The sequence below is a fragment of the Zingiber officinale genome, chromosome 9B, assembly GCF_018446385.1.
Source record: "Zingiber officinale cultivar Zhangliang chromosome 9B, Zo_v1.1, whole genome shotgun sequence".
Taxonomy (NCBI): Eukaryota; Viridiplantae; Streptophyta; class Magnoliopsida; order Zingiberales; family Zingiberaceae; genus Zingiber; species Zingiber officinale.
The window spans coordinates 5,818,172-5,890,042 of NC_056003.1; the positions used below are offsets into that span (position 1 = coordinate 5,818,172).

General features: G+C 37.7%; 6 protein-coding genes across 7 annotated transcripts; all 6 read left to right on the forward strand.

The window, feature by feature from the left end:
- Window positions 1–8,389: 8,389 nt before the first annotated feature.
- On the forward strand, window positions 8,390–9,075 carry LOC122024716 (probable calcium-binding protein CML18). Its single transcript, XM_042583388.1, has one exon. It carries the CDS (start codon window positions 8,402–8,404, stop codon window positions 8,909–8,911), a length of 510 nt encoding a protein of 169 aa, XP_042439322.1. The 5' UTR covers window positions 8,390–8,401; the 3' UTR covers window positions 8,912–9,075.
- A 9,037-nt stretch (window positions 9,076–18,112) lies between these two features.
- LOC122024323 lies at window positions 18,113–23,183 on the forward strand. Of its 2 annotated transcripts, none has more exons than XM_042582929.1 (6): window positions 18,113–18,308; window positions 18,434–18,827; window positions 18,912–18,979; window positions 19,080–20,813; window positions 21,998–22,124; window positions 22,246–23,183. In XM_042582929.1, the coding sequence occupies exons 2-6, from the start codon at window positions 18,680–18,682 to the stop codon at window positions 22,971–22,973; spliced, it is 2,805 nt and encodes a 934-aa protein (XP_042438863.1). In that variant the 5' UTR covers window positions 18,113–18,308; window positions 18,434–18,679; the 3' UTR covers window positions 22,974–23,183. The 2 variants fall into 2 exon arrangements, with proteins under 2 accessions (XP_042438863.1, XP_042438864.1); XM_042582930.1 differs by having other exon boundaries at window positions 18,116–18,827; window positions 22,246–22,345; window positions 22,448–23,183.
- Window positions 23,184–24,034: 851 nt separating this feature from the next.
- LOC122024503 (zinc finger protein GIS3-like) lies at window positions 24,035–25,100 on the forward strand. The gene has a single exon (XM_042583145.1). The coding sequence runs from the start codon at window positions 24,226–24,228 to the stop codon at window positions 24,928–24,930; it is 705 nt and encodes a 234-aa protein (XP_042439079.1). The 5' UTR covers window positions 24,035–24,225; the 3' UTR covers window positions 24,931–25,100.
- A 2,577-nt stretch (window positions 25,101–27,677) lies between these two features.
- On the forward strand, window positions 27,678–29,095 carry LOC122025213 (transcription factor bHLH75-like). Its single transcript, XM_042583984.1, has 6 exons — window positions 27,678–28,033; window positions 28,120–28,239; window positions 28,339–28,404; window positions 28,475–28,543; window positions 28,620–28,700; window positions 29,036–29,095. Exons 1-6 carry the CDS (start codon window positions 27,713–27,715, stop codon window positions 29,093–29,095), a joined length of 717 nt encoding a protein of 238 aa, XP_042439918.1. The 5' UTR covers window positions 27,678–27,712.
- Window positions 29,096–49,662: 20,567 nt separating this feature from the next.
- On the forward strand, window positions 49,663–51,202 carry LOC122024649 (NAC domain-containing protein 79-like). The gene is made up of 3 exons (XM_042583308.1): window positions 49,663–49,926; window positions 50,009–50,265; window positions 50,372–51,202. The coding sequence occupies exons 1-3, from the start codon at window positions 49,773–49,775 to the stop codon at window positions 50,882–50,884; spliced, it is 924 nt and encodes a 307-aa protein (XP_042439242.1). The 5' UTR covers window positions 49,663–49,772; the 3' UTR covers window positions 50,885–51,202.
- Window positions 51,203–69,534: 18,332 nt separating this feature from the next.
- On the forward strand, window positions 69,535–71,413 carry LOC122024701. Its single transcript, XM_042583372.1, has 4 exons — window positions 69,535–69,710; window positions 70,113–70,320; window positions 70,416–70,479; window positions 70,574–71,413. Exons 2-4 carry the CDS (start codon window positions 70,151–70,153, stop codon window positions 70,853–70,855), a joined length of 516 nt encoding a protein of 171 aa, XP_042439306.1. The 5' UTR covers window positions 69,535–69,710; window positions 70,113–70,150; the 3' UTR covers window positions 70,856–71,413.
- Window positions 71,414–71,871: the final 458 nt, after the last annotated feature.

The following is a 71,871-nucleotide window of genomic DNA, read 5'->3' on the forward strand; positions in this document are numbered from 1 at the left end:
TAGACTTGAAGGGAAGATATGTGATCCGGTGGTAAGGTGGGGCCCTCCCGGTAGGAGGTCAAAGTCCTAAGCAGGCGGCCGATCGGACGAACTACCTTCCTGATCAGCAGGAAGAGTAACCGACCTGACACTTCGACAGCTCGGTCAAACACCGAGCTTCCGACGCTCATGAAACTCAAGCAGGGAAAGACAGGGGTCGAGCGTCCATCCCGCTCGGCCGAGCAGGGGATACAGCCTCTACCCGGCAGGTGAAAGAGTCGAGCCTTAGCTTTACAAGGGGGAGTCGGACATCAAATCACCGGCCGAGCGGACATCCAGATCGGCCTGGCCTTGGTGTCGCCCGGAAGGCGCTAGCCGAGCGGTTCCTCCGCTCGGCCCGGTAAGGGATAAAGGAAGTAGCTAACGATATCTTCTTAGGGACCAGTGTCTTCGACAAGATGCATGGTCGACGGCATGATCAGACAGAGAATCATACGGCAGGAAAAATTAAAGTTTCATGTTTGCATATGAACCATAAAGGCAGAAAAATAACATATTGGTAACAAAGGCATTCAAATTCATCGTGCTACATTATTTGTAAGTAGCAAAACATACATATTGATATTCAAGTCAATCACCAACCTCTATTATCACTCTAACTTTATAATGTAAGTATTTTTCTTTCTTGTTAGAAATGATCTGGTTTGTTTGCTTGTTTTTATGTAGGAAAAGAAGATTTAATGGGGAAGACAATTTGTGGAAAAAAAATATGAGTTGATGTATGTATAGTTTATTTTGAAAAAACTTGTATAACTTTTAGGAGTGTTGAACTTGTATTACTTGTTGGAGTATTGGACTTGTATAAGTTCTTGGAGTCTTGAAGAAGAAAGTTCTTGTATAGCTTTTTGAAAACTTTGGATTTGTATTATTGTAAAATTAATTTCAAATATTAATAGATGTGTATATATGTTAAATAGGATGTGATAATATTAGGTAAGATATGTTGAATGTTTATGATGTGGTATTTAATTTTGTTATATACAGGTTTATATGTATTGGATTGGAAATTGCAGAAACAAATTGGTTCTTTTAGAATTTTTGGGATTTAGAGACGAATTTGGTGATGAACATAATTTTTCGTCAAATTATCGTAATTCGATAATTTTGCGATAAATTAATTTCCGTCCTAGTTCTAGGACAAATCCACATATTCGTCCTAGAATCTGGGGTAAACTTTGAAATGAAAATTAATTTGTTGCAGATCATAAATTTTATTATTATTATTTTTGTCACCAAATTTATTATAAATTTGGGATGAAAATTAATTTATCGTAGATCATAAATTTTTTTTATATTGATATTTCATCGCCAAATTTGTTGTAAATTTGGGATGAAAATTAATTTGTCGTAGATCACAATTTTTTATATTATTATTTTCGTCGTCAAATTCGTTACAAATTCTGCAACAAAAATATTATTTGGTGCAAGAGTTATTTTTGTCATAGAGTTGTTTATAATAATTTTGCGACGAATATTATTTTTGTTGCAGAATTTGCAACGAATTTGGTGACAATTATAATTTGTTGTCAATTTTGTCGCTGAATTTGTCTTTAATTTTGCAACAATTTGCAACGAATATTATTTTTGTTGTAAATTTGTCGACGAATTTGACGATAAAAATATTATTTGTCGTCAATTTCTTCCCCAAATTCATCGCCATGTTAGCAACGAGAATTTTTGGATGAAAATTTTTTCATCGCAGAATTCGTCCCAAAAATTTTTACAATGAAAACTTTTTAAAAATTTGTCCCAATATAATTTTTTTTTTTTTGTAGTGTTCTTGAAAATCTAGCAGCTCGACCTGACTTTCGAGGCTGACAGTCTAGATTATCTGTTTAGGTCATCTCAATAGATAAGTTTAAATTTAATTTATAAATTTAGTATTTGTTTTTTCAAAATATCTCATAACAGATTGTTCAACAATAATTCCCTAATGTAACAATGTTCTTGTTTGCTTGAAATTTGTAAATATAGATCAACAAGTAATTTAAACTTAGAACCTCTACTGATGGCAAACTTAAGCCCATACGGATTCTCAGAGATTTTGTTTGCTTGAAATTTGTAAATATAGATAACAAGTAATTTAAACTTAGAACCTCTACTGATGGCAAACTTAAGCCCATACGGATATCACTCTAGTAGGCTAATTGCCACGGATTCTTGACACTGAAAGCTCTAGAGGTAGGTCGCCATCAATTCTATCCACCACCACAACCTCGTCAGCCTCCGCGGTTCCATCACTAAGCGACAACCACGAGCTCCTCCTCGTCTATGAGTACTTCCCAATTAAACGGATCGCAAAGAGGAGCTCAGCGAAGCTTCATTTAAAAAAAATCAGTTTTTAGCGATGGAATTAAATACGGAGATAGAGTAGTTAATTATATACTTCCGTCAAGCTTGACGAGATCGCTACATAATTATATTTAATTAGAATGTTAACGCAGCTTTTTTAGAGATTGATGAGTTATAGTAGAATTAATTCTTTTTTTTCATTTTATTGAGTTATATATAAAAGTAAGCTATTGAGTTGAAATAGATGTTCATTGGATTTCTAAGTGCATTTTGCGTCGGATGCAATTACCATTTCTAGTGCTTATATACCCTTCTCATCAGTGGCACTGGTATTCATCATTTTAAATGAGAACAACACTGTTCGCACCACGACTATTGGATATATACGCCGGGAGGGCTCCACTAAGGACAAGAGGGCAGCTGTAATATTTTGCTATGAAAGGATAGAGTAGTAGCAGAGTTATTGTAACAGTATAATTTATTATTTATAATTACTACTGTAGGACCATTATATTTAAAAAAATTTATACTAAATTCTAATTAATAAAATATTCTCTAAAAATAGATACATTAATATGTAGTTGAATGTCCAAATTAAAAGAAATTATTTATCTTTAGAGGTAATATCGATAGTTTTTATTAATTAATTTTTATTATGTGATGATTTTTTAAATATATATTTATTATATCTAGCTCGTTATCCTCCTTCCGCGATAATATTTCTAGATCCATTCTTGTATATACACATGCAAAATGGAAATACTTACTGACATGTACTGCAACCGAAGGGAAAACGTGTAAGGGTATCCATAGTCATGAAATCTCTTCATGAGTTCCTTTATTGTCATTCACGCTAAAAGTAAAAAACCTTACACATTTTCTACCATCAAAACAATTATCAACAACTCTTTCACGATCTCATACTATTCATTATATGTATTTCTCTCATTTTTCTATTCTACATCATATATATATATATATATATATATATATATATATATATATATATATATATATATATATATATATATATATATATATATATATAAATTTGTTATCCTACACGACGTCACAGTGCACGACTGTACGCGCCGCGCAGATAACAATTGTTTTTATTTTTTTTAATTTATGAATTAAAAAAATAATTGAAAAAAAAATAAAATATAAAATATTTTTTTAAGAGTTTATTTTTAGGGTTCAGGCTTTGGTTGTAGTATTAAAGTTATTTTTTTTTTAGATTTTACCTATGAGGTTTAGGCTTCCCAATTAGGTTATAGTGTTTGGTTTTTAAAAAAAAATAAAATAAAATTAATTTAAGTATTTATTGAGTATTGTAATATGTTAAGAGGATATATTAAGGTATTAAAAATTTATATAAGGAAATGTTTAATTTTTTAATTGATTTTTTAAATTTAAAATATTAAAAAAACAAAAAATAAATAAAAAGCTGATCACACCGATCAGTACATATCCTGATCGGTCTGTGGACCGATCAGGACATATCCTGATCGGTCCACAGACCGATCAGGATATAAGTCCCGCAGCATATCAATCCTCTATATATATATATATATATATATATATATATATATATATATATATATATAATTAAATTTTAATAAAATTTAAATTCACAAATTATTAATATGAAATGACATTAATAATTAAAAATATATAAATATTACAATAAATGTATCGCAATTAATAAATTATTTTTTTATTGATCAAAACCATAGCATGTCCAGATATACTCAATTAAGTTGGCTCGAAGTTGATGATGCAGTTGATTATCACATAGTTCACAATTTGTTTGGAGGTACTTTTAAAATTTTTAGGTGGAGCCTTGAAATATTTGTGATGGAGGATCTCCTTCATCATTCAACCAATTAACTATTGTAGTACATTTTTCTCATTTTCAATAATCATATTATGCAAAATAATGCATGTATACATAATGTTCTTCAAATTATCCTTATACCAAAATCGTCCTAAACCTTTAATCATTGCCCGTCGAGATTGGAGCACCCCAAATGCCTGCTCAATATCCTTTCTCACAGCCTCTTGTCGTTCCTTAAATATTTTTCTCTTGTGACACTAGAGGCATGGAAAGCTCTTGATGAAAGTAGTCCATTTTGGATGAATTCCATCAGTTAGATAATATCATTTTGTATATTGTGTATTGTTAACCGTAAAATTAACTTTGAGTGCATTTCCTTGTAGATGTTTTAAATAAAGGTGATTTATAAGCACATTGATATTATTATGCTACCCTGCAATCCCAAAAAAGACATGTCATATCCATAAGTCCACAGATACGACTGCTTCAAGTACAATTGTTAGGATGTCATGATCTCTTGAAGTAAACTAGTCTTTCCAAGCGATGAGGTAATTTTTCCACTGCCAATGCATAAAATCAAGATTACCCAACATATCAAGGAAGTCGTGTCTCTGCTCATGCATTTTAAGCAAGTATTAGATATCAATAACATTAGGTCTTCTCAAATATTGGGTCACGAATACTTAAATTACACATCGACAAAAGTTGAATAAGCATTGGATGATTGTTGTTTCAATAATTTGTAGGTACTCATCATAATTATCAGTAGAGACTCTGTACATCAATTGATGGATAGCCGCTATGCATTTTTGAAATGGCAATAAACCTTTTTTTCTTGTCGCATCGACCTTCCATTGAAAATATTCTGAATGATTTTTTAAGGCTCGACTATACGAAGAAATAACCTTCTTTAATTTGCATTCGGAATCAATGTCGGAATATATCATCAAGATATTGGCTCATCAGAGAAGTAATCATTGAAAAAACGAGCATGTCCGACTTTACGATCTCGATTCACATATCTTCTCCTTTGTTTTCTGTTAGAACTTTGAGCTCTTTGGCGTACCATTTGTTGTTGCTCATATAGTCAGAACATTCTTTGTTCATCTATAGTTTCTGTATCTTCTATCAATTTATTTCTCCAAAATTTATAGAGCATAAATCGATCTGGATTTTTAACCATTTGAAATAAATTGAGATATTTGTGTGGTTGGAAGAAGTAGAGAATTTAAAAAATAATAAGAAGAATAAAAAGTTAAGAGGATATATTTATAGATAATTTTTTAAATAAAAAAATAATAATTAACGGTTGAATAACAGCTAAAAGTTAACAATGATTCGAACAGCTAAAAAAAATTAACGTTGCCTAAGTTTTTTTTAAAAATATTTTAATATTTTTATTTTTTAAAATAAAAATAAAAACATTTAATAATTAAAAAAAAACCAATAAAAGAAGTGGCTCCATAAACTTACAATTAACAAGGAACCCCTCCACTATGAGAGGATGAGAGGGAGCTCTTTTGTTGGAACCACGTCGAAAGAGCTTCTAGTATAGATTCTCACGCTAAGTTTGAAGGGTAGTGTCTAAATTCATCATGTTATACCAATTAAAGTAGGTTACTGGTAGGATCGAACCACCTGTAAGGACTAAGAAGTGCTATGGTGTCCTTGGACATAGTATTATGATAAAATATTCGGATTGTCATCCATATATTTATAATTTGAATCCTAATTATAATATATTTATAAGAATTTTTCCTTGAAATAAGGGACGTAATTGAAGGATGTTAGATTTTTAGTCTGGTTGTCATGTGTGTTTCTCGATTTATCTTGTTGATCGATAAAAATTTTTTTACGAAATCGAATCGATTATTTTCAAAAATAATCAATAATCAATAAAATCAACTGAAATTATATATATATATATATATATATATATATATATATATATATATATATATATATTTATATTTCAAAAGTACTAGAGTAGTCAATACACATGGGCAACCCTATGGTGCACACGTGGGGGCGTGCATTTGGGATGGGCAGGATAATACCAGTCTGAAAGAGAACTGTGCCCTAGAGATCAATGTTTGTTTTTTGAAAAAATATTTTTTTAAATAGATTTTAAATTACATTTATAGTATATAATGCTAAATGTATTTATATGAAACTGATTACTTACATCAGAGTAGTATATTCTCCGTATAAATGTTTTTACACTATGCAATGCATCCATTTCTCAATATTAATTAGATGCTTAATGGAGACTAAGATTTTTTTTAGAGCAATTAGTATAAGTTATTTCCTAATTATTAGGACTAAATTGTCACTTTATCCATTCTACTAGGGGGCGTTTGGTTCTCTCCTAGGAATCGGAATGGGAATGAGTATCATAGTATTATGGAATGAGAATGGGTATGAGCTTGGGTATCATTCTTAAAAATGATGTTTGGTTAGTTAAATATTTTCAATCGGAATGAACCTAAATTTTCTTTTTTACCCTTACAGGAAAATAAGAGAAAAAATTAAATGGAAGAAAAAGTTGAATATGAGAGAAATATATGATGAGAGACAATGATGAGAGAGAAAGTGTGATGAGAGAGAAAGTGTGTTGAAAAAAAATGAAGAAAGAGAAAGTATGATTAGAGAAAATGAGGATAGAGTGCATGATAAGAGAGATTGAGAAGAGAAAAAGTATAATGAAAGAAAAAGTGTGATGAGAGAGAAAGTGTGATGGGAAAAAATGGTGAGAAAGTAATATGAGAGAAATGAAAGACTGAGGAGAGAGAAAGTATGATGAGAGAGAAAGTGGGTTGAGAGAGAAAGAGTGATGGGAAAAAGTGAAGAGAGAGAAAGTATGATGAGAGAAAATGAGAGACTGAGGAGAGAGAAAATATGCTTAGAGAGAAAAAGTGATGGAAAAAATGAAGAGAGAGAAAGTATTATGAGAGAAAATGAAAAAGTGAGGAGAGAGAAAGTATGATGAGAGAGAAAGTAGGTTGAGAGAGAGAGAATGATGGGAAAAAAATGAAGAGAGAAAAAGTGTGATAAGAGAAAATGCAAGACTGGGAGAGAGAAAATATGATGAGAGAGAAAGTGTGCTTAGAGAAAAAGTGTGATTAGAGAAAATAAAGAGAGAGTGTGTGATGAGAGAGAATAAAGAGAGAGAAAGTGTGATGAGAGAAAATGAGGAGAGAGAGTATGCTGAGAGAGATTGAGGAGAGAGAAAGTACGATGAGAGAGAAACTATGATGAAAAAATAAGTAGAAAGTGTGTAATGGGAGAGAAAGTGTGATAGAAGAGAATGAAGAGAGAAAATAAGGAGAGAGAGTATATGATGGGAGAGAATATAGAGAGAGAAACTATCTTGAGAGAGAAAATGTGATGATAAAATAAGGAGAGATAAAATATGATGAGAGAGTGTGTGAAATTAAAAAAAATTGAACAAATATACTAAGGGTATATTTGTCTAAAACTTAATTCACAATCTCATTCTATCAAAACCCAAGGGAGGGGGTGGGTTTCATCCATACCCAAATTTTTGGATTTCATTCCAAAATCTTGATTCCATTCCCATTAACCAAACACAAGATTTGGAAATGAATTCATTCCCTCATTCTCAAACCCATAAACCAAACGTCACCTTAATGTTTAGAAACAATTTTTTTGTTTATTCAAAAACTGAAAAAATACAGCTTGTAATTAAATTTTCTTGATTTTCTTCCTTTAAAAATTAAATATTAATTACATATGCATTCATGATTTTCCACTTTAAGTTGTATTATAATTATATTATATTGCGCAAATTTAAAGGTTATTATAGTCGTTGGATATCAAAATTTATAACCAAAAATTAGTTGACAAAATTAATTTACTGTACTTTAAAGTTATTCCACCCTAAGAAATAAGTTGATAAAAGCGAATCAATACACGAATTGATTTTATTCAATAAAATATAATAAATTATAATATTGGATAATTTTCCATGGTTATATTAAAAAGAACTAAAATTAAAACAATCTGTGCATAGATGAATATAAATGAAATATATTAAAATTTGAAAGTGGGATTTTTTTAATAAAAGAAATCATTGATTATATTACCCATGCGAAACCGCGTTTCTATTTCAATCCACTTTTTTTATTATTTTAATTTTTAAAACGACTTCGCGTTGACTGTCTATTTATTTGACCCCGACCATCGTCAATTTTTAATGATTTCTTTACGCGAATGGAAGGGAGAGGAGAAGCGATGGCGGCGGACGCCCCGGGCTCTTTTGGCCTCTTCCGCATGGACGAGATCGAGAAGGTCTTCGCCTGCTACGACGCCAACGGCGACGGTCGGATCTCCGCCTCCGAGCTTGCCGGCGTCCTTCGAGCCCTCGGCCTAGACGCCTCCCCCGCCGAGATCAGCGACATGATCGCCGAGATGGACTCCGACGGAGACGGCTTCGTCGATCTCCAGGAGTTCGCCGACTTCCACCGCCGAAGCGGCGGCGGAGGCGGCGGCGACGGAGACGGCGACAGCAGGGAGCTGAGGGAGGCGTTCGACGTGTACGACCTCGACGGAAACGGGCTGATCTCCGCGGAGGAACTCCATCGGGTGCTGAGTCGTCTCGGGGAGGAGTGCTCCGTCGAGGATTGCGCGCGGATGATCCTACCCGTCGACGTCGACGGCGACGGCAACGTCAACTTTGAGGAGTTCAAGAAGATGATGATCGACGGCGTCGGAGGGAGGTGAAACCCCCCTAGTGCAAAACCACTTCTGCAACAGATCTCTCATGATTTAGAAGCGCATAAATTAATGTCGCTGCTCGGCCGTAGCCTTGAACTGTCCCTTGCTTGCTTCTGATTCAAAAGCAATTGCCTTCTATAAAATTGTCACGTTTTTTTCAAGAAAAGAATATCAATAAAATATTCTAGAATAGAAATATAAAATGATTAAACCTATCAAAATGAAAAATTTTACCGGTGGGATACAAAACATAATCGTCTCTCTTTAAATTAGGATCATAATCCTTAAATAAAATCCTAAGTTTACTTATTTCTAATTTAGTTCCTCAATAAATCAAAATTTCCACATGATATTCATATTATTATATTCATAATAATTAAGCCTTAAGTCAATCTTTAATTCTAAATTTGACCATATTACTTTATGACTTATTTAGATGATGACATTAGATATTTATAATTATAATTATGATCCTAAAATTTTAATAATCTCCCACTGAGTCATATGTGTAAACTTATAAATATATTAATTTTAATAGGCTCATAACTTTTGTAATCATTGTCATATGACTTCCTTAATAATCTAGTCTATTAATTATATAGACACAGGATTAATGTAATCTTTGTTGTATCTATCACAATTAAACCATCAATTGTCAGTTACATCAATATAGTCACATGACAAAGATCAATCATGAACATGTGACATGAAAATTACATGCAAGGTAATCTATTTATGTCAATTTTCAACTGGTTCTCCTCAACCAATGTGAGATCAAAACTTTAACTTAAGTTATACAAAGTGTAATGAAATAAACATTTAACTTTATATTTAATCAGAAAATCTCTAAATACACAAGTTTCAATAACATAACTAAACATAGACAGAAAACATATAAAGTACAAATTCCCACTAGATCTAGCATTCACCAAATTTGATAACACCTAAATAAGTGGTATGGCCATAAAAGATATTAGGTGGTAAATCCTTCGTAAAAGGATCTGCTATCATGGAGTTTGTGCCTATGTATTGTATCAAAATCTATCTACTTTGTACTCTTTCTTTCACAACAAGGAACTTGCAACTCTAGGAGGGCCGCTGATGTGGTGATTCCACATTTTTTTCACAACATGGAACTTGATATTGGTGTACTTTGATTTTGTCAAGCTCCTATTATTGTTAGAATACAAGATAGTTGATCTATTGTCACAAAATAACTTCAGTGGTTTCTCAATCATTCCCAAAATATGCAATCCATAGAGAAAAATTTTCAGTCATATTCCATGATTAGATGTCTTGTAACATAATATAAATTCTGCTGCCATAGTGGAAGAAGTTGTCAATGCTTGTTTGGCACTTCTCTAAGAGATAGCTCTGCCGACCAACAGAAAAACATAGTCTGAAGTGGATCTTATACGATAGCATCCCGCAAAATTAGAGTTAAAATATCCCATGATCTCAAGAATATCTAACCACTTATATGTGAGCATAAAATCAATAGTTCTTTTTAAATATCTCATTACCCTCTTTGCTGCTTTCCAATGATCCATTCTTGGGTTGCTTAAATATTTGTCCAACACTCCAACAATGTATGTAATATCCAAACGTGTACAAACTTGAGCATACACAAGACTTTTTACAGCCGAAGCATAGAGAATCTTCTGCATTTCTTGAGTCTCGAGGCTTTCTTTAAGGCATTGTTTAATACTAAATTTGTCTCCTTTAGTGATCGAGGTGTTACCTAGTTTGCAATCTTACATGTCAAATCTTTTAAGCACCTTATCGATATAGTTCCTTTGCGATAATCCAAGAATACCTCGAGAATTATCTTAGTGTATTTGGATTTCTAGTACAAAAAATGTGTTATCAAGATCTATCATTTCAAAATATCTAGATAGAAATCTCTTTGTATCATTTAATATACCTATATCATTTATGGTAAGCAAAATGTCGTCAGCATATAAAACCAAGAAGATATACTTACTCCCACTAAACTTATGATACACACAACCATCTAACACGTTTATCTCAAAACCAAATGAGATTATTTGATGAAATTTGTGGTATTATTGACCAGAAGCTTATTTTAACCCATTGATCCTGTCTGAGCGTTGAATCAACGGACGCTGGGGACGTGGCTCTCCCTGCTGTCTCCTCGTACGCTCCGGTGATCCTGCAGCAAAATCGAGCAGGGTGGGGTTTCCCGGCGACGGCCCTCCGACGATCAAGTCAGGCAAAGGGGAAACAAGGAGGTGGCTCCGAAGATGAAGAATTGCATACATCCGGCAAAGTCTGAGGGCTCTTATATAGAGCTATGATGAGCTTGGTGCACACACATCGAGGCATACACGTGTCCTGCACCATACTTCAGTATGGGCTTGTCAGAAGAGCGTGCCTGACGCCATGCTGCTACAGTTCGAGCACCTCCTTGATGGGACAGGAGAACCTTCCATCGTACGATTCTGCGTATGGCCTGGTCATCGAACATGCCTGTTGTCAGCGACAGAGGTTACTCGGATGACGTCCCTACTGTCCCGTGTCTTTTGGTTTCATCCTCTCGAGCCAAGCGTCCAGCTGCTCGGCGGCTTCTTATCTTCGACCCGTCATAGATGTTGGTCCGTCCGGGGGAGATTCATGGTCCCCTGCTCGGACGAACACTCTTGTCTTGTTGCCTGACTCCTTGGCCGAGTGGACAGACCGCTCGGCCCTGTACCCTTGCCTTGGGCCACGACCGAGCGGACCACCCGCTCAGCAATATAGCCTTTTTACCTTGGCGTCTGAAACCCGGGCTCATGGCTGGGTTACAGTTCCTTCGACTGGAGGGCATGGCCGGGCGATCAGCATAGGGTGCCCGCTCGCCGAGCCCACGGGGTTGACCCCCCTTGACTCTTGACCCCTACGTGTCGTTGATCCTTTGCCCATGAGGACCCCCCGGCCTTATCACCAGATCACCCATAGATGGACTTCTTAAGTTTGTAAACCATACTCTTTGGATCTCCTGATACAAAGTATTCTAGTTGCACCATATAGATTGTTTCTTTAATGCCTCCATTAAAAAAATTTGTCTTGATATCCATTTAATGGAGTTTCATATTGAAGTGTGCGACAAGTGTCATGATTGTCCTAAAAGAGTCCATCGTTGAAATTGGAGAAAAAGTCTCCTTAAAGTCAGTCCCATATTTTTTAGTATAGCCTTTGTTGTTGCAGTTAACACAATGGTGAAACTTAGATTTTGATGAATGATAAATAAATTAAAGTTAGATGTTATGTTTGTCTAATTTATCTACCAAGTGTGTAGGATATGAACTTGATGGGTCTAAAGAACTGAAACACCAAGCTGAAGTCCAACTAGGTTAATAGGTGGCACGAAATCCAAATTGGTTAAAAACTGGCAGAAAAAAGTCCAGTTAGGTTGACAACTGGCTGAAGTCCATATTGGTTGAGATATGTCAAGAAGCCCTGGTGAGTCAAGAGACTTGACATCAAGGAAGTCTGTGATTGGTAAATGGAGGTAAACAACTAGAGGAGAGATCCAGTGAAGGCGCGTTCTCAGTTGAGGGAACAGTAGGTGTCCGTCCGACTTAGAGTTTCAGTGAAACTCAAAATTAGAACCAGACAGTTCGAACACTATTAAATATTATTCTTCTTTACGTATTATTACTTGTCAGCCTAACCTTATAATGAAGAAAATCAAAGGTTGGAAAAGGGGCTCCGGGCTCTAGGAGGTCCGAGTGCCCAAAGGTCCAAGCGCACGAAGGTGCTCCCAGTGCCTGGACAGGTGGATAGACACCTAGACGATGGGCTGCAGTGGCATGCTTCGACTAGTCAACCTACGTTAGTGTTCTGAGAGCCCGGAGGTGGATAAAGTTTACGGGATAAACTTTCGACGAGATGTAATCACGTCAGCACACTCCAGGAGCCCAGGGGTAGTTGTAGGCGCCTGAAGAGGTGTAACACCCACGAAATTATAAGATATGAGTATTATTTTTTTCGTTAGAGCATAAAAGTAAGAGGAATCAAAAGAAATAATAGAAATAAAAAGATAGAGAGGTGAGAGTTTGAACCTTGAACCTCCCACAAATAATAGGGTTAAATTGGTGTATGATAACCACTAGAATAATGAATAATAGATGGATAGAAAGGAATGGAAATTGTAGTTAAAGGTGAGAAGAAAGAACTAAGTAAAAGAGCAAGAGAAAACCAAGTTGCTTACCTTCTCTTCCTCTTGGTTAAGAGAGGGAGCAAGAAAAAGGCAAATTACCTTCTTTCCCTCTCTTCCTACTAACTTTTCGTGAGAATCAAAGAGGGAAGAGATAGAGGAGTTAAGGGAGGGATAAATGAAGACATAATTCATTCCCATGATGAATAAATAGGATTTAAAGGAGAAAAGAGAAAGAGAATTTCTAATTCTTCTTCTTCCTCCTTCTTCCTCCTCCTTTTTCCTTCTCCACCGAAACTTAGAGCTTTTCTCCCTCATTCTCAAAAGTCAAGTTAAGGTTTCATCTCTAAGAAAACCTTATTTCTAAGAAGGAGTCTCAAAGTTTACCTCTTACAAGAAGAAGAAAACAAAAAGGGAAAACTAAGAAGAGAAGTTCTTCTTCCTCCTCACAAGGGTATCATTTTCTTAAGGAACAACAAGCGGAAATTATGTAAGTTTCCCCTCACCTGTGGTACAATAGTTCATGAGTTTTTCTATGAGGTTAGGTTGCTTAAAAATCTAGGATTTCTTCATGAACTTTCGGCCAAGACAAAAAGAAAACCTAGGAAATTCTAAGACCCAACTACATATGCTCAATATGTTTCTTGTAATATGTATCTTATGGTAGGGGAATTAATCTAATGTTTCTATGCTGGAATGTTGGGTTAGAACTTAGATTCATGATCCTAGACTCTCGGCCAAGCATGAATAAAAGAACTAGGTAAGCTTAAGACTCAAACTAAACATGCTCCCTTTGTTTTTATGATATGTACCTTATGATAAGAGAGTTGTTAACATTTCTCATACTTGTATGTTGCTTGGAATTAGGATGTCTCCCTTTCAACTTTCGGCCATGATAAGATTAAGGGCCTAGGAGAACCTTAAACCTAATCTAAGCATGCCATGATCCTTCTTAAGATAAGATAGGAAGTTAATATGATATGCTCATGCTTGTATGTTGATTGAACTTTGTTTCATGCTCATGAACATTCGGCCATGGTAGGATTAAGGGCCTAGGAGATCTTTAAACCTAAACTAAGCATGCCATGATTTTCCTTAAAGACAAGATATGAAGTTAACACGACATGCTCATGCTTGTAGGTTGGTTAGAACTTTATTTCATGCTCCATGAACTTTCGGCCACAACAAGTTTATAAGCCTAGGAAATCTAGAACTTGAACTAAACATACTCATGATGTTCTTGGTAATAAATACTATGAAATTTGTTTAGGGTTTCCATGCTTTTATGCCACATGAAACCTAGTTACATGATTTACAAGTTTCGGCCATAGTAAGTTTATAAGCCTAGGAAACCTAGAACCTAAACTTGCTTATGATGTTCCTTATGATATATGATATGATATTGGTTTAGAGTTCACATGCTTGTATGTTAATTTTTAACCAAATGTGATGCTTGATGGTATTCGGCCATGACAAGTTTATAAGCTTAGGAAACCTATAACCTAAACTAAACTTGCTTATGATGTTCCTTATGATATATGATATGATATTGGTTTAGAGTTCACATGCTTGTATGTTGATTTTTAACCAAATGTGATGCTTGATGGTATTCGGCCATGACAAGTTTATAAGCTTAGGAAACCTAGAACCTAAACTAAACATGCTTATGATGTTCCTTATGATATATGATATGATATTGGTTTAGAGTTCACATGCTTGTATGTTGCTTTTAACCCAATGTAATGCTTGATAAGATTCGGCCATGACAAGTTTCTAAGCTTAGGAAACCTAGAACCTAAACTAAACATGCTCATGATGTTCCTTATGATATATGATATGATATTGATTTAGGGTTCACATGCTTGTATGTTGATTGTTAACCTAATTTACAATCATATGTTTCGGCCACCATATGAAAAATTAGGGTTAGAGACCTAATTATGATCTCCATGTGTCTCACATGAAATGCTTCATGATATGATAAGAACTTGCTATGCTTCTATGTTTATTTACGTATGCTCATGATCTATGCATGTTGATAACCCTTATGATGTGCCGTGTGCCCAAATTTATGCATGCTATTATGATGAGCTGTGTGCCCAAACTATGCATGTATTTATTATGTGTTGTGTGCCCAAATTATACATGCTATTATGATGAGCTGTGTGCCCAAGTTATGCATGTTTTATGATATGTTAAGAAATATGATATACATGAAATGATAAGAACCATGATATGTATGACATGCTACTTTACTTTATATGGCTTGTACCAAGGGTGAGCTCCATAAGCGTCCCAGGGTCGATGGACTAAGAAACGAGTCTCGTTAGGGATGGGCTCATAAGTGCCCCTAGGTCGATGGACTAAGAAACGGGCCTAGTATATATGCCTTGTACGGTTCAAGACTTGCTACCTTGGACCTACATAGGACGCGCGTATTTATGTATGTGGTACAAGCCGGGGCCCTAGTTATGTTGAGATTATGTTTAAGTATGTATATAATAAGTTTTCAAAAGACATGTTGTATATATATGTTCATGATACATGTTTTGAAAGTCATCTTGCATATACCTTATGATTAGGTCATGATATACCATGATACTTATGATTATGTTATGATATGCTAGAATGCACCTTATGATTATGCCATGATATGCCATGATACTTATGATTATGTTACGATATACCAGAATAAACTTTATGATTATGTCATGATATGCCATGATACTTTATGATTATGTCATGATATGCTATGATACTTTATGATTATGTCATGATATACCATGATACCTTATGATTATGTTACGATATGCTATGATGTGCTTTATGACATGATATGATTTGATACTCTTATGAATATGACATGATATGATAAGATGTTCTGTATTTTATGATTATGAGAGTTACGATATGACGCTTCTATACATGATATGATGAGTTTATCTCCATGCTTTATGCCTTGTGATTATGCTACGCTATACGATTTTTGTGAGTAGGAAGGATCTTACTGAGCCTTGTGTGCTCATAGCTTACTTTCCTTGTACCACAGATAAAGACAAGGAATGGATGAACTAAGGGAGCAGCAGGAGGGGCAAGAAGGATGTGTGTGGTAGTGACTCGGCTAAAAGAGAAAGACCTGCTTTTATTTAATAAGAATTATGCTTAGCTTATGTTATTGTTTTATGACTCCATGACATTTAATCATGCTTATTGGTATTATGACTTAAAATCATGTTAAGCATACTATGTGACCTTATATGCTAAGTAATTAGTAATGGTGATTTGAAAAGAAAAGAAAGGTTTTAAAAGAGAGATTTTATAAACAAGACTTCCGCTGTTTTAAGTAGGAAAAGAATATTGATATGCAAGTAAGTAATATTAATATGTAATAAGTAAGTATAAATAAAGTGACCCCCGTTTCTATTGAGCAGGAGGGGCGGGGCGTCACAAGAGGTCCTATACAAAGACCTTCTAGTAGCAACTTCAAAATATCAATTACTTTGACTTTTGTTGTCACGCGGTGCTCCAAGAAGCTCTCCATGAACCGAAAAGCTGCTCCGACAATCAATACTAAAGGTTAGATTTTACTTGTTGTTGGTACATTTTAGCTTATTACATTCTACTTAAATTCTTATAATATTTTTGAACTTATAGTAATTATCTAACGAAAACACTCAACGAGTGCGAGCCTAGAAGTAGGAGTCATTGAAGGCTCCGAACCAAGAAAACTATTTGTGTTAGAACTTCTTCTTTCATTCATTTATTCTTCGCTATGTATTATTGTGATTTTTGAAAAAGCAATGAATGTTATTCACTCCTCTAACACCTTTTCAATTCTACAAGTAGTATTAAAGTCAGGTCGCTCTTAATTGACACAATTATCAATCGGACAAGGATTGTTTTTAATATATATATAATTTGTGATAAAAAAATATTTTTATGTTTTTTTCTGATTTTATATTTTATATTTTATTTTTTTCACTATTAATCAGAATGGATGCAATTACCTTACAAATCTGTCATATTTTTTTTATTATTTTTTTAATTAGTTTTTCGTATTAACTGATTCTACAATTTTCTAACACGACAGAAAATGAATCAAGTGCGTACAATAAACCCTGTCGTTTTGTTACGGATAAGCCAAGAAGAAAGGCCTTCTCCAGTTGACCTTGTCAGCGGGCCCAGCAGAGGCCGAAAGGATGCACTCTAAAACGAGAATCCAATGCCGGACTCACTCACGCCTTAATCCAAACGCTACATCAATTAGTCGCAGATTATTAGCACTATCGTGCTGACAAATGCCATCAACAGTCGAAATTATAGTAAATAAAAGTTTTTTCCCGTAATTATTCAGTGATGGATAAAGCACCACCTGAAGAGTAATTCGAATGTAGAGTAATTATTATTAACAACTGCCCGAGGACAGGGACTGCACCGACAGAGCATTTTAAATTCCTTGTTGAAAACGATGCAGAGAAGCCGTGCGATGGTAATGTAGGTCAATTGGGCAAGGATCTGAAGAGGGAAAACAAATTGTCGGCCGCCTCGGCCGTCGCTGTCCCCACTCGGCCCGCTCGTGGCTCAATTGGGAACCACGGCGACGCGCCTCGTGACCCGGGGACGCTCCGCATGCAATGACTCTCGTGGTCCTCTTCCTCTTTCGTCCACTGCATGGCGTGGGACACCACGGGAAGGAACAGGGATAGTTAGCCTAAACGAAGGCGCGGCCGCCTCGGCCTGCCTTGGCATCTCATCAATCGGTCTCGGAAATTGGAGTTCCTGACGAAGCATGGGATAAAGTTTGATTCACTGATCACATAATGGGGCGTAGCCTGATAAAGCTCATTGTGGATCCGCTCGTGCCGCTGAATGGGAAATGGAGTTTGGACAGATGATCCGTTGGCCTCCCACATACCATACATACCTGCTTGTTCAAACAAAAAAAGGATGACAAAAGAAAGAAGAGTGCGAGAGGGGGTCATTGGGAATGAAAGAGCCCACTGGCATTTTGAATTACTAAAATTGACTGTTGGCCATGTAGATTGGTCTTATATCATTACTCTGTTTGAACTGTCGCAAAATAACAGAGAAGAAAAGCAAAAGGAAGAAGACATCGGACCTGTTTCTGGCATCCGCCATCCTCCACTTGCTACTGCTGCATTCTTCTTGATCCCTCTAATTACAGGGAGGAATAAAAAGGAAAAAAAAAAGGGTGGGATTTCAGCATTTGCAACTTCAGAGAAAGTAAGGGGGATTGGGGGAAGGAAGAAGAATGCGCTCCGACACCGCACTCTCCTTTCAAGTGTTTCCTTGTTTCCATAAGCTTTAACTATTTGTTTACTAATTAATCCTCCTCTGATTTCGCTCAGTTCGACTCTCTCTCTCTCTTTGGCTTCTTTGTTCTGCGTGCTCTGCGACTGCGACTGCGACTGCTAGACTGCGACTGAGTTCTAAGGGAAGCATTTAATTTGTTGCTTGCCAGCTGCACTGCCAAAAGGATGATGAGAAAAAGGAGGAAGACGCTCCATTGATTGCTGAGTAGTAATAAGCAATCGCTGTCCTGCTGCCTTTTGCTACTCAGTCTTTCTTGAGGGGGGTTTTACGGTGGCCTGGAGATGAGTCTCGCCATCGCGGAGAGGAAGGCACAACAGAAGCAACAGAGGCAGCCGGGTGGGTTCGTCGGCGTCTTCTTCCACCTTTTGGAGTGGAACCGACGGCTCGCAAAGAGGAAGCTTTTTTCTCGGAGGAAGCTCCTCCCTCCAGGTATTTGGGCAGTTTGTTATTCTGCGCTGACAATATAACGTGCATTGCGTATGGAGCGCTTACGCACTTCATTGGGTTGCGCAGTTCGGGCAGTGAAAGCGGCGAAGGCGTTCGCCGCCGATGAGAAGATGCCATTGGCGAAATTGCTGCTGGTGAAGTTTCGATTTTTTTTTTTTTTTTGGTGTCCTTTTATGCTCCTTGTGTCATTGACGCTCCCTCCCTAAAAGTCTATCTTTTGGGTCAAATTGTTAGATCGATGATGAGAACCACTACCAGGGTGATTTTCCCAGCACGAAAAAGCTCGACGATCTGGGACGTGGGATGCGGGCTCCTGGGCTGGTGGCCAGGTTGATGGGTCTCGAATCCATGCCTGTTGTCGCGCATGAAAGGCCACGAAAGGCTACATACTGCAGCTGCCTTGCCAACAGGGAGGAAAGTGGTGGGGTGTTTCACCGAATCGATCAGGATCTGCGTGTGGAATCTGGTGGGATTGGGAAACAGGAGAGCAGACCGCAGAAGTTGAGGAAGACTGGAGGGTTCTTGGAGAGACAGCCCATTGATGAAGGCCACGGGAAAGCTAATCTTCCGGGGAAGAAGAAGAAGAAGACGGTGCTCTCTTCCCCCTCAAAGAATAGGCTTCACAAGCTACCTTCCCCTGTGAAAAGCTCGCGGTTACCACCGGGCAGGTTGATGAAGGCTGCTACTAGAATTCTGGAGCCTGGTTTGCAGACTGGAGGTCGGGCTAAAGTGGCAATAACCTACAAGGATTCTTCAAACTTTGACGCAGAAGGCATTGATATCGTCACGACCTTGAAGGACTCTAATGAATCATTCTCTGATTCTGTTTCTGAATCTAGCTTGACCTGTAGGAGATTAGATGACAAATTCCGATTCCAACCAGGTGATGAAGAAACTCCGAGACAAAGGATTGGTTCATCTTCTTTTGATATTGGTAATCCTTCTTGCTCTCATGCTGAAATTGCTTTAGGTAGTTTTAGTTCGTTTGCCTTGCATGGTGAACAGTGTAATGGCTTTGAGATGCTTAAACCCGTTCAATCTAAGATCGTCATGCAAAACAACGTGGAGGAACTTGGTCAGAAGAATAACCAATGTGCATGCAAGACTAAGCTTGATAGGTCATCGAATAGTCTTAGGAGGAATCAACTTAGGCAGAATCAAGCCAGTGGAAAAAATGCTATTTCAAGAGACAAAGTAGCATTTGGAACCAAGGTTAGTTCAAGTAAGCACGGTGGAAGAGATGCAAATAAGCTCAGTAGTGCAAAAGGTTCTGCTTTTGTGGTAAGAAACGCAAGCAAAGACAGTTGTTCAAAGTTGGCTTATGAACAAAATAGCAATAGAAGAGAATTAGATACTAACACTAAGAAGAACATGTCGCATAAGAGAACAATAAGTACTTTCTGTGGAGAACATGTTGAAACCAGACGCACCACTTCTACCAAGCAAAATACTGGAATCAGTTTAAGTGATAGAAAGGGGTTTGAACAAAACACTAACAGGTCTGTCAGCAAAAGATGTATCAAAAGCAATTCAAATGACCAAAGTGGTGATGTATCTGGTTTCAAGAGCAGTGATATTTTTTGTTTCGCATTCAATTCACCGATTATGCATACACCTAGATCACCTTCTTACAAGGAAAAGGAGAAGAACAGGACTACAAATGGGTACATAAACAACATTGATTGTGATGCAACCTTGGAGTTGGATACGCGGAGTAACATGATATCTAACAGAATAGCTACATTGAGAGGGGATGAATTAAGGAATCTGCTTGAAGAAAAAATTAAGGAATTTACTTCCATCGATCAGGACTTACTAGTTAGAGCTGCAAGGCCTTTTCCTTGTCTAGAGGATCTAGGAACTGCCTTCATAACTGGACAGAATGAACATAAACATACAGGTGCCTGCTCCGAGAAAATTGTCACGTCTTCCTGCTCAGACTCATCTTGTTTTCCTACACAAACACAGGTGAAAAAAAAATGGTTTTATTTGCTTGCTCATATATCCTTGTGGTGTCCTCCATATGACATAGTGGTTCTAGTATGAGTGTTCCTTACCAGAGCTTTTCTAGCACTTGACCAGTAAGACCATATCTAGCACATTTTTTGCCCTTTTTAGGCCTTTTATATCTAAAATCTAGATGCATATCATAGGGGATATAGTTTTTTTGTTTGCAAGAATATATAATGTAAGCATGTTAGTGCTTATAATGAGTTATATATGAAATCAGTTCTAAATTGTTGGACCTCATGGCTTAGTGATGATGATGATGATGATAAGCATGATTTGAGATGGAAGAAACTCAGCAAACTTCGTTTTTTTCGCCTGCTAGTTTTTCATGTCACTTTCCTTCATAATGTATATAGTTTTTTAAAAATGAAATGAGTTATGAGAGCTGTTAGATTTGTTCTATTGGTGTTGTCTTTGTGCCAAAAAAAGAAGCATAATTACGACCCTGCTTCTAGACATGAGATTGGTATTCATAAATAGTGTTATTAAAGATCTCACTTATTTGCTTTCTCGACTATAGGTGTCAATGGGTTGGACCTGAGCTTGGGCCATGTCCTGGCTCGTGAGGAGTCATGTTTGCTGGGATCAAACTGAGGTCTGGTTCAGTAGTAACCTGGGCCTGGAGGCCATATTTAAAAGTTTAAAGTATTAAAAAAAGTTAATAAAAACTTGAGCAAAAATAGAATAAATATTATAGAAAAATATTTTTATTGAATATATTTAAAATATTAAACTATTGTATATATAGTCTTTTTGGTGGGTTGGACTTAGCTCATGGGCCATGTAATTGCTACTGGCCCAGGTACTTCGCTGGGTTCAGGCCTGGCCCATATATGGTCGGCATGCCGATACTGGGCTGGGCCATGGGTGGTTTGACCTAGTCAGCACTCCTAATCTTGACAGTTATGTTATCTGGACATTTTGTAGCATCAAGTTGAAATGGCGTGGCCAAATTCTTTATGGGCAATATATAAAAGGCCAGAGAATTTTCACCTCATTTTATCATTGTTGCCTTCTCAGTCAACTTCTTTAACATAACTTCTACAATGATAACTGAGATTATCCATTAAAGATAAATTTCTCAAGATTGCTCCTAGTATGATAGTTACTCAATTTGATTCTGACGAATCTTTTTCGGATAGGACAATGTCAAAATCAGCCCTGCATCAGTTCTTGATTTGGAGAGTAGTCAGCTTAGCCCAATATCCATTCTAGAGGCTACATTTTCCAATGAGAGTTGCTCAATTGGGAGCCTTTATGCCAGTTCAGGTGCAGCAAAATTTATCATATATGTTTGTGGACCTTGAACTCCTTTTTCTATGTTTGTTCCAATGAACACTGACATTGTAAATTAAGAGATCATTTTTGTCTACAATGTGTTTGCTTTCAGGTGGAAAGCTGCAGTTTGGTTTGGTGGAAAATTGCAACACACCACAGTCAACTGACACAGAGAATGAACTTTTGGATTCAGCAACTTCAGTTGATCTCAGGTCTATTGTGGACAAAATCCATCTTCTGAATTGCATAACTTCAACTGCTGATGATATTCATTGTGATGTTGGATTTTCAAACGCTAAACTTTGTGAATCCAGGCATTTCGCTTCAAATGCACAACTGTTGTTTGAAAATTTCACCTCGAATGGGCCAGAAGTTGGTTCTTTAGACATTTCTCTAGAATCATCTCTTTTAGACTTGCTACAAGCTATTTGCGACACACTTCAGATACCAACCGTTGATCCCTGTTATAATGGGTTAAAAGGAACAGATCAACTAAGAGAGTTGCTATTTGATTGCATGATCGAATGCCTGGATTCTAACTATAGCTGTTCAAGCAAGTCTGGTTTCATGACATATCTTAAGATACCTTTCCATTTAACCCGAGAAAAATTGTTGGAAGAACTTGACAGGCAAATAAGAGAATGGATGGATTTGGCAGGCAACTTTTTGGATGATTTGATCAAGAATGGAATGAAAAGCTCAACTGAAAAGTGGACAGTTTGTAAGATGGAAGTGTTTGAGACTGGCATGGATCTAGAGAGCAACATTCTTCAGACTTTGGTGGAAGAAACTGTGACCGATTTCTGCTGGCAGATGTTGAACATCAGAAGTTGCAACTGATGGGTCGATTGGTCTCATAAACAAGCCCTGATTTTGTGTTTCTTGGTTTCTTACTGTATTTACGACACTAAGAAGCAAGAAATCAAGTTTTGTACAAATTGCCAGAAGATTTGTGAAAAGGGTTGATTGCTGAGTCGATGTATTTTTTTGCTCAATCTTTGGATTTGCTTTGTGGCCTCAATCTACATATTATGAGTTGATTCCCTTTTACTCAATGTACTTATTTTCTGTTTAAAAGCTTCTTTGTATTTAACTACTTCTTGCAGAATCTTCTTAGCTACTCTTTAAAGTAGAAGTTGAAGTGCTAATGAGAGACTCTTTGGGAGTTTACTTAGCATACACTAAAGCCTTAATACAATTGCTAGTGTCACTATGTTGGAGTAGACCTCACTCTTTAACAGCGATTAAACTATAAAAAATCCACACTAGCAATTAGAATGCTCCTAATTCGAAGGCACGCAGATGTTTATCACGCAAATTATATATAATTATTAAAAAAATTGAAAAGGCCAGGGGCTTTGTTATCTATCCTACACTTCCTAGCACACTGTTAAGCATTCTTTAGCTCTATCGGATATGTTTAACAAATCCAAAAGGTTCGGTCCTCCGGTCTACAGATCATAATTTTGCCGGCAGGTAAAGTTTGGAAGCTTATTAATTCATTTCTTTTTTTCGTTCCTTGATAATTAAATGACCGGCCGGGGGAATTGGTCGGTTTAATTGCATTATAATTAAATTGTTAATTGGTGTAATTAACAATAAACAGAGGAGACAAATGAGAGAGCTTGGTGCCGTTCACTGACGGCACCAACCAGCTGCGGTTGGGAACTATGTGCGTGCATGGCTCGCACACTGCATTTGGATGAACACGATGTGGAACCCACTCACTTTTCCTTCAGCCTTTCTCAATCCGAACCACTTCTTCTTCTTCATCTAACATGCACAATCAAGCAACTTAATGCCCCAAACACCACTTCATTCAAATAGTATGATAGTGCATATGCCCTATCTTGTCTTTTTTATTGGTTAAAGTATTCAGATCATGCTCTTGATCCCTGTCTTTTAACTACGCTTTGGGAACTCACTCTTCCATCCTTCAAATTATCTATGAGGTCACAGCAAACTGCACTCTATATAAACAACATACTGGCGTGTAGAGAGGAGACGACATGGATAAGCACGCACACCAATTTAATTTCTTTGCTCTGCTTTAATTCTTTGTTTCTGTTTACCAAGCTGAGGAATCTTATTGATGACCGAGGAAGATAATTGTTCACCGTCGTCCAACAATCGCGGCTACGGGATGAAATTGTTCGGCTTCGACGTGTCCGAAGGTCAGGAGGCCGGCGGATCGACCTCCGACGCCGCCGACGCCACCACGACCGCCTCCGGCGGCGCCAGAGACAGGGCCAAGTACGAGTGTCACTACTGCCGCCGGGAGTTCGCCAACTCGCAGGCGCTCGGCGGCCACCAGAACGCGCACAAGAAGGAGCGGCAGCACCTGAAGCGCGAGCAGATGCAGCGACAGCAGCAGCAGCAGAATCTCCTCTACGGGGGCGGCGGCGGCGGTAGCCGCAGCAGCAGCGCGCTGTATCCGCGGAACCCGATTGGCTGGGCCTTCGCGCCGCCGCCCCATCTGCTAACGGGCCCACCCGCTGCCGACTCCGCCACCAGGTGGTTCTATTTTTCGCGCACTGCCAATGAGCCAGCGGCGGCGGCGGAGCCCATCCACGTGGCGCACGGTTGCGCATTTCCTCCATCGTCCCCTGCCTCGGGCTTCTCTCGCGTCCCCGCCGGATATGCGCGCGGAGCGCTTGCCCACGAAGCGGGCAGCGGCCACGCAGCCGCAGCGGAGACAGGCTCGAGCTCGTTCGCGAGGCCGGCGAAGAATTCGGCCGGACCCGGCGAGTCGTGCAGGTTGGACCTCAAGCTCAGCCTGGCTCCAGGCGGGTGGTGACTCGGGTCAATTAACTAATTAGCACGCTTCGTACGCCACCAACGACCGGTTCAGAGATGAAACGGAGGGATCTTTTAGCCATATAACAAATGCAAAACCTTGTAGTTAATTAAAGTTCTTTCTTTTTTTCACCAGATCTTTTCTGAAAGATTTGTGAGCATATATATATATTATATATATATATATATACAATTCTCTAATAAAATCAAGCCAATTATTCAAATGAACGCATCATCATCTTCCCTCCGCATTGGACAAAATCTTTATGGAGTCAAATACTTGTCTCATTTCGAGTTGATATCAATAGTTTTATGCCGGAGAGAACTCAATTCTCAAACCCCATAATCATGAAGGATTTCAGATATCTATTGGAAGAAAATATATTATATTTTACACGATAGTGGATGCTATACACATCGTGCACTTTCAAGTAATGTGGATGCTAACGCAGTCACGAGTCTTCGAGTTCGCCACGCATGCATGTTAATTTTTTCAGTGTTTGGGCTTTACATGCCTGTTAACTAATTACTCAGAACCCTCGTTGATTAATTAATTCAATTATGCGAACAGATATATCATCCTGAGATTCGTATCTGTTATATTAATCATAATCCATAATTTAATCAAGCACCGATGCAATTAATAGATTTGACACCGATTGACTTGGGCCTTTCATCTCCCACTCACTCGACTAAGTGCTGATTGGATAAATTAATTGCCAGTAGATTTATGGCACCTGGTCGAATTATTATGAGTGTTTTCGCCAATGTCATGTCAAAATAAACTAATTAACATAATTGCGTGTGTTAACTTTTGCTAAAGTTTAATTTGTTGTTGGTAGACTGTCATGAAGGTTTATTGGGTGGGTTTTTGACCAATTCAGATGGTAAAAATTTGGAGTCTGATAAAGTTGTTGAAGTAGATTATTCTTAAATATGAGACAGCACATCTGAATTAATTAATTAATTAATTAATTCCTAGCGCTATGATACAGTAAGTGTCTGAAATGACTTGGAGTTGTTCAATATTTAGTTGCTAATTATGGTTTAACATATACAATTATTCAATTATCCCTTTGAACCAAAGTGTCACAGCATAGAAGTTACCTCAAGATGGATAATCTAAAAGTCGATCACTTGTGTCAGGTAGAATTGACAATTTAGATTAGGCGGATTGATCCGTCTCGTGGAATAATTTAAATAACTTAAGAGATTGAATTAAAATTTTATCAATTTATTTTACGATGATTCAGACAGACTAACCTGCATAAACTCTAAATCCGCACAGATCAACTCATAACAAGCTTGAGTTGGTCTACGTGTTGAAATTTTTTTCCTTTCCAACATTTAAAATTAAAGTTAAAAACTCAATGGACTCATGAATTTAATCCGCCTAAATCACAACTCAAAATTAAAAAATTTAACTTTTTTTTTTTTTTGTATTTCTTGATAGGCTCGCTCGAGAAAATAGAACAATTATAAATTTTTAGTAACGGGGCTAAGGTACTAAACTGATTGTTCTTGTCTAAAAGTTGGGGAGATGGATGCTGGGGATGTGACTTTCTTGCTGACCTACAGTGGACTCCGCTCCCACCTGCAACATAAGCAACGTTAGTACCGAGCAAGGGAAGGGTCCCCGGCAATGGCCCTCCGATGCTCAAGTCAGTTTCCGACGAAACAAGAAGTATAGAGAACTATAGCGCAACACTAGAAATCGTGAGAGAATCATACCTCTGTCAATGCTTGGACCCCCTTTATATAGGGCTCTTGTAGCGTGTGTGCACGCTTCTTAAAGCGAGCATGCTATCCCAAGCTTTCCCTAAAGCAACATGTCAATAAAGTGTCCCTGACACAATAACTTAATGGGTCGAGCATATCTCTTAAGTGATAGTGAAAACTTCCACCGTACGATTCTCTGTCTGACCATGCCACTTGTCAACGACACTAGCTCCCAAAAGGATGTCGAAGAATATTCCGCTGTATCTGTTGCTTGGCCGAGCGGAATGATCGCTCGGCCAGAATTCCAATACCCTTGTGTTATTTGCTGCCATACCGAGCGGGGGAGCCGCTCGGTTGAAAGTCCTCTGTTGCGCCGAGCGGGAGAGTCGCTCGGCTAAAAATCCTCTGCTCGTGTCGTCCATAGCCGAGCCGAGCGAGATAGCCGCTCGGCTCGGCTTCTACATGTCCCTTGAGCTTCGATCTGATTACTCCTTGCGCACAGGATGATGGGTCGCTACTCAACTCTTCAATCGACGTATAACTAGCCCAATCGGCTAGCCGATCATTCAACCGTTGATCATCTTAACTTTAACTTCCACGAAATGTAAGGATGGGGGCATCGCCTAATCACCACATCACTGATGATAAATTTTTTCCATCGATTCTCATTCCTAATGAAAATAAAAAAAATATTTATCCATCTAAAATCTTCTTACAATTGAAAGCTTTATCCGCCTAAATCACAATTCAAATTAAAAAATTTTAATCTACTATCTAATCTGTAACTCATCTGGGGATGAATTGAATTTGGAATTTATCAGCCCGCAAGGATGGTCGATCGATCCGTCCCATCACGGATTGTCCATCTGACAGCAGTAGTACCAGGGGCATTAATCTTCAGTTTCGGCTATATGCCAAGAAACGGCCTGCATGGTAGAAGAAGGCCCAATCCAATTGCTCCAAGTCCCTTTCCTTTCAGTTGCTGATCAATTCAATTGAATCTACCTCTTCTTATTTTCATTTGTTTGTCAGATCACCTCACGCTCAAAGGTGAATCCTCTCTGATGGAAGAATACGCCGGGATTCCGAGCTGCTTCAACCCCTGCCTCCCTGCCATGGAGATGGAGTACGGGATGGATTTGATGACGAGCCAACTCGAAGAGTGCACGATGGAGATCCCAAGTCTCGAGTTAATGAGCTATTTCGACGAAGATTACTTGTCCATCTACGTGTCTTCTCCAAATGAACGCTCGCTTGCTTCCCCTGTTTTGCCACTGCCCGTGGCATCGTCTGCCGCAGAGCTGAGTCGTGGAGAAGGAAGGAAAACGAAGAGCATGGAGGTGCATGAATTAACCGCTGAAACAAAGATCAGTGAGAACAAAAATGTACGTCAAATTAAAGAGATTCAGAAGCACCTGATTTAGTTCTATTGCTCTTTTTTTGTCAGTTTAATTACATGTATGTTTAGCAGAGCTCAGGGAATGGGAAGAGAGCGAGAGGCAACTCAAAGGAAGCAGACAAGCCGAAAGAGGTGGTTCATGTGAGGGCGAGAAAAGGCCAAGCCACTGACAGTCACAGTCTAGCTGAGAGAGTGAGTGCAGCAAATATATATATTGCTTAATATAAATATAATTAACCGTTATCTTAACAATTTCAATCTGTTATAATTAAGATGCCTAAATGGTTGCAGGGCAGAAGAGAGAGGATTAATGAAAGAATGCGGGTCTTACAAGACCTCGTTCCCGGCTGTCACAAGGTAATAATCAATAAATGCATATTCGTAAGATTGTGATTCACTAATTTTAAGTTTCTATGGTTTGCTTTAGGGTCTGGGCATGGCAGGAAGGCTGGACGAGATAATCAACTACGTACAGTCACTGCAGAGCCAAGTCGAGGTAGATATACGTTATGATGATACCTTAATCAATCTCGTATAACTTTCCCTGGCACATGACATTTGCGTTCTTGCAGTTTCTTTCAGTGACTCTTTCAGCTGCATGCTCTGTTTATGAACGCCATTCCATCGACGTGGAGGGGTTTTCAGCACTACAGGTGATCCTTAAATTTATCTCTCCTTTCCTCTCTAACTGTGGGGCAGTCAAGTACAAGGGCCACGCACTGTCCTTGTGCAGCCAAAACAGTAGGAACAGTCCTAACAAGGACTGTTTCGAGACAGGGTCATTTCATTGGAAATAATATCAAATCTTGATGTCGATCATAAAGGGACAAGAACCATTTTTTTTTTTGTTAGTTTTTAAATCCTGCAAGCATCCTATGTCAACTGGATGCCGTTAATTGGGCTCCACTTAACCGAATTCATTTTCTGTAAATCATATTAAGTGAATGAACTATGTACGTGTTTTGATATAGGATTTGTACCCCTGCAGGGTGGTGATGGGCTGTCGGTGGCAAGGGATGATTCTACCATGCCGTACGTTTTAAATTAATCCTACTCTTTCTGGCTTTGTGCATGATAATTACGAGGTTCTCATCTCTGCTTTTATAATGAATATATCTGAATCTACTTTGACATGCGATTGGTGTAATATTGAATTGAAGTTTAAATTGTAACTAGTTTTGTTGTCTTTGCAACTTCATCTTGTTTAGGCTTCTAACTTAATTACAATGGTTGTTTAACTTTTAGTTAATATAAATTGTCAAAAATATTATAAATTGGTTGTAGACTGCCAATCTAACATCTTGTTAATTAGGTGACATCCCAACAACTTGGACAAGGTTAGTGTGGTTGACATGTATATACGTAATTAAGATGATTACAAAAAATAAATGCCACAGTTCTTGTGAAATTAACACCTCTGTACGTGGTGAACTATTGCTGAGAGTTACTACTTTAGTTTTTTAATTTTTGAAAAAGGTTAATTAATCTCAATCTACCTTTTCAGGCGATGTTTATACATCAAATTGATATATCATATGAGACGCAATTAATGTTTCTCAACAAAATTTTAATCGTGTGATGACTTGCTGCAGTCATATTTGAAATTCATAGTAACCTAGTACTAGACTTATCATATTATTGATTGAACAATCATTATGCATAAATTTTCCTTCGGCTAATTAATTAAAAAAGTTATGTGATCCACCAATCCTATGAGGATGTTTTACCTTACCAACCTTTCAAAAATATAAATAATATATGATAAACGCTTCTCGGGTGTTAGTCACAATACTTGTTGCATACTTGAGATCCTATGCTTAATGCTTTGAGAAACCTTTAAGCATCAAAACATGTTCAATTGGCTTCTACTAACAAGCTTTCTCATAATGCAATTTGATTACTATCACTTTTTATCTTGATTTACACTAAACATCAACTCAGCAATAGCTGTTATAATGCAGTGGGCCAAAAATTCATAGCCCAATCGACACTTCAAAATGTACATATACTTCAATTCATTTATCCATGTACATCGCGTGCATGCTACAATTTATCCAGGCAAGGATTCTTCTTGTCTGCTCTAAGGAAGCTCAAGAAGGTTCTTGTGGGATTGATCGATCTTGTTTGGAACATTATTGATTCGGGTATTACGAACAGGTCCCGATATAATATGACAGTCAAAGTCAAAGTGAAGTAACGATCCGAATCAAGAGGGAATGACAGCCAAAAAGTCACTCTTGACAAAGCCTAGCCCATCGTCCAATATTAGGGCCTCCCAATCCAAGGACGACCGACCTAATGATCGGTCTGATTGAGGGACCTAATGTGCCAAAATACTTTGTGTATATCCCATTGTTCATTATCTGCTCAGGTCGAAGGGAAGACCGGCCTGTCGAAAGGCCGTCCGATAACATATTCGGCTGGATCTCAATAATCCAACTTTTTCAACCAGAGTACAACTTCATATACAATTAGTCAAACATATGAGTTTTGCTTTTCATTCTCCCACCCTTTTATGTACCATCAGCCAATTAAAAAGGTGACTAGAGTTATATAGCTCAGTATCCTTAGCCCCACAGCATGCAAGGCAACTCTCAAAAGAAGCTCGACTGGATTCCCAGAGCTCAAAATATCACTTCTAAGGATAGGCCCTCCAAATACAAGGATGACTGGTTGAAAGAATTGGTCAGGCCTTTTGGGGCTCGATCAATGCATAAGGCCGGCACATCGTAGAATTAATCACTCGAACCTAGGGACTTGGTTTTATATTACTTTATAATTAGACCTTCAGCATCACACAACATATATTCGAGCAGCCCTAAAGGTAGAGCATCCTCGCATAACTCAGTATCTCATTCATATATCGAGTTGCCCTTACAATATACAGTCGGTCGGCTAAATGTCTGATCGGGGCATCTCTAGGAGACAACATTATCAGAGAACCGCAACAATTTATTAGAGAGTAACAATCATTTATCATAGAATATTCTTCTGTTGTTACATGAGCATTCAATGAAACCTTCCTCGAAGGTGACTCTACATTTCCATCAATTGACATATTATATGATAGTATATTTTTTCAACCGCCTCATCAATGACGCCATTTACAAGGCGCACACGGGTAAGAGAAGATTCCTCGGACGATGATTACACACCTCCCAAGTTATATATATTTCCTTATTCGACAACTTCTGATACTTGACATTCTTTGTCCTATCTATCATCTCATAATTGAGGAAGTTATAGAAGTGATATATAAAAGGGGTCTTCTCCGATGGCAAGATACACAATGCATTTTACTATGTGCCCGTCTTGCTACTCATTTATTGTTCTACTTCCTACTCAGAAAATACACTGATTTGAACGTCGGAGGATCTTCGCCAAGGACCCCTTCTGTTTGCTCGTTAAAGTGTGTGCAAAGAGGATTTGTGCACCAACTCATAATCTTTAATTCAATCTAAAAGTCTTCGGCCAATCAATGTCGCTGTCATCTACCCAGGACGTCATCTCTAACTTTCAAACAACATCAATTATGTTCCTAAATGATTCTGAAAATATAAAGCATAGTTAAAACCCTGGTATTTCACACGACTAAATCGCCAATAAGATGCGCGATGATGAAGAGTATAGGCATTCCGTGTCAGATGGAATCCCTGGAGACTGAAGAGTTCCTCTACTCCACTTTGGTTGAGCTCGCACTGTCGCACATGACTTAGAACCACCATCATTGTATCTTACTATCTTCTTCCAGCTCAAGCACTTTGCCTTTCCGTTGTCGTTGGTCCTCAATGAAGACCTACTCATCATCATCCTTGAATTTGATTCTGTTACTAGCATCTTCACAGAGATCGGCATCTGTTAACATCATAAAGCAATTAAATAACTAGTGTGGTCTAAAATTGAAAAGCAGACAACATACAATGTAATATGCACCTTGTTCATGACAGAGTATGATGGAAAGTGAGGAGTGGAACGGGGATTTCTTGACCGAGGTTTCCCTGAGACGTTGCTGATCGGAATAGTTCTTTTCGGGAACAAAGAATTGTTGGATTTATCTCAATTAACTGGGTTTAATTGTAATTTGTATATATTAATACGAACTAAGTGATTTAACTTAAAGTTGTTGGATTTTCAAGTTGTTAGATATGTATCTCATATTTGTAGAACTCATTATCCGCATCCATTATTATTTATGGACTGATAATGAATGTTCACAATATAAAAAGTTGATCCTCAGAGGTTTAGGACATCTTTTGAGACGTCTCCTCGTTCTCCGTTGACGAAGAGGATTTGATTTTACATGAAGAACAATAGTAATTCCGTTGTATTTAGGCTTTTTATAATTACAGTATTTCGTATTTAATTATTATGTCAAATTTACGAATGAGACTAGATCATATTTTGTGTTTTCTCGATTCAAATTCTTATTTTATTTTTATAATTCATTCAGTTATAAGAAAATTCATATTATTGTTTATATACTAGATTAAAATTTTATAGTATAATACAATTTTTCGATTATCGAAAATCATGTAAGAGAAAATTATGATAGACTTATTTTTTAAATTTTTTATATTTCCACGAAGAATATGGAAATAATAAAAATCATCATTGTTTAACTTAATTTTATATAAAAGTATGATGATTCAATTGATTACTTTAATCGAATCATCGATTGATAAATTTAAAATTTTAAATAAAAATAATTAATAATTAATTAATTAATCATCTTAAACTTATGACCATGCTTATTTTCAATCGATTAAAATTATTTCTCGTTTTCGATTAATTTTTTTTTTTAAGTTAATGACTTCATGAAACAGGTACTGTTTCTCATTAGATAGATAAAAACAAAATGTTTCAATGAACAGTGTGTCATAGAAAAAATGTGGAAGAGTACGTACTGTTTCAACGTGAACAGTCGAAGGGAAAAAACTTAATGCATTTGAGTATATAATTTTTTATATAATTTTTTTAACAAAATATATATATATATATATATATATATATATATATATATATATATATATATATATAATCTAAGATTATTAATAATGATTAAATAATTTCTATTCGAATTAAATTTCTAGAGTTTTTTTGAGTCTATCTACCTAACGTGCTATTAAATTGAACTAATGTGTCGGCCTAAAGAAAGATACCTTAGATATGTTTAGTGCATTTTATGTTGGTAGATATATATCTATACTAAAAGTAATCGGCCCAAAGGAAGATTACTTTTATGTTAGATATATGCACAAAATATCTTACAACTATGAAAAAAATTATTACTGTATTCAGATCATGTACAAAATATATCAACTCAAAGGAGATCATGTGGTTGATTAAGGTTGTTGTGAGCTATGAACGGAAATATAACTCATATAAAATTCATATTATGCGCACAATAGGTTGATCCAAAGACACATTATGTGGCCAAATAAAATTTGAATTATATCTGAGAGTACCACTAACAAATTATATTTTAGTCTATAAATTAAAATGTAATGTTGTATTTAGTGTCTCATAAAGAGCTCATATATATACATTTAAAATTTTATTTTATTTACATAATTTATATTATACATGTTCTTGACTTTAGTTAAATCATGAACTTAAATAATTTTTTCTCTTTAATTTTAGTGCAATATGTAACTGCCAGTATTAATAACATCTCAATATTAACTAGTTCAAATTTTACTGAATGGAAAGAATACGTAATCGTGTTCTTAGGCTTCATGGAATTAGACTATGCATTAAGGAATGATCGCCCTGCACCTTTGACAGTTCTAGTACTATAGAGCAGAGGGTTGAATTTTAGCTGTGGGAGAAATCAAATTGCATGTGTCTGAGTATCATGAGACTTTTCATACCGACACCAATAAAGAGCTCAATAACAGAGGGAGGAGATTCGTCTAGGAGTTTCTTGGATCAATTGACAGACTGATTCACCTCAAATCAAAAGGTGAAGACTACCAGATTTCTTACGAAGTTGGTAACCATGTGGTACAATGATAAAGAAAACATAAGCGAGTACATTATGGAGATGTCCAATATGACGACAAGTCTGAAAGCACTAAAATTTGATATGTCTGAGGATATATTAGTCATTTTGTCTTGATATTTCTGTTTACACGGTTCACTCATTTTAAAATATTGTATAATACTCAAAAGGAAAAATGGACATTGAATGAACTCATTGCTCAATGCGTGTAAGAGGAGTGGAGACTAAAGATTGAGACATCTGAGAGTACTCACTTATCATCTGGTTCTCAAAGTACGAGCAAGAAGCGAAAGAAGATCAATAACAAAGGAACAGAAAAACAAACTACAGATTTTAAAGACAATGGTCATCAGGAGCACAAGAAGCAAGATAAGGAATTCATTTGTTTCTTTTGTAAAAAGGAAGGTCATATGAAGAAAAACTGGCTCAAGTACACCAACTGGCGTGTAAAGAAGGATAAATTTCTTAACTTTGTTAGTTCAGAAGTCAATTTAGCTATTATACCCATTGGCACTTGCATAAACAAAATAAGAGATAAAAAGACGAGGCTCACATATTTACTTGGTTACAACTGGGGAGGTTGTTAATCCAAGGAAGAGTTGAATCGCACTAACAATTTCCTTCAGGCGAAGAAGCCTCTTACAACAATGAACGCACATAAAAGAAGCTAAACAAAAACTAAAGGACACAAGTGTTGTTTCTTTGTATTTCACATTGTTGTAAAGCTTTAGAAGCAAGGTTGCTTATATACCCCTGCTCGGGACGCCTCGAAGGGTTCCAGGCGCCTGAAGGAGGTTAAAATTTTATCTCCTTCACAACGGATCGCAGTTAAACGCGATCCGGATAAAATATGATTCCAGGCGCCCGGAAGGGTTCCGGGCCCTCGGAGTCCCTGCGCCAGACCAGGAAAGTCAACCAAGTTGACTTTTTCAGTCCGGGCCTTCCACTTCGGTTTCGCTCGCCTTGGTCCGAGTCTTCCGCTCCGATTCCTCTTGCTTGGGTGATCTCGGCCATCCGGAATAGGACTCACCCGAACCCAACTTCTGACATTCTCGAGCAAGCTTCAGCTCCTGGCTTCTCATCCATCGGAAATGTCGCGCGCCTCCTTCTCGTCCACCCACGTACTCTTTCGTAGCACCTCGTCCCTTAGACACATCGAGCCCGTCGGCTCTCTCCCCGTGTCGTCCTTCTTGCTAGCTACGTCTTTTGCTCGATATCATGTGCTCCTAAGTTCCTGCACAATTAGACACATGATTAAACACAACAGGACCTAACTTAACTTCTTCACATCAAAATAACCTTGGTGTACCAAAAATCTCCCCCTTTTTTTATGTGAGTAACCCAAGTTAAGTTAGGGTTAACCAATATAAAGTAAAGGCAAAGAATTTGCAATTCAAGTACAAAACAAAACTTTTAAAAAAAGTTTTAAACTACCTCCCCTAGACTTAATCTTCCCTTCTCCCCCTTTTATCACATAAAAAATGGGGTACCAAAAAAACCTAAGGATAACTTGTCAAAAAATAAGAAAGTTTTTAGTTCTAAGAGAGACTTTGATTTTCCAATATTTTTTAAAAACTTCTCAAGTTTTTGAAAAACTTTGAAAATAATTCTGATATCACTTTAAAAAAATTTACAATGTCAATATTTTTAGAAACTTTAAGTTTTGTATAAACAATTTCTTAAGTTAAATAAATTAAAAAATATATATTTGAATAATTTTGGAGAAATAATTTTGGTAAAATAAAGCAGATGCTTCCAAAAAAAAACTTTGATAGACAAATAATTTTAAAAGACTTTAAGTTATAAAAAAAATTCTAAATTAAAAAAAATTGCAAAAAAAAAAACTGTTTGAGTAACTTTGACAACTATTTAAAGCATTATTTAATCATATTTAAATGTTTTTGTCAGTTAGTCCATTAAACATTTTATTTCATTAATTGGCTTCTAGAATGTGATGAGACACTAGACCTTCTTAGTTATTAGATCAATAACCACTTTCTAGACAAAGCCTCTTAAGGAAATCAAACATTTAATTTTCTCACTGAAAGCCCTAAGCCTAATTAAAGTTCAATTTATACAAGATTTGGGAACCCAATACAGGTTCCTTCCAACTGGATTAATTAAAAATTTCTTAAGGGCATATTTTCTAGATAGTTTTCTAATTTGACTCCTATGAAATATAAGATGTCGGCTTAGTCTATTATAATTTTGGGTTTTAACATTTAAGCATGAACGATTTGTCAAGTCTTCTACTTGTACTTTCAATTATCATTTTATAATTTTAGTTTATCACAATCTTCTACTGGCCAAAATTTATCTAAAATCAATTTCAATTCATTGTTTTCTTTTTCTAGCATGCAACAGGTTTTTGATAGCAATTTAACAAATTTGAACATCTGATTAGGTGGAAGAGAACGTACCTGACATACCTGGTCAATTCCCTTATCCGTAGCTCCCCCTGAAGTGCTTCTTTCTTCCGATGTCGCTTCCCCTTCATTGACGCTCTCGATGCTCATTTCGGACGAGTTTGCTTCGTTTTCGTCGTCTTGATGACTTACACTTTACTTTGTTAGTTTAGCTTCTGGACCAAGGTTGTATTTATAGCCTTGGTCAGGGTGCCTAGAAGGGTTCCAGGTGCCTCGAAGGAAATAAAATTTTATCCCTTTCGCAACGGATCGCTGTCAAACACGATCTGGATAATATCACATTCTGGCTGCTCGGACTGGTCCGGGCGCTCGAACCGGTCCAGACGCCCAGATCCTAAAAGTAAACAATGTTGACTTTTTTCGGGCTAGGCCCTCTGCTCCGGTGCTACTCACCTCGGTCCGGGTCTTCCGCTCCGGCTCTGCTCTCTTGGATGATTTCGGCCATCTGGAATAGGGCTCACCCTAACCCAACTTCTGGTCTTCTCCTCGAGCAAGCTTTCGCTCTGGCTTCTCGTCTCTCGGAAATTCCTCGTGCCTCCTTCTCGTTCGCCGCATACTCTTCCACAGCATCTCGTCCCTTGGGCACATCGAGCCTATCGACTCTCTCCCATGCCATCATTCTCGCTAGCTGTGTCTTTTGCTCGACTTCCTGTGCTCCTAAGCTCCTACACACTTAGACACAGGGTTAAACACAACAAGACCTAACTTAACTTGTTTGATCACATCAAAACAACCTCAAGGTACCAACAATATGTTGCTCCAATATTGTCGCACCAAATTTTTGTTGCAATATTTGATGGAAGATGAAGTTCAGAGACAAGTGATTGAAGCCAAATAATTTCTGGCATTGTATTTATTATAGATTTATATTCTGCCTCAGTGTTTGAACAAGATATTGTAGGTTGCTTTTTTGAATTTCATGAGATAAGATTTCGTCCAAGAAATATTGCATATCCACTAGTAGAGCGTCCATCTTCAGGAGAACTTACCCAATCCGCATCACTATATACATGTAAATCTCGAGACGATTGATAATATAAAAGAAAATCATGTAGAATAGTACCTTTAAGATAGCAAAGTATTCTTTTTACATTATCCCAATTTTGTTCAGTTGTAGCATGCATGAATTGACAAGCATGATTTACCGCAAAAGTAATATCAGGGCGTGTGATAGTGACATATTATAAGGCTCCAACAATACTTCGATAAATCTGTGGATTAGACAGAGCAGGAGAGGATGAAGTTGGAGAGTTATTTATAGCAATTGATGTAGAGACCGAACGTGCTCCATACATTTTGGCTCTTTGAAGAAGTCCAGTAATGTATTTGCTTTGAGAGAGAAGATAGTCATCCTCATGTAGAATAAGCTCAATATTAAGAAAAAAATGAGCAATACCCAAATCTCGAGTAAGAAATTATTGATTGAGAAGATTTAATAAAGTTATGATACCCTTATGATCATTGTCAGTTATCAGAATGTCACCCACATAAATAAGAAAAAATATCACAGATCAATCATTATATTTGTCACATAGAGATAAGTCAGTCTTTGATCCAGAAAATTTTTGAGTTTGTAACCAATTAGATAGTCGATGAAACCATGGACGAGGAGCTTGTCGAAGATCATATAAGGATTTCTTAAGTTGGCAAACATGAGATAGAAATTGTGGATGAATGAACCCAGGTGGTTACTATATAAATATAGTTTCCTCAAGATGACCATGAAAAACGCATTTGAAATATCTAATTATCTTATAGGCCAATTAAAACTAACAACGGTTGGATTGTAGAATTCGCTAGAGGAGGGGGGGGGGGTGAATAGCGATCGAAAAATTCGTAACAAATTCAAGTCGAGTACGCAGTGGAAATACGAAAGACACAATGCTAATACAAATCAATTTTACTTGGTTTGAAGCCTTCGTCGACTCCTACTCCAAGGCACGCACTCGTCGAGTGCTTTGGTTGGGCAATTCACTAGTAGTTCGCAAAAAGGATTACAAAGATAAGTACAAGAATTCTTAAAAGAAATACCGACAATAATTGAAAAGAACTTGAGCTGCAGGTTGTCGGAGAAGCTTCGCAGTGTCACAGGAGCAGAGCGCAACAGAGCAGTCATTGAAAGAAGTTGTGTATTTAGTTTTGGAGGAAGGCTCCTTTTATAGGAGTGCTCCGGGCGCCCGGATCCCTTCTGGGCGCCTGGACTGTGATATTGGCCCAGCCAATCAGCGTGCTCTATGTTGCGACGAGGATAAGTTTTGCCTTTCGAGCGCCCAAAGCAGTTCCGGGCGCTCGGACCACCATTTTCCAGAAAATCATTTTCATACAAGAAAATGTTAGTTCGAGGAAAAATACAATTTATATTACCTTGCAAAATAAAGTGTTAGCATAATTATATTCAAACAGAGTAGTAATTAGATTTTATCTCACCGAGACCATAATCTAGTCACGATTTCAACTTAGATTCCTGAAATGGTTCTAAGTTGGATCGACGCCTACTGTTCCCTCGAACGGGGAACGCGTCCTCACCAAGTCACTCCCTCCAGTGACTTACCTTAACTTACCTGCCAGACATCCAGTCAGCCCGTCTACCTGTCTGGACTTCGTGCCAGCTATCTGGACTACTAGAAAACTAGGCTTTTGAGACAAATATTTTAGGACAGTCACAAAATTCGTCTCAAATACTAAGTAATTAAGACAGTAATAATAGACGTCTCAAAAGTTTACATGGAGACATTAATTTTAAGACAATATTTAAGATTTTGTCTCAAATTCAACTAAATAAGACACATAATAAAGACGGTTAAAAATATAATTATATAAGACATTCAAATAAGACGGTAAAAAAATATTTGTCTCAAATTATCTTGAGTATGATTCGTCGGAATGGTCACGATAATCGTTACAGACTCTACTGTTCCAGTTCCAATATCTTTTCATGGAACGGTCACGACACGGATCGAATATATATATATATAACATAGAAGAATACATCAACAAATTTAACTTAATAAAAAATTTTAAGCTTATTAAAAAATACATCAACAAATTTAATTTTTTAACATAGAAAAATACATCAACAAGTTTATTAAATATCTACGTTGATATAGTTAAAGGTTTTAAGTTTTTTATTTTAACATTAAATTTACATTAAAGAGGTTAGATTTGTTTTGTCTACTTTAAATTACATTAAGTTATTAAATTTACATTAAAGGTGTTAAGTTTATTTTAAGGTTTGATAGAAATATTAAATTTACATTATATATCTATGTTATTTATCTGCATTAATATAGTTAAAGGGGTTAGGTTTTGTTTTGTTTCTTTCGTGCAACAAAACAAAATGCGACAAGCAAAGAGGGCGACGAGGGCATGGAGGCAACGACGATCTCCACGGCAAATCTCAGGTACTTCTTTAGTTTTTCTCTTCTCTCCATACAACCTATTGAGGTTGCCTCTCTTACCGCATCTGCTGGCGTCGCGTGGTTGCTGCCGCTCGTCGACCCCTGCTCCTGCCCTGTCGCTATGCCGCACAATGCTTTGGCCGCGACTCTTGCTGTGCACATGGCCATGGGAGACTCCTGCTTTTCCAAGATCACAGGGCGGCCAAAGCATCGCACGACAAGAGTTGGCAGTAGACATGGGCGGAGCTTACCCAAGCCCTGGTCCCATAAAAAATAACAGCCTAGTAGGATACTCACCTTTATTAACAGTGTATCCCACATAGAATAGGAGATATGGAATCGAAGAATGAGTTGGAGACTGATCTTGCGGTTGTATTATTTTTATGATGAAGACAAGTTTTGAAATAAAAAATCTTTGTAATAACTTTCGTTTGCCAACTGCTATTATTTTTATTTAATCAAGTCATTCAAATTATTTCAATACAACTTACAATTTTATTTTTTTTCAAATTGTTGCTAATTCGAGATAGATTGTTTGATGTCAATTTAGTTAACTGGTCTGATAATAAGTAATAACATCGGATGTTTTCTTATGTGTGCTTTTTTAATCTGTTTCTATCCTCTTTTCTACTTGTAACTATTTTACAATTGTATCTGTTTAGCTTTTATATCAGTTGTATCAGAAAAATGTAGGACAGTTGGCACAATTTATAAGCGTTGATATCGTGAAGAGTTGATTACAAGAAATACTATGAAGCTATTAGCTATACCTTATGTTTTCAAGTCGTCGACAAGAAGAACTACAATGTAAATAGGACCGGAAGGACTTCGATGCCTAACTTTAAAATAAAAGTATGTATAATTATAATATACTATATTTTTCTAGTAACAAAATTATAAAGATTTGTCATTTTTATATAGTTGGCAGCTGATGGAAAGTCAACTGATCCCTTAACAACATACATTGAGGCTCGTTCTAAAAATGCAGTTCTAGCTGATGCCGAGGCTGCAAATTTAATAGTAAACACATTCATTTACAATTCTTATATTATATTAGACATTATCATTTTGTTTACTTGTGAAGGATCTATATTTATTGATGTTAATAAACATCTAGGGTCAAATGCAAGAAAAGTTATCAGCGGTACCTATTGAGGATCAAACACCTGAGTTGAGACAGAAGATTTTCAATAGTTTCATGGGAAATCAAAGTCATGGTTATGTTCGCACTATGGGTTTAGGTCATAGTCCTTCTGATATGCGTACTCACCCTTTGTTATCCAATGAACATTCAAATGAGTTAATAAAAATGGCTACGGAGAAAGTTGTAGCAGAGTGTATGAAAGTAGTGACTCCTATTCTAAACCAAATGAAATCTCAAATAGATGCACTTCAATCAAAGTTAGAGAATCATGAATCCCCATTGACTCATCTTGGTATGGAATCCGGTGAATTTAGAAATCAAAAGGTATCTTTACTTTATTTAAATAACTGACTTTTATAATGAATTTTGATAGTTTTGTGATACGTACATTATTTTTTATTTAGGTTGCAGATAATATTATTTCACATGAACAAGGATTGTATAACCAACAGGTACATTGGTAGTTGTTTTCATAAGAAGTTTTTTTAGTTTTATTAACAATTTTGGTGATGTAGTAGTGTACATATTTTTAAGCTGTAGATAAATTTATTTTACATGTGCAACAACTTGAAAGACACAAAGATATTGACAAACACATAAATCATCATTTCTTATTACGAGATGAAGAGGTTTGTTTAACTTGGGGTTGTTTATGTTGTATATATATATATAGTTGCAAGAAAAAGGATTATGTGTTAGATGAAGAGATTTCTTATTGAAATGTTCTATTTATTGATTTTTTTTAACAGTATATATTATAAATCATCTTTACCTCTTATAAGAGTTTTTTTTTATGTTCAGGATTCTGGTGAAGAAGGATTATAGAAGTTATCTCTAGATCACAAGGAGTTATTCTTTAGACTTTCTTTTATGTAACTTTCATGGGAACAATTGTTTTTTTTTGGATGAATGTTGGATGTACTTCAAATAATGATTATAGAATTTTATATTGTGGATATCATTTTTAATTTATAAAAAGAGAATTTTTCCTTTTGTTTTGAAATGACAATTTATTAGATTTAATCTAGATTAATTTGTATAATAAATGTTCTTTAAAGATTATTAATTTTTATCATAATTGTTGCATTTAACAAGTTAAAATATTAGGGACAGTAATTTACTGTCTTCACTTCTATTTGAGATAGCACATTACCATCTCAATTTAGTGTCTTTAGTTTTTTTCATAGGATAAGACACAACATTTGAGACAAAACAATAACTGTCTTAAATACTTTTGAGACAATTAAATAACTGTCTCATCACCGTGTTAAATAGTATTTGAGACAGTACAACTGTCTCAATATTTTTTTGAGACGCTTGTATTAGGGACGACTACATTACTGTCTCATCACCGTCTCAAAAATATTTTGAGACACTAAATTTATAATTTAAGACACATTTTGTTGTGTCTCAAAAGCCTAGTTTTCTAGTAGAGTGACTTACCTTAACTTACCTGCCAGACATCCAGTCAGCCTGTCTACCTATCTGGACTTCGTGCCAGCTATCTGGTCGGCCCGTTGATCTAGCTGGACTTCCCTGCAATACTGAGTTAGAACAATAGATAAAATAGTAAGGTAAAATAGAATTCAAGTATAACCTAGGGTTATCTCCCCCTAGGGTTGTCTAACTTTACTCACTAGGACTTTCATTGTCTGACTTCACTCACCAGGACTTCCTCCACCTGGCTTCACTCGGTAGAGCCTGACTTTACTCACCAGGACTTCCTCCACCTAGCTTCACTCGCTAGGGCCCGACTTCACTCACTAGGACTTCCACCACCTAGCTTCACTCAATAGGGTCTGACTTCACTCACTAGGACTTCCACCACCTAGCTTCACTCACTAAGGCCTGACTTCACTCACCAGAACTTTCACCACCTAGCTTCACTAACTAGGGCCCGACTTCACTCACCAGAACTTCCACTACCTAGCTTCACTCAATAGGGCCTAACTTCACTCACCAGGACTTCTCTCCTGTCTATCCTTTGGATAGGACTTACCTTTGCTAGTCATCTAGTCCTGAGTAGACTTCTCTCTTCCAAACACCAAGTCCTGTTTGAATTAACCCTTGGTCAAATTGACTAGACTTAGGTATATTATCAAACATCGAAACCCTAGAGGTCGATTGCACCAACAACAGCTATTGATAATAATAGTCTGACAGATATAATTTTGATGACTGGGCAAAAAGTGTCATTAAAGTTAATACCTGGTTGTTGACTAAATCCTTTAGCTACAAGTCGAGCTTTGTGACATTCAAGAGAACCATCAGCTTAATGCTTAAGACGGAATACCCATTTAGAGCCCACAACATTCATTGAGGAAGTGTGCAGAACTATACTCCATGTTCCATTTCGAAAAAAGTGTATCAAATTCTGTAACCATTGCACTACGCCAATTTGGATCATTGCTTGCTTGTGTAAAATAAGTTGGTTTAATAGACTTTGAAGAGACCACTAGAGCTCATGGAAGTGGATATCGAGTTGCATTTGGTGGGCAATGCTCGTAAATGTCACTAATGGGAAGCATGCAACGAGGAGCATTATTATCTGAATCACTTGTTGATGGCAACGAGGAAGTAGACTGACATGGTGATGTAGATGACGGACTTGCATTATCCGAGGATTCAGAACTAGAGAGCATATTATCTTCGACCGGTGAGGCTTCCAAGATTGGAGCAACAACCTGAGGTGATTCTGATGGTATAGGGGAGTTATTGGAGAGTTCTAGAGCAGGACCTAGGATGCCATCACTTTTGACAATATTAGGTGGCATCAAGAAGGTGCCACTTGTATCTGAAGGAGAGATCAAAGAAGCTACCGAAAAAGGGAATAGAGACTCATCAAAAATAACATGTCGTGAAATATAAATTCGTCCTGTTAGTATATGCAAGCAACGATAACCATAGTACAAATTGCTATAACAAAAAAAAAACACATTGTAGTAAACGAGAGTCAAGTTTGTGTTTAGAATAGGGGCGTAACCATGGATAAAATGCACAACCAAAAATTCGAAGTAAAGTGTAATCAGGAGTTTGATTATAAAGTTTTTCAAAAGGACACTTATGATTGAGCAACGGAGTAGGAAGTCGATTTATGAGATATATTGTAGTGCTAATAACTTCATCCCAAAATTTATTCGGAACCGATGCATGATGAAGAAGAGGTAAGGCAGTTTCAACTATATGTCTATGTTTTCTCTCGGCAGAGCCATTTTATTTTGGAGTGTAAGGACAAGAAACTCGATAAACAATTCCACAAGAGACAAGATGACGATGGAGAGCTTGATATTCGCCTCTCTAATCATAATAAAAAGAGAGTATTTTACGATTAAAATATCGTTCAACTTGAATTTGAAAATTATAGAATATATCAAATAAATTAGATTTCCTTCTCAAAGTATATTTACTAAAATGATTAATGAGGTAACATAATATTGGAAACCTTGATTAGACAAAATAGGCGCAGGACCCCAAATATCAGAATGAATTACTTCAAGTGGAAAATTAGAAACATGATCAGATGAAGAGAAAAGTAGTTTATGACCTTTAGATTCCATGCAGCCCTGCATGAATGAGGTGGAGAGGAGATAATGTAAGTAGGTAAACCATACCTATTGATGATTGACTGAACAATACGAAGGGAAGGATGCCCAAGTCGAGTATGTCAAGTCGAGAGGCCATTTTTGATTCTCCCATAATATACAATAGCATTTGTTCCTCTATCCTTTATAAGATAATAATTATGATGAAACTCAAAAATGACATTATTATTAAGATAAAACTGATGTGTAGAAAGTAAATTTTTAGTGATAGATGGAACATGAAAGACATTGTGCATGTGAAAAGTTTGATTAGATAAATGAATATATGCGTTTCCAAGATTAGCAATTTGTAAACCTGGACTATCGCCTACTTGAACCGTATTTGAGCCATAATATGATATTACGTCTGTAAAGATATTATAATCTAATGTGACATGATGAGTTGCTCAGTATCAATATACCAATTAGTAGATAAAAACTCTGGGGTTTTACCACAAGTAGGCACATATGAGAGGATTTTATGATATACTTGTGAAATAAATGGTTGTCTCGAGGCTGTAGGACCACCAATGAAATTTGAGTTAAATGGACTAGGATATTGAATATCAAAATGTCCATTTCCGAGACAAATTTTACATTTTACCCGAGATCAATCAAGTCTTTTAGAGCATATATTTCTAGTATGATCAACGATGTGATAAATTTGACATTGGTCTGAACTTTACTTTTGGCCTCTTTGATGCCGTCAAGTATTTGACATCTAAAGTAAAAATAACTTGTCCGGCAGCAACTATTGGACGACGTTACAAGAAAGAGCTTCTACCTTGTGGTTGACGGTCGTGGAGAAAAACCATAGAGATAGAATTGTTAAGGAAGCTTTTTTTTTGTGGAAGAGAAACATAGAGATTAAGGAATATTAAGGAAGAGGAAAGAGAAATAAAGAAGTTGGCAGTAGAAGAAAACAAAGAAGAACAAGAAAATTAAAATACGTATGAAAGAAGAAGAGGCTTGAGAGAAAAAATAATAAAAAGGATTCACTGTTTATTGGATCTTCGCCTCAAGAAGTTGAGGGAAGATAAAAAGAAATGGCTCTGATACCATGTAAGAAGAAGAATAGAGAGAAAGTAAGAAATAATATAAGCAATAAAATCTATTGTTCATTGATATTTGTCCTAAGGACAATACAATATATAGTTGTTGCTCGGTCGACACTCACTCCTCACTCGCCGTTTTGCCCGGCACTCATTATGCTTGATTCACTTGACCGCTCTGCTCGGCACTCTCAGTTCATGTTTTTGCTCACCGCTATTACTTGGTCGCCACTCACCGCTCACTTATAGCTCTGCCTGACACTCATCACACTTGATCCACTTGCCGCCCGGCCCGGCATTCTCAGTTCGCATTTTCGCTCACCGTTGTTGTTCGGTCGGCACTCATCGCTTCACTCGCCACTCTACTCGGCACTTATCGTTCGCGTTTCGCTCACCGCTGTCGCTCGGTCGACCCTCGCCCGGTCGCGATCATGGCTTTGCTCGTCCATCATTCTTTTTGTTGCCAGGTCACGATTTACTGTCTCTCGGTCGCCACTCGCTCGGTCGCGCTCATGATTTTGTGCGCCCATCATTCTCTTTATTGCCTGGTCATGATTTACGGTCGTTCGGTCAGCGCTCGCTCGGTCACGCTCACGACTTTGCGCGACCATCCTTCTCTCTATGGCCCTGTCGCGATTTATGGGCGCTCGGTCAGTATTTTTTCTCGGTCGCGATCATGGCTTTGCTCGTCCATCATTGTTTTTGTTGCCAGGTCGCGATTCATTATCGCTCAGTCGGTATTTTTTCAGTCACGCTCACAACTTGACTTGTTTATCACTCTTTCTATTCGCCCGGTCACGATTCATTATCGCTCGGTCGGCATTCTCTCGGTCGCGCTCACGGCTTCGCTCGTCCATTATTCTCTCCATTGCCCGGTCGCGATTTATTGACGATCGGTCAGTATTTTTCTCGTTCGCGCTCACAGCTTCGCTCGTCCATTATTCTCTCTATCGCCCGGTCACAATTTATCATCGGTTAGTCGGTATTTGTTCAGTCGCGCTCACAACTTGGCTTGTTTATCACTCTTTCTATTTGCCTGGTCGCGATTTCTCATCGCTCGCTCGAATCTAGTGAGTCACTTGCTCGGCATCGCCGCAGCTATTCGTTCGATGTAACAAGACGAGTTCAGTGATCTGATTCAACATTCGGTACCGGTTCTGTTTGGGCTTGGTCTAGTCAGTCGAACTTGCGCCTCCTTCGACTAGACTTAAGGGGTAGGCTTGTGATGTAGATACAGTTTAGGGCAGAGGAGAGATTAGTGGAAAAGTGAGGAGTAATTTGGTAAAAGCATAGGTAGGGCTTTAAGAAGAGGAGACTATAGCATGCATGAGAGGGGGGTGTTTTGGTTTTGGGATGCTTTTTCGTGGATTTGCGCCGCCGCCACCAGAAAACATCCTCCCTCTCACGATCCTCACCAGCGCCGACGCCGACTGCCGGCCTTTGCCTCTACTCCTCACCGCCGACCGCCACCTTTCTTCCTCTCCCTCTTCTCCGCGCAAGGCCAGCCACTGCTTTCTTCTTCCTCTCCTCTCCCGTTGGACACGTTGTCGTCGCCACAAAAGGAATGCTGCCTTCGCGACAGCTAGCCGCCGCGCCTCCTCTTCCTCGTCTCCTTCTCCTCCTCGCGACGCCACCACTGACTCGCCGCCTCTCCATTTCCTTTCACCCTCTCGCCGGAGCCGAGCCACCCCTCTTCTCGCTCTCGTGCACGCCGCCATGGAGGCCTATCGTCGTCGGAACAGAACCCTCCCCTCTTTCCCCATCCTTACGCAGCAGCCCCGCTAGCCGACAGTCATCGGGCACCGCGGCCTTGCTTGCCGGCGCCTCCTTCGACTCGTCACGCCTCCACTCGTTGTAGCCTCTCTGACCAACAGCCCCCGCGCGCCAACAATCCACGTGTCGGCTGTCCTTACGTCGATTTCGTCTCGGCTCCGATTCCGTCTCGTTGTGTGCCGGCCTTCGTGCCGTTATCTCGTTCCAGCTTCGTGTGTTGTGGTGTTTCAGCCTTTGTGGCTTGGTTATTGTTGGGCGCCACTGATTTGACCGTATTCCGCTCCTGTTATTATCCCAGTCTGCGTGCCGGTGTCTTATCCCGGCCTGCGCGTCGATGTCCTATCCTGATCTATGTGTCAATAGTGTAGCCCGACCTGCGTGCCGATCTTGTGTCCTGGCCTGCGTGCCGACCTAGTGTCCCGGTCTATGTGTTGATCTTGTGTCCCGACTTGTGTGTCGCTAGTATCTCCCGGTCTACGTGCCGAAGTCTTATCCCGGCCTGCGTGCTAGTATCTTATCCCGGTCTGCATGTCGTCTTCTAGTGTCGTGCTATGTTCTGCTTCTCACCGTCAGATCCAGCTCTCCATCCCCATTGGGCATCGTCTATTCTTCCAGGTCGCGACAACTCGAGTCGCGTCCCATCCGAGGGTGCCCCCTGGGCCAGGGTACGTTCTCCGTTCATATTTCATATGCATTTTCATTATTTTATGGCTTAATCTGTTACTTATATGTTCGTTGGATCAGCCTCGAGCCTCAGGATACTAGGGACCGGGGGGACCCGGTCGTTGGCTGCAGGTAGCTTTGATCAGAGGACTTCCGAAGATTTGGTCAACACGGAAGCTATTATCTCAGCATACCCTCCTCTGGGACGTCACGACTAGGTTAACATTTCATCCACCTCCCCCGACGGTCTGTCTGACTCAACTTTCAGACGGGATTACACCCCATTGTTCCAGCGTCATTTCTACCGGTGATGGGTGTAATTCCTTGCCGCCGCGAACAAATATGTTTTCTATCTACTAAAAAAGAGATCTAGAAACAAGCCTTTTTGTTTGAGCGAAAACAGAGGCACACTTTTCCCACTGATCAAGGAATGAAGGCGATCTAGAAAACTTTACTTCCAGGCTCCACCTTAATTTCTCAATCCAGTCTGGTAGTGAAACGTAACGGAAGTGGAACACCAATACCACGGAGAATGATTGTGAGACGCCATCCCCTTAATTCACTAAACCGAAAAAAAGTACTCGTTAGGAACGACTCTCCTCTCTCCTCACCCCTCACTCCACATACGGAGAGACCAAGATCTAGCACAAACTGCCAAAATCTCTAGAACCACGTTGTTTTATTTTACTGAATATTTATATATATATATATTGAGATATAATGAACGAGTAGGAGAGAAGCTAACAGGCATCATGGAGAGACAGAAAGAGAGGCCCAGTAAGCGAGAGAGGAGTCTCTGTTGTTTGGTGAGCCTCTTTGGACAGGGTCGTAGTTCTCGTAGTCTATCATTAGGAGTAATTGATTAGCAAAGATAAAAATAAGGATTAATTAGCTGTAGTACACAGGGTTAGTCCCGTGTCCTGGTGCGTGGACTTAGTGGAGCAAGCACTAAAGTCAACTCATGCTGATCTAAATGATATTGATGCTTTAATAGAATTTTAGATTTTGTTTGCGGAAGAGATGACCTAGTCCAAGGACAATTAAAACATAAACACTATGAGACAAACTAAACTGTTAGAAACTTCAGCTTATAATTTTACCAAAACAATTAAGTTAATTCACGTTCTAGCAGATATATGCAGAAACAGAACGACTGTAAATATCGAAACATGATCTGATGTTGTGATTCCTATAAAAATAGACAAAAAGAAAAGAATGAAAATGCAGAAATAAGTAAAATTATACGATTATGAACCTCACGTGCATGAGAAATCTACCGCGTGCAAGTAGATTTTATCGGATCTTGTCGGAGAAGCGCGCGGCTGGATCGCCGGTTGGTAGAAACGGTTGGGGTTGGTTGGAAAGTGGATAAGGAGATCCGCACGAGTGTGACTCTCTCTTCAAATTTAGCAATCAAATTACATCCTCCTCCTTGCAATCATACGATATTCTCAAATCATTCACTGCAGAAATTTATATTCTTCCACTCATTCAAATGCCCTCGTTTGATTTTTTTTTTTTTTGGATTTTTAATTGATCTAGAAGCTCTCCGTGATTTAATATATATATAAATCCCTGTTCTCCTTACTGCTAGCTTTGGCTTGCTGCTAAATTGAGTTAGGCAACATTAGAATTGCCTCGGATCTGCATGCTATAGTGCCTGATCTCCACAGCTTGATAAAGATCCATGGAGGAGATCCTTCCTCCAGGGTTTAGATTCCACCCCACCGATGAGGAGCTCATCACTTACTATCTCACCCGGAAGGTGACGGAGCTGGGTTTCTCCACCAGAGCCATGGCCGACGTCGACCTCAACAAGTGCGAGCCATGGGACCTGCCGGGTATTTTTAGCCTCTGTTTCTCCATCCTCCGACGATGACAATTTAGTTATATGGATGAACTGATTGTTCGGTCTGAATTCAGGGAAGGCGAGCATGGGGGAGAAGGAGTGGTATTTCTTCAGTATGAAGGACCGGAAGTACCCGACCGGGCTGCGGACGAACCGGGCAACCGAGTCGGGCTACTGGAAGACGACGGGCAAAGATAAGGAGATCTTCCACTGCGGGGTGTTAGTGGGGTTGAAGAAGACCCTGGTGTTCTACAAGGGCAGGGCTCCTAAGGGCGAGAAGACTTGTTGGGTCATGCACGAGTACAGGCTCCACACCAACTGCCCCACTAAGGTTTAATCTGTTCACAAAATCATTCCCTAATTAACCCTTCAAACCTTTAATTTTGTTAGTTAATTGGTTAATTAATTTAAGAATTAACTGCGTGTTGGATGCACAGGAGGAATGGGTGGTGTGCAGGGTGTTCAAGAAGAGCTCCACGGCGAAGAATCATGATCACCCGGATTCCCTCGCCATGCCTGCCTTGCTCGAATCGCCTTGCAACACCGCGTCTCTGAGCGAACTCGGCGAGATCGACGTCTCGGCGTTCAACAATCTGGTGCACAATTCTAATCCCAGCTCCATGGCGATGCAGATTAACGAAGGCATGTACGGCGACAGCGGCAGCAACGTCAAGCTGGACGACGTGAACATGCAGACGAACTGGATGATGAACGGGCAGGGCTCTGTTCCGTGGGCTGCGGCAGCTGCTTTGTTTGGAGCAGGCTTCGCGGCTCCAAATCCGGCAATGCTGAAGGCCTTGGCGCTCTCCGGCCCAGAGCATCCGATCAATGCAGCAAGTGTGAGTCATTTTATGGCGCAAGGAGCTGCTTCTTCTTCTAAAGGGGTGGGCTGTGCAGAACAACAACAAGCGCAGCTATTCAATCAGGAACCAGCTTGGAGGGACTACTGATCAGAAGCACATTACATTTGGGTTAGTTTTGTTGTTTCTATTTACCATGAACGTGTGGGTGGATCGATGACGAAGGTCATGACCATGAACCCTGTTACTTGGGCAGGTCGCAGATATATATAAAGCAATTGTGTACAAAAAGCACAAATACATATAAATATGATGTGTATTAGTAGCACTAAATGATGTTCAAGGCCAATACTTCATGTAATCCGCTCTAGTCTAGTCTAGTACTCTGGCTGTGTAATTGCTGCAATTTAGTTGTATGCTATGTTATGTGACTTCATACATAATTACACAACTGTAATTTTCCATTAATGAAAGGGGAAAATGAGCAAATCATGCAACGATGCAAGTGCAGGTTAAAAAGAATAATAATAATTAGGAATTGCAAGGGGGACGATGAAAAGGAAATTCAAATGGCTTATTGTTCAATGCCATTGGAGCTTACGAGGTCAATGACAAAGATACGATGAGTTTGCAAAGAACCAAGAACAAAATATAGTTAGCACTTGCCCGTGTGCGGAAATATATATTGAATCTGATGATAAGTTTAGATATTTAGTAAATTCATTAAAAAAAAACACACAGTTTGGAACAGCAAATATTTTGTATGTTATTATATTTAATTCATATTTCAGTAATTTACATAGATATAATAAAACATAGCAAGATAAAATATATTCGGTGCATGCAATTCATCAGACCACGCTGCAGGAATTACTGATTTAGCAGTGAGTTATTTCATCACTAATAAAACAATTTTAGTCGCTAAAAGAATTTAACGACGATAAATATTCGCCGCTAACATTGTCTCTATTGGCCTATCGTAGATCATATTTAACGACAAAAGCTAAGATTTCTTCATTAAGATTAACGACATAACATAAAACGTTGTCAAGATGATCATAATCGCTTCTAATATTCACCCAGATTAGTGATGAATGGGCACATTTTTGCTGCTAAATTCATCCCCTTAGTGACGAATTGGCATATATTCGCTGCTAAAATCCATTCTCGTTAGCGACGAATTACACATAATTTGTCGCTAACCATTTTTTTTAAAAAAATCCAGTAGCGCCACGATACATTTCAATAACCCAAGTCTCATTAAGGGATTCGCAATGAATTCCCATTAATTCATCTCTAATCCTATTATTAGCGACGAATTCATCTGAATTCATCGCTAACACTATTATTTTTTTTAAAAAATAATTTTATTTATTTGTATTAATATCCTATATACAAATTTATAACTCACAATAAAGTCACAACATTCAAAAATTTTACAACTCATAGCATTCACAAATTTATACTCATATTTCACAACATTCATAAAACATCATCAAGTTTACAACTATAACAACTAGTAATACAAGGAAATAAAGGTTGAGGAGGAGGATGAAGAGGTGGAGTTCAAGAGGAATCATAGATCAAGGATTGTAATGTTTCAAGTGTTAATTAGTTAAGAATATATTCAAAAATACCTTATCTTGATCTCATTAATGCTAACTAATCTTGAACGCTTACTAACTGAATTTGGATGTTTACTAACTCTTCTTCTATGTCTTTTAGTCGTTGATTTGGATGAGGTGACATATGAAAAAGTGGACATAATTAGCTTTGGCCAACTTTCAAATCCTCTAATATATCTGGAACGAGTACCAAGGACCTGATATAGCTTGACAATAAAATACCAAATTATGCAAATTCAATTCAAGAATAAAAAATAATCATAACGAGATGTGCAAGTATATGAATATTACTAAAAGTCCTTCACAAGTAAATGACACTTGTGCATATACTCATGAATGCAAAAAAGATGAATTCGAGGCTTTTACATTTCATGATGATGCAGATTATACTAAATACTTCATATGAGGGTGTCTGTTAATATAGAACTTAAATAATAAAGTACAAAAGTAAAACAAACGTGTAATTGACCTAGTATTTCAATACCTAACTCATCAAAATAATACAAATTTTGAAGATAATAAAGCATATGATATGATGATATCTTGAGTATATGGATAAAATTAAACTTATCTGAGTATCTCAAATGATCAAGATGAAACAGCCAAATACAAGCAAGATGAAGAAATATTCAAAAGAATATGATGAAACAATTCAATAGAATGAGTATCGCGGACTTGATCACAAACTGCATCCGCAATTTAGATTGGATTAATGTCATTTCCTATATGTTCTTGTGTTTGAACATACTTATTATGCAGTTTCACTATATCATCCTATAAATAACAAATATGTTAAAAATATCATAAAAAATAATTATGTACAATTAATAATCACTAAATAAGATCATAGCATACCTATTCAATTTTTACCCTTTCCCCAATCTACCCTTGAGTTATAATGAGTTTCATTAAAAGCGATGATATGATTTTTTTTCTCTGTGATTGATTGGTCTGAAAAATGAATATGTTACTATTTTAATCGACAAAAAATATACAATAACTATAGAATTAGCATTTACACCGTTGTAATTATATTGAATGAATGATTTAGAACCTCCACGACGGTTATATAGGAGTTTCCCTCGATATTTAGGATTTGTTGCATATTGATTCTAATCCGGTGATAAGGGCCCACCCCTCAGAGGGTCATGCCCACGGTGGAAGTCAAAGTCTAAGCGGTTGATGTCCATGTGTCGTTGGCCAGTCGGACAACTCACTTGCCCAACCGGGACAAAGAAGCACCAATCAGATATCACCACAGCTTGGTCAGACACTGAGCTTCTGACGCTCAAAACAAGACATACGTCGAGCGGCCATCTCGCTCGGACTTACATCAAACCTTGGAACCGGTGAAAAAGGATCACAGCGTGACAACGGGGCTCTGACAGTGAAATGTTGGCCGCTCGGCCAAAGGGCTAGACCACCCGAACGGCTAAGGGTTGGTCGAGCGGCCATCCCGCTCGGTCCACTGACAGACAAAAGGAGGATCATCCGATATCCTCGTTGGAACTCGCGCCACCCATAGACGACATGGACAAGCAGAGGATCGTACGACGGAGGCTTCCACTGTCATGTCAGAAATATGCTCGGGTCATTGAGGTATGGTGTCAGGAACGATTTCATGACATGTCTTTTCATGGTAAGTTTTGAGAAGCGTGCATGTCTCGAGGAGCATGCACGAGATCCTTCGGAGTCCTATAAAGGGCCCCAAGCTTCAACGGAGGTATATATACTTTACTGTAGTCACTGTTACTCTACTACTTTGTTTCCTCGCTTCTTCTACGTCGCCGGTGACTGACTTGAGCGTCGAAGGGTCATCGTCAAGGAACCCCTCCCTGGCTCGGCACTGACGCTACTATGGTTGTAGGTCCCTCTAACTCGGAGTCCACTAACGGTCGACAGGAGCGCTACGTCCCCAGCATCCATTGTCTCGACTCTTGGACAGGATCAAATTTGACGCCATCTGTGGGAACACACCCGCATCTGAGCCGAGAAGATGGAAGATGCTGGACGACTTCACACCGTGACACTCACCCAGGAGGAGCTCAACTTGCTCGTACAAGCTCGAGCACAGAAGATAGTCGAGCAGCGGTAGCAAAAGGTGCTAGCTGATCGATTGGCGCAACAAGTGACATCGACATCGGGGGGTCTAGCGGTGCAAGAGGACCGACCGGAATAACTTTCCATTTGGGGACAAAACAGATGGCCGACTGGCACCTATGGAGAGGCACCGCCTGCCTCGATACCGTTCCACCGGGCTTTGTTCCAGACGGCCTCGGAAATCGCGCAAGCGAATCAAGAGCGGAGATCCTCTTCAGATGAAGCGCCTGTTCGGGACGCCCGAAAGGGCAAGGCACCTCGAGGCGACGCGTCCCCCAAACGGATCAATCGCTAGTTCTCCGAAGCGATACTGCAGGACCCTCTGCCGAGACACTATGCTCCACTGGCTATTGGAGAGTATAATGGGACGACCGATCCAAACGACCATTTGGGTAAGTTTGACAACGCGGTCACACTTCACCAATACACAGATGAGGTAAAATGTCGGGTCTTCCTTACCACGCTCTCCGGCTCAGCACAATGATGGTTCAGGAGATTGCCGGACGGATCGATACAAAGCTTCAAGGATTTCCGAATAACCTTCCTACATCATTTTGCAAGCAACAGGCGCTACAAGAACATGAGCGTCAGCTTGTTTTCTTTGAAGCAAGGGCCGAGAGAAACCCTCCGAGCGTATATACAACACTTCAACCATGTAGCAATGGATATCCCCTCGATCTCATCCGAGACCATGATGAATGTCTTTACACAAGGGCTCGTCGAAGGGTATTTCTTCCTATCGCTCATCAGGAAGCCACCCCACGACTACGACCACATGCTCAAGAAGGCTACTAAGTATATAAACGTGGAGGAGGCGCAGGCCGCAAAAAGGAAGGAGGCACCAGCCGAACCCGCGGTGCCGACCGAATGGCGACTGCCGAACAGCTACCAACCACCGAAGGGGCCGAGAGCAGAAGGTCGACCACACCATAAAAAAAGACGCATGTCGTGCAACATGTGGCTTCCGACCAGCCGAAGGCACCGAAGGGCAAGGTATGGACACCTATGTTCTGTTCCTTCCACGAGTCGGCGTCGCACAATACACGCGATTGTTGTGGTTTGACATCAATCGCCAGACCAGCCCCAAGAGGCTACCGTCGACGATCTCCTTCTCTCAACCGACGACATGAGCATCAACCTGCCGGACTACGTGAGGAGGCAAGAAGATCACCCGGGCGACGGCACCATCAGCAGAGGGAAAGTGTCGATCATCCCTTGGCCTCTCGCGATCAGCACAGGCCATCCGCTCGGGAGGAGGAAAACAGAAGTAATGCCGCTTGGGGGAAATAAACATCATTGCTGGTGGGCCGACCAGCGGTGACTCCAACCAAGCCAGGAAGTCATACGCTCACCGACTGGAGATACATGCGATAGGTTGCAGCCGAGAAAAGGCGAGTGGGCCTGAGATCAGCTTCGGGCCCTGGGATCTCGAGGGAGTGGAAGTTCCTCATGATGACGCCCTCATCATCCGAGAGATAATCGCTAACTATACTATCCACCAAGTTTTTGTTGACACAGGGAGCTTAATGAATATAATCTTCAAGAAGGCTTTCGATCAGCGCCAGATCGACCAAGGCGAGCTACTGCCAACAGGAGGACCAAAGCTAATCAGCGCCAATGACGACCCCATTATATGGGTTCACTGGCAACGAGGTGTAGCCAATCGACCAAGCTAAGTTGGCAATATCGCTAGGAGAAGAGCCGCTCAGGAGGACCAAAGCCACGACCTTCATTGTGATAGATGCCCCATCGGCCTACAACGTCATCCTAAGTCAACCGGCCCTAAATGAGTTTCGAGCAGTAGTTTCAACCTACTGCCAAAAGATTAAGTTTCCGGTGGATGACCGAGTCGGGAAAGTCAGGGGTGACAAATTGGTCACTCGGAGATGCTATGTCGAGATGGTCAAGACTGAGGCCAGGTCCGCTCGGAAAACTCCGCGGCTAGAGGTTAGTGTCATTACGGAAAAGCGTCCTACCTTAGTCTATGAAGAAAAGAAGGAAGTCCAAATCCATCCTCACCAAGCGGAAGCAACAACTTTCATAGCGTCCGATCTGGAAGCTGAACAGAAGGTGGAGCTGATCGCTTGTCTCCAGCAGAACCACGATGTGTTCACATGGTCGACGCACGAGCTTCCCGGGATCTCCCCGAGCGTCGCGCAGCATGAGTTGCACGTCCAACCGGATGCTCGATCGGTGAAGCAAAGGAAAAGAGACTTTAGCGCCGAACAAAATTTGATCATTCGGGCGGAAATAGAGAAGTTGCTAGAAGCCACCCACGTACAGGAAATTCAATTCCCGAGCTGGCTCACAAATGTAGTACTGGTATCGAAGCTGGGCAACAAGTGACGAGTCTGCATTGACTTTTGGGATCTCAACAAAGCATGCCCAAAGGACTTCTACCCGCTGTCTCGGATTGATCAAATGGTAGACTCCATTACTGGGTGCGAGCTGATATGCATGTTAGACGCGTATCAAGGGTACCACCTGTTTGTTAGTCCTAGGAAAATGTACCGGTTCCACTGTACAAAAATTTTTGTACAAGTGTCAAACCTTTCCTTAAATAACCTATTGTGTTCTTTAGAAGTTAAATTAGAAATCACAGACGGAACTTAACATCATTGATTCCAAATTTAACTTATCTGTTCTTAATGGTTTAGATTTGAATCGCAAGAGGACCTTAACACTATTGATTCAAATCCACTTATGTTATTAATTCCATTAAATATTAATTTTCAAAATTATCTTCCAGGACTGCATGACGAGGCACATGACCTTCTTGGATATGGGAGCAACCACCACCGCCTAAACAAAGCCTTTTAAGGAAAGCTAATATTTAATTTCTTTAAATAACTCTAGGTTAACCAAAAAAAATAATCGAATCACAAATTCGAAAAAGAAGAAAACACAAACTCGAAAAACTAATTTGAAAAACTAGATCTAATGCCTCTTGTGTTTGGAATTCTTACAAAAACAAATAACTAGCATGATAACAAAAACAATTGCTAATTATACATTCTCTTTGTAAACTAATGACCTTGAGATCTTCTGTCGTATTCCTCGTCTCACCTTGGACGTCGTGTGGGCGACGATCCTCCAAGATGAACATCATCCAAAAGCTTTCTTCCTCTTCCTCTAAAATCCGGCCACCACCACCACCAAGGAGAAGAGAGCAAAGGGAAAGGGAGAAGAGAGAGGGTCGGCCACCAAGAGATCCTCCAAGCAAAATAATAAGAGTTGTGTCTCATGAAGCCTCCTCACCCCTTCTTTTATATTAGTTGGCCAAGGCAAATAAGGGAAGAATTTTTACAAACATTAAAATCTTCCTCTAATTTTCCTTTTTCCCTTTTAATTTTTCCTTTTCTTTCCTCTTGATTGAATCAATCACCAAAAATTAATTGATGATTTTATTTTTTTCAATTTGGTTGGTCATATTGCTTGGGCACCAAGCAAGGGTGGTCGACCCCCTTAAAGAGGAAGAAAATATATTTTTTTATAAAATTTTACAAGAAGAAAAACTCTTATAAAATTTTACAAGCTCTCTTTCCTAAAGTAGGAGTTAAAACAGGAAAGTTCTAAAAATTAAAACCATGTTTTAAAATTTAAAACTTCTCTTATAAAATTTCCTATTTTAACATGGTGATAGAAAATTTAAATTTTAAAACTCCTCTTTCTTTTTTTCTAAACCATGAAGATGGTTAAAAAAGGAAAGTTTTAAAATTTTTTAAACTTTCTTTTAAAACATGTGGCCTAATTCAAATAAGGAAAGTTTTTAAAATTAAAATCTCTCTTTTAAAACTTATAGTTTTCTACAAAGAGAAGATTTTAAAAATTCAAAACAACCCTCCTTGTTTGATTAATGTGGTCGACCCCTACTAGTTTGTTCATCAAACAATAGGGGTCGACCCCCATGGAAGAGGATGTGGCCGACCCTTGCTTGGTCACCAAGCATTGGACCAGCCCTCTTCTTGGACACCAAGATGGGCTTATATTTGGATGGACTTGAGGCTTTAATGAGGCTACGACAGGGATCTAGAGGAGAAATTGGTTTTGACCTTCCGATGAGTTTGAGTATCCCTTGCTCGCCCCGAACACACAACTCAAGTTCATCGATAATAACTCATTTCACTAGAGAGTTATTATCGCACTACCGCACCAATCCCAAATTACATTATGTGATCATTCTTATCATGAGTGTGTTAATCTTCTTGTGTTTAAGATAACGAATATCCACTAATTAAGTAAGTTACTGACAACTCACTTAATTAATATCTAGCTCCAAGAGTAGTACCACTCAACTTCATTGTCATGTCGGACTAAGTCCACCTGCAGGGTTTAACATGACAATCCTTATGAGCTCCTCTTGAGGACATTCTCAACATAGATAACTAGGACAGAGATTCCTTCTATAATCAACAACACACACTATAAGTAATCTCATTTCCCAACTTATCGGGCATATTGATTTATGGAGCTAAACCTCACCCTTTAATAAGTCAAAGAAATAAATATTAAATATATGTGCTTGTTATTAATTAGGATTAAGAGCACACACTTCCATAATAACTAAGGTCTAGTTCTTTTATTAAATCAGTACAAAAAGAACTTACCTAAAATGGTCCTACTCAATACACTTAGAGTGTACCCGCGTAATTTATTAATCAAGATAAACTAATACCTAATTACACTACGACTATTTCGATGGTTTGTTTCTTTCCATCTTAGTCGTGAGCAACTATTTATAATTTATAAGGAACCGACAACATGATCTTCTGTGTGTGACACCACACACCATGTTGTCTACTATATAAATTAATTGAGCAATTACATTTAACAAATAAATGTAGATATTGACCAATGTGATTCTTTTATTTCAACAAATAAATGTTTACAAAAGCTACGCTTTTAGTATACACTCTAATAATCTCCCACTTATACTAAAAGACTAAGCTGCCATATCTGTTACCATACATCTGATTCTCATCCCCTCCACATGCCGATCAAAAGCTTTCGCCGGAAGGGCCTTAGTGAAAGGATCTGCCAGGTTATCTGCTGATGCAATCTTAGCGACGACAACTTCTCCTCGCTTGACGATGTCTCGTATCAGGTGGTACTTGCGCTCTATATGTTTACTCGCCTTATAGGCTCGCGGTTCCTTTGAGTTTGCAACTGCACCGCTATTATCACAATAAATTGTGATGATCTTGGGTAAACTAGGAATCACATCTAAATCCATTAAAAAGTTCCTGAGCCATACAGCTTCTTTGGTTGTCTCAGAGGCTGCCACATACTCAGCTTCCATGGTTGAGTTCGAGACGTATTTCTGCTTAACACTCATCCATGTAATGGCTCCACCTCCTAGAGTAAACACATAGCCTGACGTAGACTTACTATTGTCCCTATCTGATTGGAAGTCTGAATCCGTGTAACTCACAGGGAGCAAATCGTCTGCTTGGTAGACTAGCATATAATTTTGAGTCTTTCTCAGGTACTTCAATATATACTTTACAGCAGTCCAATGTCCTTGTCCAATGTTACTTTGATATCTGCTAACCATGCTCATGGCAAAACAGATATTAGGTCTCGTACACAGCATTGCATACATAAGGCTTCCTACAGCCGAAGCATAAGGAACTGCCTTCATATCTTCCATCTCCTTTGATGTCTCCGGAGACATCTTTTTAGGTAAGGCTACTTCATGCCTAAAAGGTAAGAAACCTTTCTTGGAGTTCTGCATGCTAAAACGAGCAAGGATCGTATCTATATATGAAGCTTGAGATAGACACAACATTCTTTTCTTGCAATCCCTTATGACTTTGATCCCAAGAATGTGTGCACATTCTCCTAAGTCCTTCATATCAAATTGTTTGGACAACCATACCCTTACGTCCGATAATACCTTGATATTGTTGCCAATTAACAAAATATCATGCACGTATAGTACAAGAAATATCACCACGTTTCACAAAAGCTAGACTTTTAGTATACACTCTAACAATATTAGCATCAAATAACGCGTTAATAAGATAATTTGTAATTAAGTCCAAGAATAAATACAATGCATGAAATATGATGTAAATATGAATTTTATCTATGAACTAAATATCTAATCATGCATGTATGAATCAAAATAGTCTAACAAAATCATGGTTATCAACATGTTAAAATCTTTCTATGATTTCCTATCTGATGGGTATCTTAATACACCATTTTTTTCAATCTGTTTTTCTTTATGCCATTTCATATCTTTTGTTGTATGTTTCCCAATAAATAATCGCTTAAGTCTGAGCTTTAAAGGAAAATATTAAAGAATTTTTTAAGCATTCTTTTTCTTATTCATCCCATCATACTTTTATCTATGCTCCTTGCACACTAGACATGTGTCCTTATTCTTGAGCTCACCTCAAAATAATATACAATCATTCTTACATACATGTATCTTCCCATATGACAATCCTAACACTTTTAACAATTTTTTTGCTTCATAATGAGAGTTTAGAATTACATTCAGTTTGGGAAATGTCTCTTGCCATAACTGAAGTAATATATCAAGAGATTTATTGCTCTAGTCATTTAACACCTTCACATTCATTAACTTGATCAAAAAAATAAATACATAAAAATGAGTACCAATGTGATACAACTTTTTTTGTGCTTCTTCGAACATTGAGGTATAACTTCCTCTAATATCATCTACATTCATGTCTTCATTAATATCATCTAATTGAAGCCCACTGGTATTAATATTTTCTACCTTTCTTAAATCTGTAAACATATCTTGAAAATCATCTTTTTCAAAATCACAGTCATGTTCCTCTTCATTGACATTAATATTTATATTAATAGATGATGTAGCAGCTTCATCATGAAAGTTTCAAACTTTGTATAATTTATCAAATCCCATCTATAAGATGTTATCGAACATAATCCAACTCATATTTAAACAAATTATCACACTTTCGATATGGGTAATAAATTTTGGATAAATTCAAACTTATCATATAATTCCCTGACAACTTTTAAAATTGATTTAACTCATTTATATATTCAGGGCTAATCTGATTCTCAATCATTATCCAACTTTTATCTATATTTATAAAACATAGTTAAACATATTAAAAAAATTCATATTATTTAATAAATAAACTTTTATAAGTATCAAAATAACCCTAAAGTTATCATCTAAGTATCAAAATATCCCTAAAATTATCATCTAAGTATCAAAATAACCCTAAAATTATAATTAAAATATTAAAAATACTAGATAAAGAATAACCCTAAAATTATCATCTAAGCATCAAAATAACTCAAAAATTATCATCTAAACATCAAAATAACCCTAAAGTCATCATCCAAGTATCAAACTATTCGTAAAATTATAATCTAAATTTTAAAATAACTCTAAAATTATTGTTAAAAATATTGAAAATACTAGATGAAGAATAACCCTTAAAATTATTCGTTGAAGTCGTCGGAGAAGAAGTGTCGTGTAAGAGAAGAATCAAATGAGAGGTAGAGTGTGGCGGCGTCGGGTCGTGAAAATGTAAGGTTTTAATTTACGTATGTTGGCAACGAATTAGCGTAATTCGTCGCTAACATATCGATTAGCGACAAAATTTACTAATTTCGTCGCTAATATCTAACTTTAGGGGTAAATTAGGGTAATTCGCCGCTAATCTCTCTTTAAAATGGGGGCGCTATTAGCAATGAATTATACAATTTGTTGCTAATAGTTTGATTTTCTCAGAAAGATTATTTTAAAATATTATTATTTGTGAGGATATGATATTTTATCATAAATAGTGATATTTAGCTATGAACTATAATTTCATAGCTAATAATTCGTCCTTATTTTATTGATTTCCTATAGTGCCATGTCTTACAATGTGGCAACTGATTGGGCTGTAAGTAATACGAATATATAGGCCTTAATTTGGGGCTTTTTGAATTTTGATGGATTGGAATTTCATTTGATTTTTTTTTCTAATTGCTTAGGTCGATCAAATTTTTAAAAATAGATCTAGAAAATTATAAATAATTTTCAAAAAAAAACAAAAAATAAGCTTACAATATAAGCCTTTGATCTTCAGAATATATAATATGACAAGTATATGTATTGATCCGGCAGTAAGATCGGGGGACCCCCTCTGAGGGGAGTCAACGCCACGTGGAGGTCAAAAGTTAAAAGGGTCAACATGAGGTCCGGCCGATCGGAGAAGGGGTGGGGCGACCGGCCGAACGGATCCGAACGGAATCAAAGACAGTCCGACAAGGAGTCGGGCCTCCGACGCTCATGGTGAACAGGGTCACCAGGCCGAGCGGGCAGCCTGCTCGGCCGAGGCGTAAAGCTGCAAGCGTGTGAAGGAACAGTCTGAGCCGACCGGAGAACATGGGGGGGAATCTTCCCCGTTGGACTGATGCTTGCTGAGCGGATGAACGCTCGGCGCGGGGAAAGAAGAGACAAAAGGACAAGGGGACATTGGGGAACATCTTCTGACAACAGGCATGTTCGACGACCAAGTTATACGCATAATCTTACAACGGAAGGTTCTACCATCCCATCAGAAAGGTTCTCGGACTATAGCAGCATGGTGTCATGCATGCTCCTCTGGTAAGCCCATACTGAGGTATGGTAAAGGACACGTGTACACCACATGTGTGCACAAGCCTTCCTAGAGCTCTATATAAGAGCCCACAAACTTCATCGGAGGTACGCGATATATCATATTGAGAGTCATTTCATCGTTTTCCTCTTGCCTGACTTGAGCATCGGAGGGTTGTCGTCGGGAAACTCCTCCCGGCCCGACTTCCTTGCAGGTTCGTCGGAGATTTGTGCGGCTGGTTGGAGATAGAGGAGAGCACCACGTCCCCAGCATCTGTCGACTCAGCGTTCGGACAGGATCATGTATATTACGTTAAAATTCACAAAAATATTGATTCTTTATGCATTCCTCACTTAGTATAGTATATATGAGGAGGCAATTTAATCATCAAACCTTACTTCAGTAGATCCTTGCTCACAATATTTTGCATGAGGGGGAGCAAACGGTTTTATTTTTTTTATAAATTCACAAATGTTAATGTGATTTTCCTGTAGTAACACCAAAAATAAGGCAATTGAAAGAAGGCACGGTTTGAGATTGCTCGCACATCTAAGTTTGAGAATCCTAAGTTTGCGAATGCTGAAAAGGTTCATCTCTCTCTCATTTTATCCCTTTATCAAAGTTACTTTTTCTTCTATGTTTTCCTCTACGTATAACCATAGTTTGTAAAATCATAATTATATACAGGATCAATTTAGGATATTGTTAGTTTGTAAAATCATAATTATATACCGGATCAATTTAGGATCAAGATTAGAATCATAATTCCATCAAAAATCTTTAAAATTTTATAGTACATGATTAATATTTAAAAAAATATCTAAAAAAATTATTTACATATAAATAGCTTAATAATTTTACATATATATATAATTGTCAACACTAGATATCACATTTGACATTATTATGTATAAATTTAAATTAATTAGTAATTTAACTACCATTCTAGCAACAATAATACTTAATAATATTTATATTTTTCATATTACAAAATTAAATAGTATAAAATCTCTATTACCACAATAATAATAATAATAATCGCATCAACTTCAAAAATGTTCCCTTGGTTCACAAGATTACTTAGTTTAAAGGCCAACAAAATAACTAAGGTAGCAGAAGCTATTGAAATATTTGATTTGAACACGAATGTCAAAAATAATTTTTTAAAGATATGTTAATTATGTAGAATACTAGATAATAAGCACTCAAAAATCATAGTTTTAGGGAAAAGAAATAATAAAATATTGCTAATTAAAAACTAATCCAAAAATAACTAAATAGATGTTTAAATAACCTAAATAATAAAAATGCCCAAAAGATAATAATAAAAGATTAAAAATCTTCCGGGCATCCAAAAGGGCTTTAACCAATATTTTTTGAATATAAAACTAAGAAGTTAGGGGTTTTACTTGATGATCAATTGTAAATCTCTGAACATGTTTCGATTTGATATATTATAAGTCCTGTAATTTAACCCGAGTCAAAAGTTATCTTCTCAAAGCTACAGATTGCAATTTTGCAAAATATGCATGCAAAAACTTTTCTCTTTTCTCTTTTTCTCTTTCCTCTCGAATTAAATTAAACTTTTTTTTTTCTTCTCTCTCCTTTGTATGCATGTGACACTTATTGTGGTGTTGCCTCTAGGGTATAACCGAGTTGGTTATTATATGATAGATTTGTAAAATTGAGCAAGGATCGAAACTTGATAAAGATTGACGAATTAGCTTCACATATGATGGCTAGGTTCGATTTCCTGATTTACTCCCTCCCAATGCTATGAGATAGTCGTAGGGAGCCGCTAAGGTGGCAAATTTCACATTTTTGTAAAACAACCATTGTGGTGTTGTTTTTTAAAAATCAGCACCATAACTTAATACACTAGTATTATGGTGTTGGTTTTTAAAATCCAGTATCATAGTGGTGTTGATGTTTAAAAATCAGCATTGTAACTTAAACATCAACATCTCTGTGTGTTAATTTTTTAAAAATAGTAAATAATAGCATATTTAGAATCCAGAGCACACCATAAATACACAAGAGTTGGAATGTGTCTAATCGAAACTCTCTAGACCTATCAATGAATTTTGACTAAAATTCATTGATGAACCTATGAGATTTAGGTTTCTAAAAAGTTAACATATAATTGAGGAAGGTTGTGTAGTGAAGATATTTATAGTGTCCATGTCTAGTTCTAACAACCTATGATAAGTTATGTGTATGTGTCAAACGTTTGCTTTAAGAAGTCATAACTTTTGACTCGGATATTAGAACAAGGTGCTCTTTGATTTTAATCGAAGCTCATCCAGAGATCTTGTTATTAGGTGGAACCCGTAATAGCTCAGTTTCGAGCCCAAAAAATATTGTTTAAAGCCTTTTTAGATGGATTAATGAGTTTCGATCAAAACTCATTGATGAGCCTTGAGAGCTCTTATCAGACTCATTCCAAGTGCTATAAGTTTCTGAAATGCCTCAAATTCTATATGCGCAAAGAGATATCAACTTGAAATTATTAACAAAAATAATCAAAAGGTATTCAAAGTTTATGACTTTAAGGCAATTGACACATATACATAATTTATCGTAGGAATGTCAGAACCAAGTGTGGACATCATAAATACCTTCATTGTACTATCATCTTTCGTTACATGTCAACTTTTCAAAAATTCAAATCTCTACGTCCATCAATGGGTCTCTATAAAAACTCGTTCATGGACCTAAAGAGCTTTGATAGGATCCATTTAAACTCTTATGAATTTACACCATACTCTAGAGTATAAATATGTTATTACTATTTTTAAAATCAACATCATAACAGTGCTAATGTTTAAATTGTGCTGCTGATTTTTAAAAACCAGCACCACAACAGTGCTAGTGTCTTTAAATGATATTTTTTTTTAGACTCGATACATAAGACAAATATAGATATTTGAACGAGTTTTTGATTTGACGTGTAGAATGTTATATTCTAATACCTAAGTCAAATGTTATAACCTCCAAAATCAAATATATAATACATATATATAATTTATCATAGAAATGTCAGAACTAGACATGGACATCATAAATATCTTCATCGACTATCTCCTTCATTACATGTCAATTTTTTAAAAATCCAAATCTCCTAGATTCATCGTAGAGTTTCGATTAAAATTTATTAATAAATAATTTTGATTGAATCTATTCAACTCATGTGAATTTTTACTGTACTTCAAAATCTAAATATGTTCTATTCTATTTTTTTTTTTTTTTAATGTCAAGAAGCCGTGTTGGTGTTGGAATTGTGGTGCTAGTGTATTGAGTTGTGATGATGGTTTTTTAAAATCAAAATTACAATGATTGTTAACCGTTAAATTTTATCAAACACTCACAAATAATAAACTAATCATCTTTCTCATCGCGGTAGCAAAGTTGTGTATCACTGTAGCAAAAGTGATTATATTTAGGTGTTCCTCACCTTTGTCAGTTTATATCCAACCGTGAAATTACAACTGTACTTATTTTGTCATGTCAAGGGATCCAACGCAGGATTCAGTTTTGGGCTTGATGCGGATCCAGATCCAGATCTGAGCCGTGCTCATAACTGATTGATTAGAATAAATTAGTGGGACTTGAGGTTAACTAGCCTCCACTAATATAATAGTTAGGTTTTCAATAAACAATGAAGAGATTTAAAATTCGAATGCTAATTTTGCCATATTATATAAAATTTTTCTCCTTGTAAACAATGAACTCCCTCCTATGAAAATGTGAACGTAAGAATGTTACTTTCTCTGTGTTATCATACGACGGATGGATGAGAATGTTAAGGATGAACATAATCATTTTTTATCACGGTAAATATAAAAATATTGAACGATTTTAGATTTACTTTTTCCCTCCTGTTAAAACTTAAAAGTGATGATCTAATCTGATGGCGCTCCCCACCCAACAGCCGGCAAGGTGAGGACGAGTGGGTCAAGGCCAGGCTGGAAGTGACCAGGATCCCAGCACAGCTGGACCCAGGTCCACACTTTTGAATGCGCCCATCCATGTCCTTCAATTAACATTCTCTGTCCGTCCAAAAGTACTAACTTTACTGACATTAAAAAAAAAAATAGCGAGTAAAATGACAGGTAAAAATAATTTACTGTAGTTTATCATAAAAAAAAAAAGAAAACTATTTAAATATGACACAAAGGCCCTCCTATATCTAAAAATAATTAATATTAAATTTTAATATCTAGATAATAAACTAAAAAAGTAAAGAACTAGCGAGTAAAGTAACATGTTTGGTCAAAAAGAAGAATCCCTACCCCCTCATCGTCCCTGGAAATCATGAAATAGCACGTGATTATTTACCCGATGCAGTTCGTCGTGGTATTAATATATAATATTATATGGTTTTGGAAAAAAAAATTTCCTCCCCTGTAATAGGGGATAGATTATAAATTAATCCTATAACTCAGATCTACATATAATTAAAAAAAAAAGTGTAGATGATATATAATTCTTTTTTACTATAATATATCACATTACAAGTCTCACGATTTGGCATCATTGATACTTATGTTATATTTCCGTAATAAATTATGAAATTAATTTTCAACGTATGAAATACATTATAGGTCATCTGAACCAGTAAAAACTAGGTGGTACTGGATGAAATTTTATATGATTGTTCGAGATCATATGGAATCATCTTAAAAGAGATCGGATCTTCAGATCCATTTTTTTGAATTCATAATATAATTGCAATGAAATCATGGTTATATTGTAGATCATTTTTTGGTCCAAAAAAAATGGATCAGATAATTCTCTCTCATTCTAAAAGGGAGTTCAAATCCTCTAATTTGTAATCCCTTATCCCTTTACAACATACACATTAGATTGTACTCTGAATCCAGTCAAAATTGATTATTATTTTTCTTGATTCATCTTCTCATCTAAATTATAATGTTGGATCGAGTTAGACAGCCGGAGGTCGTCGACAGTAAATGAACTGTATGATGTTGAGCAATGGGTAGCTCGTTCATCCCCGGTGGCCTCCGACCGCCTGGTTCAATCTAAAATTATAACTTAAGTGAGTAAATGAATTCAGGGGAGACTATAGTAAGTTTTGATCAAATTTTGATCATAATCTGATATATAAATTATAAAAGAGTCCAGAGATTATGGATTAGAGGGAGTCCAGATCCTCTAGTTCTCAATCTCTAATCATTTTTAAGTCTCTTTCACAATTAGGACATTACATGATGATCAAAATCTTATCAAAATTAATTATCATCTTTCTTAAATTCACTTTTCTATCTATATTATAATTTTTGATGGAGTCGAAAATAGTCGACAATGGGAGAAACGACCTGCCCTTTGATTATCACTTTTTTGTATGTAATATATCACATTATAATACAAATAAATACTATATAATTTTATAATTTTATATAAAAAATTAAAAAGTGCGGAGAGGAGGTGGTCGAGTATGTGTCATGACCCATGCGGACTCGACTGCACGCAATCCCAAAGCAAATTTAAAATCAGGATTTAAATTTAAAAATGAGGGATGCTAAATATCTACAATAATACAACATAATTATATCAATTAAGAATAATTTCTCACGCGACTACAAATATTAACTCGTCCACATCCGTTGACGTGCACGAGGCGAGAGATTAAAGGTGTTAATTAGTCTAATAATTAAATTATGGAAATTGCTGTCCACTGAAAAGGAGGGTTAAAATTAAAAATTTGGACCGGCGTCCCCATCGGAATGGTTGAGCCGCCACCATCCAATCGCCCAGAAATTGAAACCGAAAGTGCTGGCCGCGTCATTGACTCGTTCCTCACCGCACACGCCAGATTATTTTATTTTATTGTATTTTTCTCAACTAATTAAATAAAAATAAAAACAAAACGTCCTCATCAGCCCTCACACGACTCACGGTGTTTTTATAAGAAAATAATTAATACACAATTTCTTAATTAAGAACTAATAAATTATTATTAACATTTTACGACTATATTGCGGCAAATTTTAATTAAATGAGGCGATTATTCGTAGCTGGAATGCGACAACTCGACCCGGAACGGCGACGACGCCTAAACGGCTTTCGATGAAAAAAAAAGATAATTTATGGCAAATTTGAAAACTATTTTAGAAAAAAATAAAAGGGGGGAAAATAGTGGGCAGGCACTAATGGGACGGGCACACACGCAAACGGCAAACCCCCCAAATGTATATTTTTATTGTAAAAAATTAGGTAATTATCCTGGGAAAAAATTATTTTAAAACAGAGGGATTAGCAAAGAAATACGGTTTATCTAAAGTTTTTCTTATTTTTATTAAGATTTGTTTGTCTTTTAATACTAAAATACGCAATGACGTGTATTTTTCTTTTCTTTTAAAAAAATCTGGCAAAAGTAAAACTGGAAGGAGTTTAATTTGTTGTTTCAAATGCTATTATTACTGGTCATCGCCGGTTCCCGGTCATCCGATGCCTACGCTACTTCGCTCTTTTTTTTTTTTTTCCTTGATCATTTTCTCTCTTTCATTTTTCCTGGCTATAAATCTTCTCCGAATCTCTCCGGCACTCTCCTTCCTTCTTCTTCGCCACTCCGTGCTCCCGCTGGGGTTCGCTCCATTGTCTCTCTCTTGAAAAGAGGGGCGGGACAAGGTATTTGATTTGAAGATAGTAGACTATGATCTTGTTCTCGTCGTCTGTCTTCTTTGCGCTTAAATTCGAGTTGTTTCGACGAAATCATGCTTTTAAGAACTCTTAGTATGAGAAAGATGAAGGCTTTGGTGGAGTTTCGTGGAATTTTGGTTGTTCTTCTGAGGAAAGTGGCCATTTTCTGTTGTCCAGCTAAAACTTTTGAGTTTTTTGGGGTTCGAAAACAGCTGAAACTTCCATTATCAAGCCCCTTTTGATTCCCTTCCGTTGGAAGTTGGCTTTTGTTTTGCTTCGATTTTTCTCTTGTTTTTCCCAGATCTGGTTGAGAAAGTCTGGTTTTCTTATCTTATTGCATGATTTATGTGAGGAACGGAGGACTCATCCCTTGGATTTGTTCTTTTATAGGCTTTGCTGTTGCGGGTCTGGAAGAGATTGGAGCAAAAATGAATCACTGCGCGATGCAACAGCAGAACGCCTTTATCGCCTGCGAAGAGATCCGGCCCCCCTTCGCCGTCGCCGAGAGGAAGCCGCCTGTCCTCTGCCCCAAGCCTCGGCGAGTGAGCCCGTTCGCTTCCGTTGCAGATCCGGTCAGACCTCTTCGATGGCACACAAGGTATCCATCTCGTCTTGAAATCTATGTATGTTCTACTTGACGAATCTCTCGTTCTTGCTTACTCCAATCTTTCTAACTTTCCCCCGTTTGTTCAGTCATCAGTTGGATTTATCTGATTCGAAGGCCGGGGCGGACCTCCTTGACATATTTCTTTCAAAGGTAAGATTTTTCTTTCTTTTTATCAGTTTTTGTGATGAATCGATCGATTACCCAGAGAAAATATCTAAATTTCTCGGGTGCTATTTGATTGCAGGGAGCAGAACAGAATCAAGTTTCTTTTTCACCGCCCTTCTTCTGCGGCTCGCCGCCTAGTCGTGCGGCGAATCCAGTAGTCCACGACGCCCGCTTCGGCGAGGACCGCCCACCGGCGCCTTTCGCCCCTTCACCACTAACCCAATCCGGCCCGCCGGCGTCCCCAAAGCAAGGCTGTGCCCATGCTAAGTTTGGCCTGGTCCCGGCAGCCGTGCGTGTCGAGGGTTTTGACTGCCTTAACCGCGGCCGCCGGAGCTGCAGCGGCATCACTGCCGTGGCCTAAACCGGCCCCTTCTTCCAGCGCGCTCTCGGCACCGTTTTGGAGCGCTGCGGTAGGAAGAGTGGGGGAAAAAACAGAGGAAACAAAAAATTAACATCAACAAATTAAAAGTCTAAAAACTAGGCGAAGTTAGCAACAGAGATGGGGAAGAGAATTAAGTTTAAAAGAAAATGGAGCTCTTAGGTATTTTGCGAGGCCTTTCAGCTTTTTCTTTTCAATTGTACATTTTTCTGGTACCAATCTGTCTGTTTGTAATTTAAGTTTCATGTAGATACAAAATAAGGGAGGTGAGAGGGAGAGGAAGAATTCAAATCTCTTATCTTTTTTATGTGTTTGATTTTGATCCATGAATTAGATTTGAGCTATTGTTCTTTGGAGCTGTGACTCCAAAGGGAGACTATAGTTTTGAGCTCAAATGTCCTGGGTCTTCTTGTTCAGTCAGAGTTCCAAAATTGTTATTGTAAAAAAGTTAGGTTGTCATCTCTTTTGAGTCCTCATTTGTGTAAATATTCAATTTGTATATACTCTCTTGGAAATGTTGTTGCTGTATGGTTGTTGAAACTATACTGTCTGCTTAATTTAAATATTTAGTAAAGGGTGAAACTGTAATGTGTCCTAAATTTTAATACTTCTACCCATTTTATTGCACTTCAAAATCAATTTAAATAATTTTTTTCTTACATAAATTGAATAAAAGACATCTCAGTTTCTGAGAATCAACTGAATGAAGTTAGATACTTTAGTATGGTTTGCTATATAATCCACGATCGTAAATCAGACAATTATTCATAATCTTCATCTTAAGCTTATAGGGAAGGGAGTATGGTTCAACTTCACATCTATGAAGAACATTCAAGTTTATGTAATGATAAAATTATAAAAATTAAACAAATCAATCTTCTTAACATACACAATATTCCGGAATACAAAGGTGGATATGCTCCTCTTAAATAATCCATTGATTTTTTATTTGTGACACCTCAAATTCAAAAAATCTAAACAAATATCTTTAATCAAGG

What these genes read in the sequence shown, in the direction of transcription:
- LOC122025213 (XM_042583984.1), top strand. Translation starts at nt 27,713, where the DNA reads ATGGAAGAATACGCCGGGATTCCGAGCTGCTTCAACCCCTGCCTCCCT. An exon ending in AGATCAGTGAGAACAAAAAT is followed by an intron (nt 28,034 to 28,119) that starts GTACGTCAAATT and finishes TATGTTTAGCAG; the next exon opens with AGCTCAGGGAATGGGAAGAG. An exon ending in TCGTTCCCGGCTGTCACAAG is followed by an intron (nt 28,405 to 28,474) that starts GTAATAATCAAT and finishes GGTTTGCTTTAG; the next exon opens with GGTCTGGGCATGGCAGGAAG.
- LOC122024701 (XM_042583372.1), top strand. Translation starts at nt 70,151, where the DNA reads ATGAATCACTGCGCGATGCAACAGCAGAACGCCTTTATCGCCTGCGAA. An exon ending in CCTCTTCGATGGCACACAAG is followed by an intron (nt 70,321 to 70,415) that starts GTATCCATCTCG and finishes CCGTTTGTTCAG; the next exon opens with TCATCAGTTGGATTTATCTG. An exon ending in TTGACATATTTCTTTCAAAG is followed by an intron (nt 70,480 to 70,573) that starts GTAAGATTTTTC and finishes ATTTGATTGCAG; the next exon opens with GGAGCAGAACAGAATCAAGT.
- LOC122024716 (XM_042583388.1), top strand. Translation starts at nt 8,402, where the DNA reads ATGGAAGGGAGAGGAGAAGCGATGGCGGCGGACGCCCCGGGCTCTTTT.
- LOC122024649 (XM_042583308.1), top strand. Translation starts at nt 49,773, where the DNA reads ATGGAGGAGATCCTTCCTCCAGGGTTTAGATTCCACCCCACCGATGAG. An exon ending in CGAGCCATGGGACCTGCCGG is followed by an intron (nt 49,927 to 50,008) that starts GTATTTTTAGCC and finishes GTCTGAATTCAG; the next exon opens with GGAAGGCGAGCATGGGGGAG. An exon ending in ACACCAACTGCCCCACTAAG is followed by an intron (nt 50,266 to 50,371) that starts GTTTAATCTGTT and finishes TTGGATGCACAG; the next exon opens with GAGGAATGGGTGGTGTGCAG.
- LOC122024503 (XM_042583145.1), top strand. Translation starts at nt 24,226, where the DNA reads ATGACCGAGGAAGATAATTGTTCACCGTCGTCCAACAATCGCGGCTAC.
- LOC122024323 (XM_042582929.1), top strand. Translation starts at nt 18,680, where the DNA reads ATGAGTCTCGCCATCGCGGAGAGGAAGGCACAACAGAAGCAACAGAGG. An exon ending in CATTGGCGAAATTGCTGCTG is followed by an intron (nt 18,980 to 19,079) that starts GTGAAGTTTCGA and finishes TCAAATTGTTAG; the next exon opens with ATCGATGATGAGAACCACTA. An exon ending in GAGCCTTTATGCCAGTTCAG is followed by an intron (nt 22,125 to 22,245) that starts GTGCAGCAAAAT and finishes GTTTGCTTTCAG; the next exon opens with GTGGAAAGCTGCAGTTTGGT.